A 72,089-nucleotide genomic window follows, 5' to 3' on the forward strand; every position below is an offset into this window, starting at 1 on the left:
TATTTATTAAATATATACTTGTATAGACTTCAAAAACAAAAATTTAAAAAGTCCCTGCCCGCAACGAGCTTCGAGTTTCCTTAAAGTAGATATCTACCCGAAGTCCACTGGACATTGGACAAGAAGACTCCAAGCCATCGGTCTCCACTTCCCTAAGAAAATGTAGGTTGTCCTATTAAGGGCACCGCACCAGGTGTGCCTCAGCATCTTTTCGTGGGCCAAAAGGTGCTCATGTAAATTACCAGGGAGCCGTTCCCCGGCTGGCCAAGTTTTTCCTTAGATCTGTAACCAATGGACTCTATAATCCATAAAGAACGAAAGGCGCAGCATCCCCCCAAGTCCTACCACTCCCCCATTAGCGCGGCTGGACTGGGGGTGTGCCCCCGAGGTGTGAGGAGTTGTGGCCCCAGCAGCTGCAGCAGCCGATTCCCGAGGGGGGAGGAGACAGAGCTGGGGGCGTCAGCTCCGCTCCTCCCCCCGGCGTGTGAGAGGCGCTGGCCACCGGCCGCTGAGCCCCCTAGTCCAGACACGTGGGGCTAGAGTCCGGGTCGCCTTCCCAGCTGTCAGCCGCGCTTCCAATCTGCTCCCTCCCGCCCGCTCCGTTACTCCTCTTCCTCCTCCTCTTCCTCTTCTCCTCTTCCCCGCAGGGGTGTGCGGCCACCATGGCGTCCAGCGAGGACGAAGGCGGCAACGGGGGTTCCTCCGAGGCGGGCGAGGAGAAAGAGACGGTCAAGAAGAGGAGACTGGGTTTCCTGGCCACTGCCTGGCTCACATTCTACAACATCGCCATGACCGCCGGGTAAGTGGTGGCCGCCAGACAGACATCCTCCGCGCGCTCTCCCGGGACAGCTCCCCTTAGCCCTAGCAGGAGCCTGGGGGAGGGTGGTGCTGAGGTCGAGTCCGGTGAGACTCCGGCGCTGGGCCGCCTGGGGTGAGCTGGGGGGGAAGGGGCTGAATGGGGCGGGGACGGGGCGGGTTGGGGAGGAATGGTGGCCCCTCTTCTGGCAGCTGCCCTCGCGGGCGAGAGGGAGCAACTGGGGTGAGAGCCCGCTGCGGCTGGGGAACCGGCTGGCGGAGGCAGCTGGGACCGGGGGGAGGGGGCACACACCGGAGGGGAGCACTTAAGCCGAAGGGAGCCGGGGAGCTGGAGGGAACCGCCGACCGGTTGAATGAAAGCGAGGAGGGGGGCATAAGGTCCCTGACTCGCGGGGCATTGCCTAATACGGTGCCGGGCGCTGGAGCCGCGGCGCGTCAGTGCGCTCTGCCGGGCAGGCTGGCCGACCGGGAGGTTAAGTATAGACTGAGTTAGGAATGCGGGGGACGACCTAGGGGGACGGGGGAGAGAGACACACGCTCTCTCGCTCACACTCGCCCCCACCCCCCACACACCGGCGGACGGCTGCTTCTCAAGGCTCAATTTACTGCTGCCGCCGTTGAAGAAATGCTGCAGCCTCTTGCTTCTCCCTGGTCACCTCCAGATCCTCCTTCCCACGTTTGGCTCTCAAGACGGTCTGATCCATTCTTGTTCTAGCAACCAGAAGAAATGACTTCTTATCCAGCGCACAAAACTGGAAATGGGAAGAATCAATGGAGACCTGACAAGTGCTAGACAGAATTATCCTTCCAATCCCAAACTTTTTATTCAAGCATAATTACTTAGAATCAGTGGGGGGTTTTGAGCATTTCATTAATCTAGCATTGTGGTTACTCCCTTCATAACCGATATTATCGACTTCTATTTCTGGCGTTAATTATGTCTTATTATATAAGTTTATGTACTAGGGCTCCTTCACAGAATTTTGAATTCGCCCCTGCTAAAGGACTTTTTCTATGATTGTTAGGGAAATACTATCCCATTTCCAAACCACATTGCCTTTTTGGCTTATTTTATTATTGTCAGTCACCATCTCTCCTGGTATCGTTTACAATATAACAAAACAAATAAAAGAAACAGTTCTCCAGCGATTCATTGCTAAATTGAATGGTTTCTACGTGAACAACATATTTTAGAGGAAGTAGAGGTTAATGTGCACTAAAATAATGGGGAGGGAGGTAGAAATAGGACTTAAGTTGTATGGGATGACATTCTGTGGGCAAAGAGTAGCATGTAAAAAAGACTCAAAAGTTGAAATGAGCATCAGATGTATTAGGGGGCAGTAAGAAAAACAGCTTGCCTAAACTGGATAGCGTTATGTCACAAAATAGTGGGAAATTAGTTGGAATGAATGGGTTGAGGTTGGGAGATTTTGTTCTAGAATGGCTTGAAGGTCAGGAAAAAGAATTTGGATTTACTGGGGTAGGCCATAGGATTCTCTGTTCTTCAGCACACGTAAAGCTGTATTTTAGAAAGATTAGTGGTATTAATTAAGAAAGCAAAAGGACAAAACAGGAAAACAGCTGAGAGGTTGATGCAATTTGTGTCAAGTGATTAGAGCCTGGACTGGGGTGTTAGCAGTGGTAAGTGAGAAGAATGACATCAGAGAGGCATTTTCAAAGGGAGAATAAAATGAGACTTGTTGACAGGTTGATTATTTTGAAAGAAGAAAAGGAAACCTTTTTAAATGTAGGATTCTTATGAGAGTAGACTATACAAATAGTGCTGCCATTGACACAAGTGGCATGAATAGGAGGAGTTTATTTTGCACATAAAATCAAATTACCTTAGGAAAAATTGAATTTAAAAATCTCAGTTATATAGGGGGTCCCCAAAGTCTTAATGTGATTTAATTTTTAAGGCAAAGTCAAAAAACTTTTGACCTCTCCTTTATAAAAAAAGTTCCTTCATTTGAGAGTAAGAAAAGTGAGACCCAAAGTGCTTTAGTAACTTAAGGGAGAGAATTTTGGAACTCAGAGTTTTAAAAATAAATGTTAAAAAATTGTTCTTACACATAACTGGGGAAATACAAAATACTTAAAAAAAAAAAAAAGTAACCTGTACAAAGTTATGACAGTAGTTACAGGCTGAATAGGATTCAAAACTATTGTCTCCTAGTCTAGTGTTCTTTCTATTATGCAAGCATTGAATTCAAGCTGATAGTAGAATGTCATAGTGACAATGTCATATAGGCACTCAATAATATTTAAAATTACATTGCACAATAGTGTCATAGAATGTTAAGATCAGAAAAAAATTTAAGGTCAATATTTGGAATAGCAAATCCAAACCATTATTCTAGAAATCTTTTCAAATTATTGAATAGTTTAAGTAGGCAATATATGAGTTTTAAAAAATATAAATATAGACTTATAGAACTATACCTTCAGACCACTTCAGAGAACATCTATTGGAGACTTAGAGACAGAAATCTGAGTTCCCAGAGCTGACATCTAACTATGTGACTGTGGGGATTTACAATGGGATAATGTGCTAGCAAGGGATCTGGATTGGAACCCTGGTTCTGCTATTTTATAACCTTTGTGACGTTGGACAAATTACAACCTCCCTAGGTCTTAGTTTCTTCATTTGTAAAATGAGAAAGTTTGAATTATTGATCCCTACCAGATCTAAAGCTCCATTGCTGGGACCTTAGAAATGAAATAGTGCAAACTCCTCATTTTCCAAATAAGGAAACTGAGGCCTTAGGAGATGATGTAATCTATCCAATGTACAGCTAGTAAATAATATATTTCTGATGTCAAAATCTGCAGCTCTTTATACAAAGCAGTGTCTTCAGATGATTAAAAGTCCAACACAGGTGATAGAACCATAAAAGTAGGTAAGGGAATGTGGGTAGAGAGAAAAATAAATGGAAAGTAAAGAAAATAAAGGAGTTTGGCAAAAGGAGAATCATAAAGTACAATATCATTTTTTTTAAAAAAAAGAGAGAGAGTTTAAAGACACAGATGACCATTGATATAAAAGAGAGGTAGAGGAGAAAGAAGAAGAAAAAACATTGAATCTGGCAAGATATAGAATTAATTTAACTTTTGAGAAAGTTTTCAGTAAAGTAGTAGTAGAAATCCAATTGTAGGAGGGTGAAAGGGAATGTATAAAGAGAAAGGAATACATATATATACACATGCATATATCATACATACATACATATATGTATGTATAGTATCTATTATGTGCCAGGTACTGTATTAAGTTCTTTACAAATGCTGTCTCGTTCACTCCTCATAACAACCCTTCTAGGTAGTTATTATTATCCTAATTTTACAGTTGAAGAACTAAGGCAGATGGGCTCAATGACTTGCCAGGATCACACAACCTAATAAGTGTCTGAATCAAAATTTGAACTCTTTCTGACTCCCATCTGTAGTGTAGTACTATATCCACTGCATTACCTAGAAACAGTAGGAATAATTCCATCTGGAGGTAAAAAGGACCTTAAAAGGTCATCTAGTCCAAATATTTTATAGATGAGGAAAAATGAAGCCCCTGAGAAGTTAAATGAGTTGCTTAAAGACATACAGGGGGAATGGAATTCAGGGTCTTTCACTCCAAATCAAGTATGATTTCAACTTTAACACAGAAGTCATTTCCAGAGTATTCTGCTGACTCTCTGGCCCTTGTTCCTTCTCCCATCACCAACTTGGAAAACTTTCCCTAGAGCATGGGCTTTGATAAGAGAGCTTTAACCTTATCTTTCCTAGAACTGGGCCAGCACACCACTTCCTGGACATTTTAAAATCAGGCCACTATACACATATCTTAACCTCTTCCTTTCCAAGTCTACATCTTGTTATATGTTGTTTTTCCCTCCTTAAAGGCAGCGATTGCTTTGCTTATTTGTTCTTGCATCCCCAGCACTTGATACAGTGCCTGACACAGTAAGAGCTCTATAAATGCATTTAATCCACTCATTCATGTAATCATTGCATTAGATTTCAGGCTTAAGGGAAGTGATAACAAAAGGAAGATCTTGAATGGATCTTGACATCCAGGATGATGGGTTGAATCTAAAAAGATAAAACCTAACAAAGAAAAAAATATCATTCTGTACTGTTACCTCATTGTTTTGCAAGGTTCCCTGGGTTCTCAAAGGGCTGTGAGAGTAGAGTCCAAGTCCTCGCAATTTCTATCACACTTGAAAAGCTATCCTTTCAGATTGGTAGGTATTATTAAAGTTTGTGCTAAGCTAGTCTAGCTTTTACTCATTCAACTCACTTTCACATCACAGTAATACAATAGAAAGAATTTGGGTAGAGGATTCTCATTATTATTTATTATTAATTATTAGTCACCCACATATGTGCATGAATACTTGAAGGATTTTTTCTTTCCAACCAAGAGAACTGGTTTCCCATGGGAAAACTCTTTTCCCAATGTAGATCACAATCTATTTATATCTTAGTAGAGAATTCCTAGAAGAAGTTAGCTAAGGTTAAATGACTTTTCTCAGCTAAGAAGTTACCAAACCCAACATTATCCACTATAGCAGGCTGCCTCTTACCTTTTTCTCTCCTTAATTGATGACAAAAAAGATGAAACTTGAAATTAAAACTTAGATTGATAAGCATGACGTTTAGAAATGAGCTTAAGAATTCTGATTGGTCAATATAATGGCCACAATATTAATGAGCATATAGGAAAGAGAATTGATGGCCTCAGTGCAGAATGAGACACTTTTCCCAGATGTGGTCAAAACAGGATTTTATTTGCTCTATCATGTTTATTTGTTACAAGAGGTTTTATTTTTCTTGTTTTTCTCCTGATCACCATGAAGAGGGGGAAGTGGGAAGAATAGAAAATTGATTTTTTTTTTGTTCATTGAAAGATATTCCATTTGAAAAATAAATTCTCCCTGTAAAAAATATAACCACCAAGAAACTTGTTTCCTGTTTGTCTGCTTCAGGATAGGATCTTTCCTATGCTGCTTGGAAATCTTCGAGAGTTATGATATCTGAGTGTAGTACCTTGGAGAGATTATGGGGAATGCATAAATATTCTGTACCTGGTTCTGATCTACTTGTGAGGAACCTTTTTGGCATGGTTGTGTATGGTTGTGTAACTGGGATTGAGAGAGAAGAGAATCTTTCAAAAGGCCTGATTCAGTTTCTAATTACTTCTCTTTGTTTCATTCACTCAAATACCAGTCTGGTAAAAGACCATATTGGAAGGGGAGAATCCTTACAGCCTTCTCCCCTCAGAGAGTTTTTTGTCCTTGGTCTGTGCCCTCTGCTTTTTTTTTTTTTTTTTTTTAAGAGAGGAGCTTGGAGTCTCTGATCTTATACTTTCAAAAAATCAAGATAACACTTCTCTAGTGCTGAGATGCTGAGATTCCCTATAAAACTTTCTAGATGTATAAGGATGAAGACTATTCCCTTTATTTAGAACAGAAAAGAACAAATATAGCTCCCTATAGCTTGGCTGCTCACTAGATGAGGTGAGTGAAGGAATCAGTAGAGAAGGGAATGGGGAGATGAAGTGGCACTAAAAGCCTTTTTGAAACTGCTCCTTTTCCTTCTAGCTACACAGCCATTCAAACAACCTCCTCACTACCCCTTGGTAAAGTGATCAGAACTAGATGCATTAAGTTTAACCTATACAAAGACTGTCTGGGGAGGGAGAGAGGGTCAGGGTAAGAAAGGGGAAAAAACTTAGAACACTAGGTTTTGCAAAGATGAATGTTGAAAACCATCTTTGAATGTGTTTGGAAAAATAAAATATTGAAAATAAAAATAATAAAAAGAACTAAGTGCAAAATGTTAATCAATGCTCTATGATCTCCAGTTTACTTTCCTTATACATCATCCTCATTCTTCCCACCATGGGGAAATTTCATTAGCCAAGAAAGGTGATGAACTTTGTGTGGGCACCAGACCCCAGTCACATTGGAGAAATTTTTTCTACATATTGTGCAGCCTGGTGGTAGTGGATGTTTTTCTCTTAAATTCATTTTCCATCCTTATGCTGCCTTTTTTCTCTGAGTGATCTTATTTTTAATCTTTATTCCTTTGTCTCTATACTCCATTCTTTTATTTTATATATTATATATACAATAAGACATATAAGATATATACACTTTTTGTTTTGCTTTATCATGTTTATTTGTTACAAGAGGTTTTGTTTTTCTTGTTTCTCTCCTGATCACCATGAAGAGGGGAAAGTGGGAAGAATAGAAAATTGATTTTTTTGTTCATTGAAAGAAATTTCATTTGAAAAATAAAATTTCCTTATGAAAAATATAATATATATTTATGCTTTTCCCTGTTTTTCCCTATTTTTTCTACTTTCTCTCCCTCCCCCTACCTTGTTTCTTCTTATATAAGCATAGGATCTTAAAACTAGATGGGTCATCAGCATCTTCTAGAGCACACATTTTGTGCTCTTTTTTCCACTTATTCTTCATGATTAATGGCCAACTGTTATCTTCTGCAACTATGATATGCCTGTCTCCTTTTTGCTAAGCTTTCTAACTTGCTACTAATAATCTGCTAGCATTGAGGGGAAATAAGTTTTAAAATTTAGAATATATAGAGTAAAAAAAATTAATGGATTCTTATAGAGATTCAGCAACCTGAACCTGAAAAGCAAAATTAAAATGCAGTCTTCCTATACATTATCTTTCCTGATAGTCCAGCTATGGGAGTCCCCCTTACCCCACCCATTACTTTGTATTTACTTATTTGTATTTATGGTTTTTCTTTCTTTTTTTTTTTTCTATCACAAAATAAATGCTTTTTATTGATTTTAACAAGGGTAGGTTTTTTTTTTTTTTTTTTTTTTTTAATTTAATAGCCTTTTATTTACAGGATATATGCATGGGTAACTTTACAGCATTAACAATTGCCAAACTTCTTGTTCCAATTTTTCACCTCTTACCCCCCCACCGCCTCCCCTAGATGGCAGGATGACCAGTAGATGTTAAATATATTAAAATATAAATTAGATACACAATAAGTATACATGACCAAAATGTTATTTTGCTGTACAAAAAGAATCAGACTCTGAAATATTGTACAATTAGCTTGTGAAGGAAATAAAAAATGCAGGTGTGCATAAATATAGGGATTGGGAATTCAATGTAATGGTTTTTAGTCATCTCCCAGAGTTCTTTTTCTGGGCATAGCTGGTTCAGTTCATTACTGCTCCATTGGAAATGATTTGGTTGATCTTGTTGCTGAGGATGGCCTGATCCATCAGAACTGGTCATCATATAGTATTGTTGTTGAAGTATATAATGATCTCCTGGTCCTGCTCATTTCACTCAGCATCAGTTCGTGTAAGTCTCTCCAGGCCTGTATTTATGGTTTTTCTGAAGAGACTGTAAGCTTCCTGAGGGCAGGGACTATTACGCTTTTTAAATTTTTTTTTATTTTTGTCTTTGTATCCCTTGTTATTGTTGTTCAATTGTGTCAGACTTTTTGTGACCTCATTATGATATTCTGGGCAAAGATACTTTTTATTTGCCATTTACTTGAGGAAATCTTGAGGCTAGATTTGAATTTAGGAGGATGGATCTGACTCCAGGCTTGGCACTTCATGTATATATCTCCTAGCTGCTCCACTGTGGGATATACAAAATAACATATGATTCTAGTTATCAAAAATCTCATTTTTTTAATTTTTTAAGAAAAAATTCTGAGCTTAATAAATAAAATGTGCATTTCCATGTACAACTATGGAACAGAAAATTAGGTTTCTACATGACAATGAGCATCCAACATATACAGCATGCCTTTTCTTTTTAATAAATTTAACATGTAACTTTTAAATATGTCCTGCTCTGTTATTCTTTCTTTGGCCTTCTTTTTGTTCTCTTCTGTGCTATTTTTAAAAAGCTGCTTTTGCGATGTTTTTTTCTTTTTCTTTTTTCCTCAGTTAACACATCCCTAGTCCCGGTCTTCCTCCCTCTACCTTCCAATTGAAAAAAAAAAAAAGAAAAGGAAGAAAAAATGCATTCTATGTCTGTCTAAATAAATGGACACAGCTTGCAGACCTTGCAGACCTTATGCATGTTATTTGAAATGTGGCTAACCATTGTAGGTGAGCTAAAGAACTGGATGATTTCTCCTTCTAGGTAGTCCTAGAACTGAGATTGAACATTTTCTCCTTCAGTCTCTCTGCTCTCTGTCTCTGTCTCTCTCTTTTTGCTGAAACAGTTTGGGTTAAGTGACTTGCCCAAGGTCACAGAGCTAGGAAGTGTTAAGTGTCTGAGGCCAGATTTGAGTTCAGATCCTCCTGACTTAAGGGCTGGTGCTCTATTCATTGCACCAACTAATTGTCCCCACCTTTAAGAGAAATATTGGGCTAGAAAAATATTCCTCTCTCAATCATCAACTGTGTCTACTTTTGGAGTATTAAGAGTTCAGCTTAAAAGGCTCTGTCCCTAATGGTTCTCAAGAGTCTAGGCTAACTAGGTTCCCTTGCTTAACTACTCTGCACCCCTTTATTCAAACGAAACAATAAATAGAAATCAGGGAAACTGTATAAATTCTGATAGGTCAGAGAAGATATGATAATAAGGGAATTTTTCAGCCCAGAGAAATAAAATACCTCATTTTAGCCAAGATTTCACCAGTAGGTGTTCACTGTCATCAATTTTTTTGATGGAAAATGCTGGAAGCTGAGGGACAGGGTGGGCACATTGGCCATTCAGAAGTTTAGGCTTGTTTCATCAACTGTTCCTAATCAAAATCCTACTCTTAAGAGTCTTCCAGCAATCCCCTTTACTGGGGTAATTGGCCACACCTAGATAGCATTCTCTGGGACAATCAAAAGTCTTTCCACAATGCATAGCACAGATAATGGAGCTGTCCCTCTCTGGGCAGGAAATTACATAACAGATATGCATAGTCAAGCAAAGCAAATAACCTTAAAGGCCTGTCTGGAAATGTCTATCTATCTCATTCTGTACCTTTAGTCCATTATCTGTCTTTCAGGGAAATTGAGAGCTTCTATTTAAAGGATGAAATTTTGTACTGATTTGAATGCAGATATGGTCTATCCACAAGACAGTAAAAGGCAGGAAAAGCAAGAACAAGTGCTTTCAAGTTATCTCTGATGGAGATCTTACCATTTGAGATAAGGTCATTTGTCTGTTTAGATGCAGAAGCCTCAGATGTGATTTCATAAATAACTGCTTTGAGTTAATGCCTGAGATGTGGATGAATTTCTACACAAACATTATAGGCTGCCAAATATGAAAGATTAATTGTGAAGCACCATTGCTCTCAAGCAGTAAGGGAGGGCAAAGAGAGAAGATGGCAAGAAGTATTTGATTCTTTATCTGCTAGACATCAGATCTCTTAGTAAAGAAGACAGAAAGAAGATAACATTTTTTTTCTCACTGTTGTGGGCCCTGCAGCTTTAGATATTTATGACAATTTATTGCCCACTGGCCCAATCCCTTTATTTTCTTTCTTTATGTTGACACATTTTTTTGTTGTGACAAAAATATCCAGGAAATACCCAAACAACTACCACCATAAAGTTCAGCCCAAACAAATAAAACCATATGACAGTATGTGACCCCTACTACTTTTGTAGTTCATCTTTTAATAGCATGAAGTAACTGTGTTTTAACTGTTGAGGTAACAGCATCTCCCAGTATTTCTGACAGAAATTTTCTACCTTTTAATGTCTTTACTTACATTGTAATAAACACAACGTATTTGGTTTTTCCTCCCTAGTTTCTTCTTGTAACACTTATATAGATTTTCCCAGTTTCTCTGAATTCATATTCATCAGTCCTTTGAAGACATTATATTCATAGTCATAATTTGCTTAACTGCCTCCACCCAATATCCGCAATATCTGAGGCTTAGGGAGAGAAGCAACATGGCCAAAGAAGATTTTAAAAAGAAAACAAATGAAGAAATCTCACCTTATACCCCCCCCCCCAAAAAAAGAGAGAGAGAACGCAAAATCAATGACTGTTGCAGGATAAGATGGAGTACTGCATTTTAATACACGGAGGACCACTGAGTTATCCAGTTCTGAGCCTTCTAGCTCAATAGCTTTCATTAGAGTCATAAATAATAATTCTCTGCAATGTGATTGGAACATCACACCAAACACACGTTTGTCAAATTTAGGTTGGATTCTGGGACTGTGCCTAATATAATATTGGTTCTTACTTTTGATTTTCTGAAAGCAACAGCAAATATAATTTCAGATTTCCTGTTCAAATTAACACCCTCCCTGAAAGTGTTACTGGTATAATTGTTCTAAGTAAAAAATATTCCCATTCTTGCGCTAAAATTTGTGAAATCCTTGGCCTAATTTTTAAAAAAATACATTTTCTGTGAAGAATGATGGTTTTAAGAATGTGTTCCAGAGGCTAGGATAATCCCTTAGACATAATAGGATAATCAAACTGAAATGCAATTTTTAAAAAAACCCTCCCTACAGGAAATTGGTTATAAATTTGGCCAACTACTAAGTCAATTCAATAGCATTTAAGCATCTACTCTGTCAGGTACAGTCTTGGGTACAGTACTATTAAGCCAAAAATGAGCCAGTCCCTGCCCTCAAGGAGCTTATATTTTACTGGAATATAATTCTTACTTTCTAAAAGGTACATGGGTTTTCTCAGAGGGGTATAAAGGAATTGGAAGTGAGAGCTGAATCCTAATCTCAGCTCTGTTTTCTGAGGCAATGGGAAGATCACAATCTTCCTTGGCCCTCATATTTTCATCTCTTCTTCATTTGATGTTATGAGGATGAAAAGAAATAGAAGATGCAAATGGAATTGGGGAAAAAAAAGTGAAAGTACTTTATAGCTACGAGAGAAATTGTATTAAAGACAATTTTAATTTGAATTTTGTGTCACCCTTGAATGAATCAATTCTATCCTCACAGACATTTAAGAGCTTAATTACTTCAAACACATACCTAGTAAGGTGACAGAAGAGGAGGGAAGGAAGGATGTCATTTTTTAAAGATAGGAATTAGAACTATAGTTTCATTAGCTACAGAACTCCCCTATTAAAGCAGATCAGCTCCTCCTTTGCTGTTAGAGTAATTCCAGGAAAGAAAATTTAAGTAACTTATTCAGAGTCGTATATCTAGTATGTATTGAGGAAATCTAGATCTTTTTTGGCTCAAGAATTAAGACTCAAGGCTCTCTTTCCAATATACTTATAATATTTTATTCCAATGACAATTAACTTTTTGATTAACAAATTGATTCAATGGTAAAAAAAATGTAAATGTCTCCAAAAATTGCTCTAAGAAGTTATCTTTTCTAAAATAAAAAGTTCTTTAAAGCATAGGCCTGATGAATTATTGAGGTTTCCTGAAGCATGGCAAAATATATACTTTTTTTAGTGAGCACTAAAATATAAATTAGTTATTTTCATTGAATACCTTACATTTTTATATTCTGACTTTTCCAGTATAGTCTTATATTTTTTTCTTTATCATTATAGATTTTGTACATAACAATCATTAATGTATTAAAGTCCTTTTGTCTCACTGAATTTATCAAATAATAGACCTAATTTTGGATTTTGGTATAATTGGTCTACTTTCTCTTTACCTGCTGCCAAAAAAAAATCTGATCTCTGTTCTCAAAAATGATTCATTAGATCTCCCCTACCCACAAGCTATAATCCTAAACTCCCTTTTGCTTTTCATAGCCAGATTATGAAAAATAACTGTCTTATTTATTGCCTATAAACTTCTTGAATACAAGGAATTTGTGTCTTTGTATATTTAGCACAGGACTTGGTACATAGTAGGCACTCAATATCTTGTTTGTTGATTGAATGCTTACCCAGTGTCTCACAAGTATTAAAGCAACAGAGCCAAATAAAACAAAGAAAAAGGAAAGATTGTCTCCTTCCTCATTCACTTCTTTATTCCCTGCTCTCTGACTTCAGTTTCATTACTCAACTGAAACAGCTTTCTCTGAAATCACCAGTGGACTCAATTGCCAAATCTACCAACCTTTTCTGTTTTCCCTATTATTTACTTCTCTATAATATTTAACAATAATTGACCAATATCTTCTCCCAAATACTTGTTCTTTTGACATTTTTTTTTTTTTTTTGCCTCATTTCATTCTTACTTCACCTTAATCACTAAATGGAGGTGCCTTAATCAAATCCAGACCCATTAAAAACTTTAGAATAAAAAGGCCCAGGTCTCTCCCTGATTCTAGGACAGTCTCCAGATGGCCACTGAACTCAGAAAAAGTGAGGCATGGTTATAAAATAAACCCACATAAGTCATCAGCATTCTTATATATCACTAACAAAATCCAACAGTCAGAGTTACAAAGAGAAATTCCATTTAAAGTAACTACTGATAATATAAAATATTTAGGAATCTATCTGCCAAGGGAAAATCAGAAACTTTATGAGCAAAATTACAGACCACTTTTCACACAAATTAAGTCTGATCTAACCAATTGGAAAAATATTAAATGCTCTTGGATAGGGCGAGCAAATATAATAAAGATGACAATATTACCTAAACTAATCTATTTATTTAGCGCTATACCAATCAGACTCCCAAAAAACTATTTTAATGACCTAGAAAAAATAACAACAAAATTGATATGGAAAAACAAAAAGTCAAGAATTTCAAGGGAATTAATGAAAAAAAAATCAAATGAAGGTGGCTTAGCTGTACCAGATCTAAAATTATATTATAGAGCAGCAGTTACCAAAACCATTTGGTATTGGCTAAGGAATAGATTAGTTGATCAGTGGAATAGGTTAGGTTCAAGGGATAAAACAATCAACAAATATAGCAACCTAGTCTTTGACAAACCCAAAGACCCCAGCTTTTGGGATAAGAACTTACTGTTTGATAAAAATTGCTGGGAAAATTGGAAACTAATATGGCAGAAACTAGGCATTGATCCATACTTAACGCCGTACACCAAGATAAGGTCAAAATGGGTTCATGACCTAGGCATAAAGAATGAAATTATTAATAAATTAGAGGAACATAGGATAGTTTACCTCTCAGACCTGTGGAAGGGGAAGGTCTTTATGACCAAAGCAGAACTAGAGATCATTACTGATCACAAAATAGAAAATTTCGATTATACCAAACTGAAAAGTTTTTGTACAAACAAAACTAATGCAGACAAGATTAGAAGGGAAGCAATAAACTGGGAAAATATTTTTACAGTCAAAGGTTCTGATAAAGGCCTCATTTCCAAAATATATAGAGAATTAACTCTAATTTATAAAAAATCAAGCCATTCTCCAATTGAAAAATGGTCAAAGGATATGAACAGACAATTCTCAGATGAAGAAATTGAAACTATTTCTAGTCATATGAAAAGATGCTCCAAGTCATTATTAATCAGAGAAATGCAAATTAAGACAACTCTAAGATACCACTACACACCTGTCAGATTGGCTAAGATGACAGGAAAAAATAATGATGATTGTTGGAGGGGATGCGGGAAAACTGGGACATTGATGCATTGTTGGTGGAGTTGTGAACGAATCCAACCATTTTGGAGAGTAGTTTGGAACTATGCTCAAAAAGTTATCAAACTGTGCATACCCTTTGATCCAGCAGTGTTACTACTGGGATTATATCCCAAAGAGATTATAAAGAAGGGAAAGGGACCTGTATGTGCACGAATGTTTGTGGCAGCCCTTTTTGTAGTGGCTAGAAACTGGAAACTGAATGGATGTCCATCAGTTGGAGAATGGCTGAATAAATTGTGGTATATGAAAATTATGGAATATTACTGTTCTGTAAGAAATGACCAACAGGATGATTTCAGAAAGGCCTGGAGAGACTTACACGAACTGATGCTGAGTGAAATGAGCAGGACCAGGAGATCATTATATACTTCAACAACAATACTAGATGATGACCAGTTCTGATGGATCAGGCCATCCTCAGCAACGAGATCAACCAAATCATTTCTAATGGAGCAGTAATGAACTGAACTAGCTATGCCCAGAAAAAGAACTCTGGGAGATGACTAAAAACCATTACATTGAATTCCCAATCCCTATATTTATGCACACCTGCATTTTTGATTTCCTTCACAAGCTAATTGTACAATAATTCAGAGTCTGATTCTTTTTGTACAGCAAAATAATGTTTTGGTCATGTATACTTATTATGTATCTAAGTTATATTTTAATATATTTAACATCTACTGGTCATCCTGCCATTTAGGGGAGGGGGTGGGGGGGTAAGAGGTGAAAAATTTGGAACAAGAGGTTTGGCAATTGTTAATGCTGTAAAGTTACCCATGTATATATCCTGTAAATAAAAGGCTATTAAATTAAAAAAAAAAAAAAAAAAAAAAAAAGAAAAAGTGAGGCAGGTGACCTTAAACAGCTCTCCTTCACTTCAATCCAATTCATTTGTATGTCACCTCTGTGATCACCTCTGCTATGTCATGCTTCTCTGAGAAGGAAGGACAAACATCAACTTGCTGCTTTATAGGTTTTGATGATATTGAAAACCTATCTTGCCAGAGAAGAAGTCTGAAATTTTTTCTTTTTTTGTGATGGAATGTTTATAGTAACATTGTAAAAGTTGGGTTAAGTATTTTGTCATAGGCTATATTATACAATTCTATACATGTATTTTATGCATTTCTCAGTTTCTAAACTTTTTTTGTGTTATCTATGGCTTCCCCAAAACTCTTCCCCTCAAAATTCTCATTTTATTTCTTATGCTTTAATTCCATGATACATCAAAATTTCAATGGGGGGAAATTATTTTGTGAAAGGGATGACTATACTTTCTTTTGGAAATCTCATCATTTACATAAGTTCAGTTATCATTTCATGGTGTACATGACTCCAAGATATATACATCTAGTCATCCTATGTCAGTCCCTGGCTCCAAAAGCTCCGATGTTTTCCTTTTGCATCTAGGATAAAATGCTAGCTCTTCTGTTTTTTTGGCATTTTAAATCCTTCACAATCTAGCTCCAAACTACCTTATTCTGAGTTTACTATACTTTTTTTTTTCAACCAAACTGACATATTTGCTCTTCCTCTTATATAAGCCTTTTATCTCCTTAACTTTCCTCTCCTCATCTTCTCCCCAACCCCATCCCATGTTTAGCACTTTTTCTTAACTGGGTAGAATCTCTCTTCCCTGAAAGCTTAATTCAACTATCACTTCTACATAAGCTCTCTTCTGATTCACTTCCAATATTTCTCTCTGCCCAATTACTTTTTTTTTTTTTACTTTGTACATAGCTTATATAACCTTATATAAATAATTTACTTAATAAATTACTTACATGTCATTATCTTGTCTTTGTATTCCCAGCACAGTACCTAGTATATATGTGGTGTGTGCATAATAAATCTTGTGGATTGTTCTTTTATGTATTCCATTCAACTCTTTTGAGGGTCTGAAATCAATGACCTATATCATTGATCCAAAGTTCCAGTTGAAGTTCTTCAAGAGGAGCAAAACTAACCAATAATGGTGATTTGTATTCATAGACTCTTCAAGGTTATATAGTACTTTTCATGGCTTATTTCATTTGAACAAAATGCTTTAGCTCTAAATAATAATAAAAAAGGATATTAAGTATTTTGTTTGTCCTTTCATTTGAACAAAATGCTCTAACTCCAAATAAGAGAAGAAAAATGAATTTATAGCTTTTTTTTAAAGCTTATTTTCCCAAAATACTGTCCCAGTTATTATCCCCATTTTACAGGTAAAGAAACTGAAATCCATAAAAGGAACATTTTGCCTTACTCCATGTGTGATATTCCTTTGACTACACAAATCAGATTGTCTCATGTATATGGCCCATATAAAAGCATTAAACGTTTGGATCTTTATATATTTGTATTCCTAGAGAAATTCAGTTGTGCTAATTTTGCTGTTTCTTACAATACATTTTATTTAATCTAGTTGGCTGGTACTAGCTGTTGCCATGGTTCGGTTTTATATGGAGAAAGGAACACACAAGGGTTTATACAAAAGTATTCAGAAGACACTCAAATTTTTCCAGACATTTGCATTGCTGGAGGTAAACATTTAATTTCTCTGTCTTGCTTGATTTCTCTTGCTTTATTTATAAGAAAATTTATTTGATTAGAAAACCAAATCTTATTATGTTGTTAAAACCTAGCCTACCATTTTTTTTTTTTAGTGTAGCTTTCTCACTTTGTGAGATATTGTGCAATATTGCAGATTCTAAACAAATTTCAAATTATGTAATTGCATTTTTTCTCCATTTCCTTACAGATAGTCCACTGTATAATTGGTGAGTTCCTGCTTTTATTTGTACTTTCTTAGACTGAAAGCTGGAGGGGGATCTTAAAAGTCATCTTATCCTACTCCCTTATTTCATCCATGGAAAAACAGAAGCCTAGAGAGGTTAAATGCTTTGCCTACAATCAGAGAGGCAGTAAGTGATAAACTCAGGTCCACTCCTGCTAGATCCAGTAGTGGTTAATTAAATGTTTCATTAAGAGACATTGTTGACTTTCTTTTTTCTCTTGAAGGAATTGTACCTACTTCTGTACTTGTGACTGGGGTCCAAGTGAGTTCAAGAATCTTTATGGTGTGGCTCATCACCCACAGTATAAAACCAGTAAGTGACTTTGTTCTATGACAGTCTAGAGGAGAATTTCTAATATGAAATGTTAGTCTATTTCCAAAAAAAGCTGAAATATTACTTAACACAGGCTGAATCAGGGTTTTAGGTGCTGTTAGAGACTGTAACTGAATATCGGTTTAATATTAAGCAACAAGTTTCAGCAAGTTAGAGAGTTGAAAGAGACCTCAGCAGCTACTTATTCCAAATCATATCTATAAACAAAAACATATGACAATAAATCCTAGAAGTAGTCATCCGTCCTTTGCTTGAAGCTTTCTTGTAAGGAGTTACATGCTATCTCCCAAGGCAAATTCCTCAATATGGAGTTGTTATAAAAATCTGCCTCTTTGCTACTTCTACTCATTGCTTTTAGATCTTTGTTCCTGAAACAAACACGAGTCTAGTCTAAAACTTCTGCCAGATTCTCAAGCTCTTGAAAATAGCCATCAAGACTTTGGGGTCTCTTCCTTTCTCTGAGTTAAACATTTCCAGTTGCTTCAGTTGATCCTCATATGGCATGGATTCTTCTGTTTGGGTTGTTCTTCCCTGGGACACTTTCCAATTTAACAGTCCTTTCTACAATATGATGCCCAGGACTAATAGCAAGCATTAAAATTATATTTTCTTTGTATTTGTAACTTAGTTTAAACTATTTTCACTTTTAATAATTTAGCACAGAATATTTTTAGACATAAAATTAATTAAAGGACTGAGCTGTTTGTTAGAAGAGATTTAACTAAAAATGAGAAAGATTTGAAATTAGAAAATAAAAAAAAATAACTAGGAGGGAGTGAAAAATGAGGAGATTCTATTAAGACTGTGAGCACTTAGGGGGAAGGGTAGGGTGTTACTTTTTGACTTTCTTTGTTTCCCCAGACATAGTAGGTAGTAATAAATGCTTGTTAACTTGACTTAATTGAAAAACAAAAAAATAGGAGAATATCCTCAGAATAAAATATTCCTGGACTTGAGGACACAATGCTGAACTTGATGACCTAAGAATATTGTTATGGCCAATTCTTGATTTATTGTGCCAAGAGCTTACTTTGGCCTAGAATAGCAACCTTTTTGCCCTCTCCACCCCACCCCGCCCTGATACTACAGCTCACTCCTGACCTTCTGGGAAGACTTCAAAGCCTCCCAAGTTCTTGGGAACAGTTTCCGGTTTTCTTTCCACTCTACATAGATCCTTGATCACCTGTTCACTTGGGAATATATCTCCCTGGCTTTTTGTTCATTCTTTTAATATTTAACAAGCTCTCTGCCAGAAGATGAACTCTTGTTTTTTTCTTTCTTAGAAGAGACCCCTGGCCTCCTGTCTACTTGAGAAGAGATTCTTTGTATGTATTCTTTGTAGATCTTTCTATGAATCAATATCTTCAATTGATCTACCTGTGTCCTTTGATTAGCTTGATTGGTTTAGTCCTTTGACCAATCATCACTACTTAGGTAACATCTTGTGCACACTGGGTGTGGGGGCAAACCTTTCACTACATAGGTTCTGTGCTAAGAGCTGGGGATAACAATACAAGCAAACAAGACCGTCCCTACCCACAAAGAGCTTTCATTCTAATAGGAGAAAACAATTTATAAAGGGGAACTAGAAAGGGGAAAGAGAGGTTATGCATAATTGGTCAGAGATAATGGCTAGCAAGTGAATTCCAGAAAGCGCATTGAGCTGGGACTAATTGTGACTGAGCCCCCTCATTAAATGGAAGTCTGGGCCCTAAAACAGAAGAACAAATTATAGGGTAGAAGGTAAGAGACATCACGGAGAGCAAGTGCTGATCAGGAGGTAGAGATTACTAGTATGAAACATTAACACTAGTATAAAACATTAACAGAATCAAAAGAAGAGTTATTATTAAAGAGAGAAAGAATTTGTTTCCAACAGTGGCTAAGGTCTGAGAAACAGAAAGAAAGTGAATTGGGCAAACATTTAAGGGGAGAAAAAAGGGCAGAGGAGTTAGTGACAAAGGGCAAATGTTTTGATTCCTACTGATTATCTTCTTTTGTCCTCTTGAGGAATATTACCATAATGTTGTAGATCCTTCCTTACTAAGGACTTCCTATATTCTTATACTGTTTTAGGGCCCAGACTTCCATTTAATGAGGGGGCTCAGTCACACTTAATTAGTCCCAGCTCAATGCGCTTTCTGGAATTCACTTGCTAGCCATTATCTCTGACCAATTATGCGTAACCTCTCTTTCCCCTTTCTAGTTCTCCTTTATAAATTGTTTTCTCCTATTAGAATGAAAGCTCCTTGTGGGTAGGGACTGTCTTGTTTGCTTGTATTGTTATCCCCAGCTCTTAGCACAGAACCTATGTAGTGAAAGTTCCCAAAGGCTGTGATCTTATTCCTCTTCACTCACAGAAACACCCAGAAGAAGGCAGTCAGCTCAGTGCCCCAGTCTCTCATCATCTCTTAAACTTTTCCCACTAGGCTGCAGGCTGACCAATGAGGCCAAATCCTATATTTCCTTCCCAGCTTTTCTTGGTCCAGCAGTTCCACGTGGGTCCGACTTCCTTGTCTTCTTCCTTCCCTCTTCCTTGCATTTTCACTAACTGTGCCCCAGGTCTGGACTGTTCTCTCTCTTTGTCTTTGCCTCTGGTTTCAATGATTTCCTTCAAATCTTCACTCAAATATCACTTTCTACAAAAGTCTTTTCCTCCTCCTCCTCAATGGAAAACCTTCCCTCTGAAATTACCTTCAATTTTTATTTATCTGTAGGGTCCAGAATTCCCCAACCAAAGGAACCCCGAGTCTGCTCCTCCCAACCCCTAACTAAGAGGCAAGTTAAATTACCAAAGAAAGAGGCAGGAAGCTCCAATTACTATTATATGATTGGTATAATAATCATGATGGATTACTTACATAGTGGCTGTCTGGGGATGCTGCCAGACAATTCACTGGATCTCATGTAGTCTGGGGCAGTGGCCAGACTATTCATTGGATCCCACAAAGACGCCCCAAAAGTTCCATGGTAATGATAGAAATCAAGCAAAAGGAGGAAGAGCTGCAAAGCATCATTATATATGTCATTAGAGATCTGCATTGTGCTTAGCAAGCAGTACTAATTTGGGGCCTGAGTCCCAGGGCCCAAGGGCAACAGGCTAGCATCCTAGGTGAGAAACTAGACACTCAAGGCAATGTGGTGGATATAGTGAAGCTTATGTTCTGGTCATGGTATCCTTGTAATGTCTTGCTCTACAGCTTGTATCTGGTTACGATATCTTTGTTATGATTTTCAACTCAATAGAGATCTCACAGGGCCCCGTGCTTGTCAGTTTGAGGAAGTTCCAGGACATGCACAAAGTTATTTGCTAGGCACAGCGTTTCAAAACACACTTTAACACCTCCTTAGAATGTCTTTCACTCTAACAGTATGCTTTTCACCAGACGAAACCCCACTGTAACTTATATGGACTTAGTTGTTTGCATATTGTTTTCCTGATTAGAATGTAAGGCCCTTGAGGACAGGAACCATATTTTTGTATGTCCAGTGCTTTGCATAGTGCCTGGGACTTAATGTGTGTTTAATAAATGCTTGTTGACTTTTATTACAAGAAATAGCCTTACTTATTTGTAACACCTATTTCCCCATTTTTTAATGCTGTTGTTAAAATCCATTTAAAAAGTGTTCTTAAAGGAACAAATTTAGGGAGTTTGAAGGGAAGAATCCACCTATTACCCACATGAAGTGACTCAGACTATTGCCACCTTGGCCATCTGCCATGAGAATCACTGAAAATTGACCAGTGGTTAGAATAACTAAAAATAATCCTTGGAACATCAGCAGTTCTAAGACCAGGAATAAGGTAAAGGATAGTTTTTAAATGAATAGATGATACTTATTTGTAATTAGCATTAACTTTTATAGAAATAATGTACTGAAATGCTTTAAAAATTGTTCTCTTAAAAGTTATATATTTCTTGCTTACTTGCATTATTTATGAAGAAAGTGTTTTCTAAATGAAAGTAAATTTGTACCCATTTAGTAATCTCAGATTCTCAGTTATTGGAATGAGGCTTTAGTGCAGTTTGAATTTCATCATCTAATGCTTTTCCTCAAAATAGACCTTGGTAACTTATGAATGTATTATTTTCCAAAAATTAATATGTAGGTCATTTACTTAACATTCAGAACACTTTTTTGTTGTTATAGAGAAGAAAAAACATACAGCTAGTTGTTTGCCTTCTAGATTAGGTCACAAAGTCTATTTAACTCAATACAGTAGAAATAATATATGCTGTATTAAAAAAGTAAAAAGAACAATTTGTTGTAACAATGAATTAGTAAGCATTTATTTTTATTTTATTACATAGCTACTGTGCCAGGCACAGTAGATGCTAGATACTTGGAATATAAATATAAAAAATAAAATGCCTGCTGCCAAAGATTTATGGCCTATTACTATTAGGAACTAGTTCTTTCCTTCTTCACTCCCTCCCCCTCACCCCCTGCCATTAAATTAGAAACAGGTGCTCTTCCTTTGAAAAGAAAAATCTCTGAGACCAATGCTTTAATTAGAGGAAGAGAAAAAGAGTTTAAGATGTTTATAGAAATTCTAAGTGGAATTTCTGAATACTTTCCATTTTTTGTACTAATATTATGTATTAATTTCAATTCAAAACTTCTGGTTTCTTTTCCCTTAATTCAGGTTTATCAGTAACATTCCTCTTATGCTTAGTCATGTTTAAGGTCATTATTTAACTTCCAGAATAGATTAAGCTTGAGAAAAAGGAGAGAGATTTTTCCTAAAAGAACCAGGTAAGAGATGGAAGAGCGAATAAGATGATTAAAGGGAATACATAAAAAAGGACTTTTTTTTTTCTAGGAGAAATTAACTGTGATATGAGTGGTGAAAGAAGAAAATTTGGAGCAAATAGTAGGCAATGATAAAATAAAAACAATCCAATGAATGTTTTACCCTAGATGACAATCTTTTAATAGCCTTTGTCACTTGATTTTCTTAAATACAATTTGCTTGAGGGTAAAGAAAGGAAATAGAATATGGGAAAAATTGTATCAGAAGTTTAGATCTTTCTATACTTGACCAAAAGGTGGTGCCATTGTTCCATGACAGCTTAGTGGTTGTCTAGGATGAGTTGATGAATGGGATGGGGGTCAAAGAGAATAGGAGACTGTGCAACTGGCTAGTATGTAGGTAAGATGTTTATTATCCATTGTTTATTTGTATAAAGAACATCTTTTCCAATAAGGCATTAAATTCATGTCTTTTCAAAATTTCTATGAATTAATAACTTTAAACTAAAAATGTAGTTTTCCACAAAAGATGCTATTGATTCTTTATAATTCTGCAGATCCAGAATGAGGACAGTGTGGTACTTTTTCTGGTGGCGTGGACTGTGACAGAAATTACTCGATATTCCTTCTACACATTCAATCTTCTGAACCACTTGCCATACTTCATTAAATGGGCCAGGTGGAGATGTCTTGCAGTTTTGTGCATGTTTATTTCATGAATGCTGAGCTAACATCAAAGAACAGATTTTGAGTTTTGGCCACATGTCAGGATACTGTCATTCTGGATTTTGGAAATGTTACAATTTGCATTCTAAAAACTACACAACTTAATTTAATAGTATAAATTATTTTAACATTTCAACTAAATTTAGTCATGCTATACATTTATCTGTTCTGCATTGTGACTTTTCCTGTCACAGTTTCAATATATTGTGAATTGGCATAAAAAATTAAATGGAAATTTTGGGGGGGAATTTTATGGAAGCTATATGATGACAGGCCAGCAGATGATGCCGAAAAAGTTTAGAAACTCAGAAATGCATAAAATATAGCATAACATAATAACAACCCAAATTTTACAATAATGTACTATAAACACTCATAAAAAAGGAAAAAAATTCAGACTTCTTTTCTGGTATGAAGGGAAAACCAAAAAATTTTATGTGGATTTTCTAGATTACAGGGGCATTTCTCAGTCCCCATAATCTCCCTATAGACAAATTCTTTTACTTTTTTAATGTTTCATAAATTTGCTAGGTAAAACAAAGGATAAATAAGCTACATATTTTATTGTACTTTTGAGATTAAATCATATCTAGAGAAGATTATGCATTATTATTTACTCATTATTTAAAATAATTGAGTCAAATAGCTCAGAGGGGTTTTTACTTTATACATTTCTGGTTCTTATATTATTTCCCAAATAAAATAACATGTTTATGATCTTTTCTTATGTTTAACACTCTCATGATATTTCTCAACTTTGGTCTTGGAATCATTCTTTGATTGAATTGGGCATATACAGAGCCAAATGTACCCTGAGATTATCCTTTTAAATAATTAAATATTTGAAAAATACTGACATTTAAAGAATCAATTAGCCTACCTGAGATAGGAATAAATTCATCTGAACATGTTTATTAAATGCCTACTGTGTATGCAATGGAAAAATACAACTAGTTGAATTATAGAGAAAAAATTAGATATTCACAGTTTGAATGCAAATGTACTTCCAAAGTTTTATACCTTGATCCCAAAATTTTAGTACAAAAGTATTATTTCACTTGAACACTTCACTACCAAACATTTTTAACATTCTCTTGCAACTATTGAGTCTTTCAAATGATCAATCTGCTTGTTTACAGTGGGCTGTTTTTTAAAAATGCAATTAGGTTTCATTAGTAGTTATCAATCCTATTTTCAAAATTATCATCATTCATGAATATCATATATATAATCAACTCTTTTTTCAAATTTGTTAAACTATTTTACCTTCATTTACCTATTTGTTCATAAAAAAATTTCCATTTCAATGCTACCTTAAAGAACAAATCATCTGACGAGGTTAAGGAATGTTCATTGTACATTTCTTTTAGACCCTTGCACTAGTTTTCATTGTTTTGCCAAAGTGTTTTTTAATGAGTAATTAATTGCTTCTGCATGCCTTGACTAAGTTTCTGAAAATGTTTTCAAAACAGTGCTGTTATTTAATTTTCTTTTTAAAAATTGCATGTTGGATGTGATACTTTAAAAAAGCATTTTGCCTTGTTTGCCTTGATATTAAATGATATGTTTTGGGTTTACACTCTTTCAAACTGCATGTGTTCATTTCATCTAATTCATGTTATTCGGGTCTGTTTGTTTAATCAAGCCTGAGAATATCACAGAAGATGTTATATGCATTGATTGTTGGTGAGCATTAAGATTTGCATTCATTTCTAAATACATCTGTCATTCTTATAAATAAACTGAAGTTATATTTAAGTTTATATCTATTCAAAATATTAAACCTTGCTATTAACAATACTTTGCTTTGAAATCTCTTAAGTTCATAAATATTTCCTATGCACAAAACATAAGGGCAGCTATGATATTATATTCACATAACTTAATTTTGTCTATTAGTTACTGTTATGAATAAGTAGTAACTAGAGTAAATGTTTGCATAATGAATCACATTTTCCCTCTGGCTTCCATTTTATTTTCAAATATGTGTTTCCTCTAAAAAAAAAAAAAGTTGGATTTCAATACATAATAGTAATCATACTTAAGAATTCTCACACTGTGTCAAGAAACATTATGCCTTTTTCAATGCAAGTCCAAATGGTGATTAATTAATTTTCCTATTGAGGCTCTGTAAGAAGTTTATCAAATGTAGTCCTTCTACACATTCCTTAAAAAATAAATCACAAAGTTTATTCTCATTTTATTTGGAATGCTTACTGACTCTAAGAGATATAGAGAGGTATTGGGTGGCTCAATGGATAGAAGCCAGAGTTAGGTATTTTCTAGCTGTGTGACCCTGGGCAATTGGTTAATCTCTCATTGCCTAACAGAATGGATCTACTAGATCCACTGGAGAAGAAAATGGCAAAGCATTCCAGTATCCTTGCCAAAAAAACAAACAAACCACCATACAGAGTAGCATCTAAATCAACTGAACAACAACTAAGGGAAGGGAACTTTATTCTACTGAAGATCAGTGATATATAAAAATCATATTTGTATATAAGTACAAGTAAAAATAATTATATATGTGTATATTAATATTATCCTATGTAAAGGGCTGAAACTCTGAGTAGGTGCACTTGGATAACCGAGCACTTAAGGCTAATTACTTATTGGATAATACTCTATTAGCATATGCTTGGAAAATGGCCCACCCTATTATTGTGTGCTGGCTCAATAATTGGTGTATACAGAAAATTGTAGGAGGGACTAGGGGGTGGAGTAAGACTAGCCAGAGTTACTTTTGGTGGGAGAGGAAGAGAAGAGAGGTTGTGGAGATGCTGCATCCATCCAATTCCCTTCTGCTCCTAAAGACCAAGAATACAGACCAAGAACTTTTGCTTATCCTGACTAGGCTGATTCTAAGGTATCCAGGATGCTAATGCAGTTCTCACAATCCTACATATAGATTCCTTCCAAAAGATCTCAGTTTAGAGATATACCAACAGACGTATATTTCCATTCTACATTGTAGCATTTTAAAGAAGAATGAGACTTTTAAGACAAAAAAGGAAAAGTCATCTATGAAAATATCATTTGTAGACTTATGGGCTTAAATTCAGAGGAATGAAGGAGGAGATAGACATCAAGACCAAAATCTCCCATCCAATCTTGGCCTCTTTCCCCATAATCCTATTCTGATCAATTCACTTTAATGTACTCTTCTGTACAGTCTTACCACTTGCCCCTCTCCTGCTGAATATTAATTCTATACTTTTTGAATTCCTAAAATATCCTTTTTTATGTATCTTTGACCTGAGTGTACTTTTGCTCAAGTAATCCTACTGATTGATCTATATTCCTTCTTTCATGTGCTTTCAAAGTGTCTACCTAATTCTCAATTTGTATCTGACCTTCAGATATTTTCTGAGCTTCCAGATTCATTCCATTTAGACTTTCCATTTTTTAAATAATTTTTTTCTCTATAATTTTTTTGACTTTGCCAGTCAGCCAGTTATACTAATTGTGAAGAGGAGGAGTATTTTCATATTTAACACTTTCTTTTTTTAGGAACAATTTTACTTGAGTTTCAGATAAAATGGTTTTTTAAAGTCAGAAATTGCCAGAAGTTAGGAAATCCTTTAAACTTTTACCTTTTCAACTTTCCTTAATTAATATCTGATTTTAGTCATTGTTTTCCTTTCTAAAACTGAATCTAAAAAGAGATGGATTTATTTGTTCTCTCTTCTGCCGGAATGCTAGACTTAATTGTGTTCCTATCAGTAACAGGGATTGAATCATAGAAAAAAGGATTTTTATTCCAGCTTATGGCCTTTAAAGATATCCCTGCTAAAGTAAGAGATCATTTAAAATTTTTTTCCCTAGGCTTTGGTAGAAAGGGGAGAGACACCTAATAGACATCAGGAAGAAAATAGCACTTTTTCCCTACCCTAGTTTAAGCAGTCACATTGGCTGTGCCATTATTGTATTATTTCTGGAAGTACTACATAGATTCATTTTCTAGTTTCAATTTAATAATTTCCATTGCTATCCCCTTAAGTGATAAAATCCATTTTTGCAAAAAACAAGTCAGCAAATAAGTGCATAAGTAACAAAGATTTGTTTTTTTTAGTTCTTTATTTAAATAAAAACTTTTTATAACTAGAGATTTCAAGGTTTATATATGGGCAGCTAGATGGCACAGTGGATAAAATTCCAAGCATGAGTCGGTAACATATCTTCCTGAATTCAAATCTGGCCTCAAGACACTTTCTACTTGTTTGACCCTGGGCAAACCATTGAATCTTATTTATGCCTCAAATTCCTTATCTGTAGAATAAGCTAGAGAAGGAAAAGTCAAATCACACCAGTATCTTTGCCAAGAAAACCCCAAATGGGCTCACAAAGATTCAAATATGACTGAAAAATGACTCCCCAACATCCTATGTACCTCACTATCACTGCTAGTATGTAAGATTTCAAAGTATGTATTAATTTATTAATATTATTAATTTATTATTATACAATTATTAATTACTTAGCAACAAGTTCAAAGACTAAATTGCATGTAGAAACTCTGACTGGTACCTATGCCTTTGTGGTAGCAGAGGGGGTAATTTTTGTTTTTTAAATCATTTGAATAATGTAAATGAAGAAGAATCAATTGTACACTAATAGCACTAATTATGCCAAAACCAAAGGAAAAAGTACTGGATAGATTTGGAATCCGATCAAATCCTTCTCTTCCTCTGCTCTTCACATACTTGTTTATAATGTGAGGAAGTCTAAATTGCTTAATTCTCTGTCTTAAGTTTCCTCATTTCAAAAATAGTGATAGAAATGTTTGAATTACCTAGCTTACAAAGCTGTTGTTAGAAAAGAACCCAAATCCAAAAGCACTATGTAAATTTGAAGTGTTATTATCCTTTTAAAAGACCTAGAAATCTGTTCTAAGATATATTTGTAATTTGTAATAAGATGGTGGAGGGAGAGATGTTTTAAGTAGTTCCACATCTACAAGAAATCACAGAAATTAGATTTAAATTATTTATTAGAAAATAATTCTCTGGTCTTTTTTCCCCTGCAGATACAATTTTTTTATCATCTTGTATCCTGTTGGAGTTGTTGGTGAACTTCTTACTATTTATGCAGCCTTACCCTATGTAAAGAAGACAGGAATGTTTTCACTAAGACTTCCTAACAAGTACAATGTTTCCTTTGACTATTATTATTTTCTTCTTATAACTATGGCCTCCTACATACCATGTAAGTATGTATTCACTTCTACTTTCATTTAGGATTGGGGATTCTTTTTTATAGTAGTTTAATTTTTGGCAGTTATAATAATCTGGTTCAGTAGGGGAAGGGATAAAGTAGATACAACTAAACATATTTTTAAAAAAAACCCTCTCTTCTTTCTTTTTTTAACTGTAAATGTGGCATGTTTGTACCTTGGTTTTTATATGTTGTCTCCCTCATTAAACTATGAGCTCCTCCAGGGCAGAGCCTGGTTTGTTTAGTTTTGTTTTTTATGGGGGTTTTTGGTCTTTATTTGTACTCCTAGCACTTAGCACAGTGACCGGCACATATTGTTTTTCCATTTGGTATTTTCTTGCCAAAATTACTGGAAGGATTTGCCATTTTCTTCTCCAGAATTAATTTACAAATAAGGAAACTGAGGGTTAAGTGACTTGACCAGGGTCACACAGCTAATGTGTATCTGAGGCTGGATTTGAACTCAGGAAAAGAGATCTTCTTGATTCCAAGCGCAGTGCTCTATTTACTGCACCACCTAGCTGCCCCTACCTGGCATATAGCAGGCACTTAATAAATGTTTATTGACTGACTGAATCAAGTAGTTTTAATTTATGATTTCTTAAAATATAACTCTGGAAAAACAGACTTTGAAAAAGCTCATTGTAATTCAAATCAAGCTCCTTGGTTCTGCCTTTAAAACCATATCACTCTGCCTTTCATTGATTGGCCAGTAATAGATTCCAGCCCAACTTCCATTTGATCTTTGGGATTCTGATGGCTCCAAGTCAGGATCAATAGGAATTGTTTCTGTTCTGCTCAGAAACTCTGAAGGTCTTCCACTCCCAGGCTGCTGCTTTGGGGATGACAAATTAGGCCATCTTTTTTCTCAATTCTTACCTATCCCTTCATCACCGAATGGGCATTACCTCAGACCAACTGAGAGCCATTTGGTCTGAAAAAGGCCTTAGCTCAGGGTCTCTCACTGCATTCTGGGCCGTCACCAGTGGTCTTAACACTGGATTCAGATGACTGGAGAAGATGGCGTGACCTTCCAAAGCTCTGTTTCACTTACATGCAATTCACTGGTGAATCAGGACATCATCCTCACAACGTCATCCACTCTGAGAACTAAGGAGAAACAACAACATTTACTGATTGACTTGACACTGGATTTTCACTAATCACTAATTCTAGGTTTTGTGATGCTGAGCAGAGACATTTACTGTTTCACTATTCTATCAAGCAGGGAATGTGCATTTGGGCAACACAGGGAGCAAGCAGGAAGAGACAGGATTGAACTAGGTCCCTCTGAACTCAACTTTTTTTCCTTTTCTCGTTTGCTCATTCTAGATGTCTCTCTTCCCCTACTCTGTCTCTCTGTCTCTCATTGTCTCTTCCCTTACCTTCTGTGTGTCTCTGACTCTTATCTGTTTCTATCTGTCTCTCAGCCTTTGTCCCCGTGTCTTTGTCTCTCTGTCTCTTCTCTTACACTCTTGTGTCTCTGTCTCCCTCTTTCTCTCTGTTTTTCTCTACCTCCTTCCCTCCTTCCCTTTATCCTCCTTTTCTCTCTCTCTCTCTCTCTCTCTCTCTCTCTCTCTCTCTCATTCTGACTATGAAATTACATGTAAAAACAATTTTAACATTCAATTTTTTAAATTTTAGCGTTCCAAAATCTCTACCTCCCTTTTCCCTTCCCCCTCCAGTGAGAAGACAAGTAATGTGATATACTCCATATGAATATCATCATATAAAACGTATATCCATGTTAGTTGTGCTGGAAAAAAAATAATCACAAAAAAAGAAAAAGAAAGAAAGAGTATTCCCCTTTCCCCCTCCTCTTGACCCCCTCTCTCTGTTTCTGTGTCTCTGCCTTTGTCTCTGTCTCTCTATCTCTGTCACTCTGTTCCTCCCTCTCTGTCTTTCTGTCTCTGTTTCTCTGTCTCTCATCTGTTTCTCTCTGTCTCTGTCTCCTTCCCTCCCTCCCTCTCTGTTTCTCTCTGACTGTCTTTCTATCTGTTTCTCTCTCTCTCTCTCTCTTTCTCTGTCTCGCTGTGTGTCTTTCCCTCTCTCTGTCTCTCTCTCTTTCTCAGTCTTTGTCTCTTTCTATCTCTTTCTGTCTCTGTCTCTCCATCTTTCTGTCTCTGTTTCTCTGTGTATGTGTTTCATATATTATAATATGTGTGTATGAAAATAATATGTCTGAAATGAAGTTTCTTTGAAAGGACAAAGTATGCATACAAATTATGCTCCAAAAAAAGAACATTCGCAGGCTTTTTTTTCCAGGTGTGGAGGGGAAATGGAGGCAATATTTAGATCAAATATTTCATTCATTATATTTAATTTTGGATGGTGAATTCTTTTTTGTTTGTTTGGGGTTTGGTTTTTTAACCTTCTCTTACATTACTTAGTGTTCTTGATCCCAGGATCTGTGGTTTGCGACCCTATATGGGGTCTTGTAACTGAATGTGGGGTTCATGAAATTATGATTTATATATCATCATATAATATATGATCAAATATAATATCATCATATAAATATATCATGTTTGGTTTGGATATCTAATTTTTATGCCTATACAAGTGGTCATGTAAAAATTTCTTGAGCAAAAAGCGATTAGGAATGGAAAAACTTTAAGAATCCTTGTCCTAAACCATGAAGACAATTGAAATTATTTTATATTTGGGTTTATATATATAATTATTATATACAAATTATATATACATTATATACAAATAAAATATATTTTATATAATTATAAATGATATTTAAAATTTCTATTTTGGAGAGGTTTGAGAGGTACTGGGGATTGGAGAAAATCCAGTCTGCCATCTTGTTGCTTACGTGACCCAGAAAAGTCCCCCATATTTATTGTAGTTAATTAGATATGATTTTTCTCATTGACTTAAATATCAGGTAAACCTTCTTTGTTTCTTCCTCTTTTAAAAACATCTTGATAAACATGCTGTGGAAGCTTTTATTATCAAGATATTATTGATAAAAATGTTCAACACCACAGGGCTAAGCTTAGATCCTTGGGACATTCCACCAGAGACTCTTTTCTAATTAACATTGAACCTTTCATAATTAGAATTTGGGTGTAACTACTTCCATTCCAAATCAGTGTACTATTAAATAACATACATCTTCCCATTTTTTTCCTCAAGAAGAACCTGAGAAACTTTGTCATCTTTTCTTTAAAGCATCTATTTGCTTTAAAAATAGTTTGTTAGGCAATTGATGTTTAATTACACTCTTCTGATGTATCAACTCTGGTAATATAGAGAACTGGCCCTATGGAGAACTGAGATAATGAGATTGGCCCCATTGAGAAAATGAAGTTAGTCATGCATGGTCTATTCTTGATGAAGCCATTCTATATTTTTATGATCACTGTTACCTTTTTAGTTGTTCATTAACATCCCCTTAATAATTAATTTTAGAATTTATCCAGGAACCAAATTCAAGCTTTTTGGCTTATAATTTTCAGTTTCCATTATCTCTTCTTTAAAAAAAAATATCAAGACAATATCTAACTTGACCTGACTCACACAGCTAGTCTTAGGAAAGATTTCAATTCGCATCTTCCCTACTCCAAAATCAATAGCCAATCTGCTATAAAATCTACCTTTTTCATCAGAAGATGGAAATGTAACACAGGCCTAGTTTGAATTCCAAAGTATTAAAAACTTTTCAGATAACAAAGGTTATTCAAAATCTGCATTGTGTGTTTAGAAAGGGTCCTCCTTATTTTCTATAACCATACCTTGGCACTGTTGAGTTATATCAAAATGGGAAAGAACAGACACAAAGGTGAAATTATTCAAGATCTTTTTTCTCCATCAATAACCTAGCAGAACTTGTTGATACCCTTTAATGGATTTACCTTAGTGGCTGCCAGGCAAACATCCCAACTCAAAAAAGGTGCCAAATCCTTTCCTGGCACTTCCAATGAGGCAAGAAAAGAAAATCCTTAAGAAGATTACATGTTAATGCTGAGAGAGAAGTGGGGACTTTTTCCAACATTTTACATAGTTTATGAAATATTTTTATTTTTTCTAAAAGAAGGCAACTTTGGAGCTCTGGAAAGTCTTAAGTTTTTTCATGACTCTGGTACCTCTTATGGAAGATCTTCAGTTAAATGAGAATCAACTTAATTAGGGTAGTACTACATTTTAGTATGAAGTAGTACTTGAAGTACTTATTTTTTTTTTCATTTAATAGTATTTTTTCTAATTACATGTACAGTCATTTTTGTAAGATTTTGAATTCCAAATAATTTATTCCCTTTCCTTCTTCCCTCCCTCTTCCTCAAAACTGCAAGCAATCTGATACAGGCTATGCATGTACAATCATATTAAATATATGTCTATATTAGTCATATTGTAAAAAAAGAATCAGAACAAAAGACAAAAAGCATGAGAAAGGCAAAACAAAAAACAAATTTTAAAAAGTGAAAATCATATGCTTTTATCTGCATTCAGACTCCACAATTCTTTCTCTGGATGTAGATTTTCTTAGATCACTGTATTACTGAGAAGAGCTGTCTCTCATAGTTGATCATCACATAATGTTGCTGTTACTGTGTACAGTGTTCTCCTGGGTTCTACTGACTTCACTCAGCATTAGTTCATGTAAGCCTTTCCAAGTTTTTCTGAAAGCAGGTTACCTACCCATAATTTCTTATAGCACACTAATATTCCATTACATTCATATACCACAACTTGTTCAAGCATTCCCCAATTAATAGGCAGTTCCTCAATTTCCAATTCTTTGCCACTATAAAAAAGGCTGCTACAAACATTTTTGTACATGTGGGACTTTTTCCCTTTTTTATGATCTCTTTGGGACACACACCTAGTAGATACTCTTTTAGCATCAAATATTGATGGACCGTATATATTAAGATTTCTACATAGAAGTCTACATAGAACCTACCAATCTTTTCTGTATTCAAAGAAATTGAATTTTTAATTCCTCTTAAGCTAACATTTTCAAGGTGGTGCATTGAGTTCTGAATATAGAAACAGAGAATCTGAGTTCAAATCTCAGCTCTGACACTTATCTGTCCCATTTTGGACAAATTGCCTAAATCTCTTCATCTATAAAATAATCAAGCACATTATCATTCACTTTTATTCTGATATATACAGATATTTATACTTGTATAATGCATATGTGTAGTTGTGTATATGTATATATCTATTTCTATGTGTATATTCTTTGTATTTCTTTTCCTAGTACCAAGCACAGTATCTGACATAAAATAGGTGTTTAACATATCCACCTTTGTTTGTCTCAGTTTCATCATCTATAAAATGGGAATAATAATAGCAGCTCATCTTCCAGGGTTGTTATTAAGTTAAGATAACATAATATTATAAAGTGTTTTGCAAAACTTAAAATGCTATATCAGCGCCACTTGTTATGATACATTAAGTATAAATATATATCTGTATGCATATTCTGTGTGCACATGAGATATATACATAAGTATGTAGATGTAGATGTTCATTTGCTCTCAATTTTTGTTCTTTTCAATAGGTTGCTGTTTACATAATTATAGTATGATTAACTTGAACAGATTTTTACTTGTTTTCTTTCTTTTCAATCAAGTGTTCCCACAATTATATTTTCACATGCTGCGGCAAAGGAGAAAGGTGCTTCATGGAGAGGTGATTGTGGAAAAAGATGATTGAGTATTCCTATGAGGAAGGTGCTTTTTCAGAATGAGGAATTCACAAAAACTCTTTGATCCTCATCATCACACAAGTTTAATAACAAGAATAAACAACATCTTGAAATAACCTGGATTGTATTATTTCCTAAATGTTAACTTGAAATTTCACGTTTATCAGTTCTTTTTTACCTCAAATTATGCCATGTTATTTTAGAGGCAATAAGTTCTATGCAAATATCAACCATAAAATGTTAAATGGATTTTTATTATTAAATACCTAATAGGTATCAGAAGTCATTAGGAGTTAATTAGATATGCATCAAATAGAAATGTTACTTTAAAAAAAGTCTTCAATAATCTTAATAATGTGTTTGCCTTGAAAAATGCTTTAGTCTTTTAAAATCAATGTTAATAAATTAGTTTAGTGACTTAATATTATAGAAGTGGGAATGAGTGCCATTCAACTGACATTTGTCAAGTAAAGTAAATCCAAGATCATAATTTCTTTAATGATGTATTGATATTTCTCTAACTCAATTTGTCTAGCTATGAAATAAAGTATATGATCCGTGGTGACACAGGAGGGACATATACTGTTTTCTGCAGTAGAACTTTTTTTGTGGGTCTGGGGAGCTTCTGGATAAAGATTATCAAGTACCATTATTAATGAATATTTGCAACTATTTTGACACTTTTAGTCTTAGAGAAGTACCTGGGTACTGAGAAATTAAGTGAAAAATCCAGGTCTTCCTGGCTGTGAGGAAGATTCTGTCCTATAAAATGATAAAGTTAACAAAAATGACAAGTGGTCTTTGAATTGCTTATAGTGAAGAGTTTAATATAAGGACAGGGAAAGGCATTTGTGTGCTTTAGGCAAGGTTTGACACTTTGGTCTACCTGAATTTGAAAATAGCACCGACTGGATATTTCTGTCCACTGGAGGCTTTAGGCATTGGCTTTAATTCATATGACTTGGAAAGATCATGAAATAAATGCTTACCAGCAGATCTCTGCAATTGAAAAGTATGTGGGTTTAAAATACATTATTAATAAGTGCTTGCCCTTTTCACCACTCATCTTGCCTTTCCTGGCAGCTGCCTACCCTGTACATATCCCTAATTCTGGCTTTAGGGGGATGCAATCATAATAATGTGTTTAAGCTGTTGGTATCAGTTTGTGAAAAAAATATTTGTTTGTTTGGATACCCACCTTTACCCCTAAAATAAGCTTTGTACTTTTTACTTGTCCAATAGTTTTTTTTCCTGTTTCTCAGTAGTTAAAGGAGTTAGGGGAAAAAAAGTAAAAATAAGTACATATTTCCATGATAAAACCTTGTTATAATTCTATTTTCAGTGTCTGTCCCACAGTACAAATTTTAAGGGAAAAAAATTTTATAACAAGGTCCTTTGCATACAAGGGTTTATGACTGAATCCTCTTTAAAAAAGAGCTTTCTGGGGCAGCTAGGTGGCACAGTGAATAGAGTACCAGTCCTGAAATCAGAAGGACCCGAGTTCAAATTTGATCTCAGACACTTAACACTGACCCCGGGCAAGTTGCTTAACCCCAATTGCCTCAGCAAAAAACAACTAAATAAATAAAAAAGATCTTTCTCATCTTATCCCAAATTCTTCTCTATAGCAATAGCTATAATTTATATATGTTAGTTAATTTTTTAAAAATTTATTTTAATTTTTAAGCTGACTCTCCTAAGGTTTTGGTTGGTATGGATCCCTTCTCTTAATGGGCAACTGTTTGATCTACTTTAAAGAGATTATCATGACTGGGGTGGGGGGAATCCTAGAATCATGGATTAAAGTTTGGCTTTCAACATACTATATTGTTTACATTTACAGTCAATAGATGTAATCTTATTTTCCAGAATTATTTGTTTCATTTTATAGAACGTCTTTCAAAATCCTTCAATGTAGTAGAAATGTTGGTATTTCAGAAGCTTCCCCCCCCCATTATTCTCTTTTAAAAGAAGTTGGTGATCAAAGGTGCTATCATTTTACTTATTAAACTGTCTTTTAATGTTTTATACAGATGACTGTCCCAATGTGTGATGTTATTGGGTTACTTGTTTACAAGATACATTAGATATATGCATATATATGCTTACCATATACATAAAGATTTTCAGTTTTTTTCATCCTGAGAAAATCTACATTGTACATAATAGACATTTGCAGTTTCATATACAACCTTTTTATGTATATGGAAGTACTTACTCATTTTATAGATGTTTTAAGGTCAAATTGTAAGAAAAAAACTCCATCGTTCAATCCAGTAAACATTTCTTGAGCACCAATGTGCTAGGCACTATGCTTGGCACTAGAATACAAATAAGAAAAAGAAAGGCAGTTCCTGCCCTCAAGGAGTTTATAATTTAGTAGGGGAAGACAACACACAAAAGAAAACCGAAAAGAAAGTAGGGGGAGTGGAGAAGCCAGAGGGAGTGAGAAGATGTTGGGTATCCAAAAACTGAGTCAAACAGTATGATGATGAGATTTCATTCTAGAGGGCCTTGATGTTCCATGGACCAAACTCTAGAAGAACTTTTTAGGAAAAAGTTTTCCCCACAAAATAATCTAGAATAAAAAAAAAACCCAGAAAATAAATTTTATGTGTATTGTATCTTAAAACAAGAAAAGCATTTAAATCACATCCTTAAGATTAATTTCCAGTAGTTCAACTTGCAGTTCTCTGAAATGTTTAGTCAGCTGTCATTGATAAAAGAAGCTATGATTAATGTCAAGATTTTTTTAAACCAAAAATATTTTGTCATATCCATTAGCATAATGACCACTTACTTAAGTTTTAGAGAATCATTCTGTTTTCCCTAGTTTCTGTATTTTAAATTTATACTTCTATTCTTCTATATTATAGATTTGAGCCCTATTCTTTTCCTTATCACTAGCCCTGGGACATTGGTTGGTACTTCTCCTCTCTGGTTCTAGAAGACCCTAGGGAAGGGAGTGTAGTTTTTAGTACGAAAACTCATGATCTCCCAGTATTGTGTTTCTCCCATTAATATCAATTGATAATACTTATTCACCCAGTCTTAGTTTGGTTTTAGAAATCAGTATTTACTCAATTGTATGGCAAAAACAATTGGTATAAAACATCCCTCCAAACTTGGAACAAACTCTCCATATGTATACAATAAGTCTAGTAAAAAAGTGTGCTCAAAATTAAAGGCTATGATGTGGCAAAAGAGGGTAACGTAGCCCCTGGAAGTCTTTTTCTTCCTTTGTAAGGGCTTTGTCAAGTTCTCCTTAGATATGGTGCAGCATTGCCTGGTAGAACGCTGAAGCCACTTTTCTCCAGGAACTTAATTTATCATTAATGTCTAATGCATATAGTGCCACAGTGGCAGAGCGCTTAGAAGCAATGAAAAGTCCAAAATCTTCTGACATTTTGAAATTCCCACAGTCACACTCTGGTCAAGAAGTGGGGAAGAGTAGACGAAACGTCTCTTCCCCAGATGATTCCCTCTCAGGGTCTTGCCTGGACTACCTTATCTCTTTGGCTGGCCAGGTAAGAAAATGTCATTTTCCCTCAGGTTTGCCATTTTTGACAAAACCCATAGAATATAACCAAGTCTCTTTAGTCAATCTAGATACCCATGTCCATGCCATTTCATTTCAATGACGTTCATTCTGACAAAATGATCAGACTTTTACATCTATTCGAATTCCCTTTGTTGACTGATTAAACCACTGGGCAAGTGCTCATCTAGATAGATATTAGTGTCAGGGGTATTTGGGGTATTCAAGAAGGACTGGCTTCTCTAGTTTTCTGAGCCTTTCTCAGGATTGCTCATGTACTTTTTCTGTGTACTTATTATTCAAATATCACCTGTTGCCCCAAGAAACTGTAGCATGTACAGTGGCCCAATAAACTGTGTTGGCAGATGGGCCAACTCAGGGTAACCAACAGATTTCAAATCTGTTGGTGAGTTCAGGCAATGTTTACTCCAAGTACGTGAAGACTTTCCTCAGTGGAATAGGTTGTTGGGAATTTGTTCCAATAGCCACCAAGGGAGCAGAAGCAAGCACTGTGGAACACTTAGAATTTGGTGAGATATGAAAGATGCCAAGGTAATCCACTATATCCGGGCCATTGGCAGTTTATCTTGATTTTGTCTTGCACTGGAATTTGATGACTCTGGAGGAGAGAATGAGGCTGAAGACTAATTCTGCTTCACTTAAATCCCATTCACTTGAAGATATCACCCTGCAATCTCATTGATCCTCTGAAAATAAAGGACAAACAACAGCAATAATCAGATCACAGCTTCTTGTGAGTTCAATTTGGGTGGGGATGATTGATCGATCCATTGATCCATTCAGCCCTCTATGGAAAAGTACCTAGAACAACTTAATTTTGAAGCACAGAATATTTGGAACAATTTGGCAATCGACTTCCCTTTTCCTTCTCTTGGTTTTCTCCCTGAACATCATGCAGCAGTTCTTTGAGTAGGCACATCAGAAGCTGAATACAATGTCCTCAAATAGAACTTGTGCTCAGTTCCACAAAGCCTGGCATGCAGAGATACCTAGCTGCTGGAACTACTTGAAATTGCATTTGATTACATTCTAATGATCCATACATATATATTTATTATGTGTAGTCTTTGGTGCGGCATATTTCATAGGATTTTTGGAACTGTAATGCTTTGTAAATCCTAAAGAGCTAGACAACTGTGAGCTATTATATAAATAGCCTGATGTTATTGTCTCAAATGATATGCAAAAGAATTCTTTTTTTTTTTCATTTCATGTGATCCAAGTTGGTATTCACATAGTGATTTCTCAGCAGTCTTTTTTCCCTAAAAGCCCTAGAAACATAAATATATATAATATATATATATGTATATATGTGTGTGGGTGTATATATATAAGATTTTGAGCAACATCCCACACAAATGTTTTCCATATTGACATCTGCCCTTGTCCATTATTATGGCAGTTGTAGGATTTAAAGGCTTACATAATGTGTAAAAACAGCAGACTTTTATGATGACATATTTAACTCACATAAAGGAATGTCCAGAGAGTAAAATGAGATGTCTGGGTACTAGGAGACAGGGAGAGCACAAGTGAGGAGAACAATAGGAAAATTTAAAATAAAATCTTCCTTATGATGGTCTTCCGGCTATGGCAGGGATAACAGGAAGAGGTCAGCAATGGTCTAGTGGGAAGCTGCCATTGGACATGGTACATATAGATTCTGCCAAACTCTCATGTTCCTGATGTAAGAGGTACATAGGTCTTTGGTTTTCTCCATATCAGGTCAATCTGCTGATTCAAGCAAAAAAACATGAATTTTATGGGAAGGGGGTATGTTTGGAGCTGGGTTTGACTCAGACCAGTCTCCTAATTGTTTAGGTTCATTATTAGGAATAATAGATGACCTTTGTCAAGTAGTTAACAAAAAGTGATGGACTTAGCCATAGACAGCAAAGGACATTCAACAAAAAATGGCATCTAAAACATTTGAATTCATTCACTTAAGTGAAGTTCTGTTGCTTGAATTACATATCACAATCCACCAACCAAGCATCAGTGTGGTCCTAGAACTCAAGTGATAAGGAAATGATATCAGTGGTTTAAAACTTTAGTTCCCTGAGTCAACCAAGTTTCAACAAAGATCTCAATCCCTTTTAAAGAAAAAAAAAAACTATACTAACTTGAAGAAAGGAGGGAAGAAGGGTTAGAATTATTATTTCTATCACAGCATCCTATTCTCAATCAAATTCATCTGAAAGATTTTTCATTTCTGATGTCAGATTTGAGCAGATATTAGGGAAGTTTCTTTTTTTAAGAATTTATTTTCATTTTTTTATTAAAGCTTTTTATTTTCAAAACATATGCATGGATAATTTTTCAATATTGACCCTTGCAAAACCTTGTGTTAGTAGGGAAATTTCTATTATGTGATATGGATGTTTACAGACAGAGTATTAGGTAAGATAAGAGGGCCAGGTCCAGAGCAGAGACAGCCTGGGAAAAGAGTTCAAAAGAAGAAAAAAAAAAAAAAATATATATATATATATGATTTTTAGGCATGACAGACAGACTTATGGTCAATCAAGCAGGAACTGCCTCTTTTAAAGAGAGAAAACATGGACAAATCAGAAAAGTTCAGTCATCAACTGTAGAAAGCCATTTTTCTAATTTACCTCACTGCTCCTACGTAACCACAGTATATCAATTCTTCAGTTATATGTGCTACATGGAAGCCATTCATTCACAGTAGTCCATTACCCACCTCTTCTGTGAGTTGCTGATTTATCAATGTGCCCACCACTTTCTCAAGAGCTTTGTATTATAATTTTTAAAAGTTCACCAGAATAGAAGTGTTCAATGCACTTTATGGAACCAAGATGAAAACAGAATCTGAAACAAACTGCAGCAATATCCTGTAGCTGGTTAACTATTTCCATGCTTGCATCAATATTAACAAGTGTGCCATTATGTAGCAGCAGTAGACATATAAGAAAGCACTTTCCTACAGTAATTCAAGACTTTCAAAGCTCTTCCCAAACAACTTAGCTACTGGATTCTCAAATAGGAAATAGATTACCAAATATGTGTGATCCTTTCTTCCAAAATCTCTTTTCTAAGGTGAGTAGGCATCCTTCTTCTTCAGTTAGTCTCTTATCTTCAATTCAAAATATCAGTAGGATTATGGATTTAGAGCTGAAAGTGAACTCAATTCAACCCCTTTATTTTACAGATGAAGAAACTGAGACACCACGAATTTAAGTCACTTGGTTAGGATCGATTTTGTAACATTTAAAATTCCCCATTCTTTTGCATTTCTATTTTGCTGTTCATACTCTTTTGTTGGTCAGATCTGCGCTATGAAATTCTATCAGTCCAAGCAAGAAATAGGTCAAACTCTAGCATTCATAATTCTTCCTCCAATTTAAACACACAAATGTCAAAGCAAATCGTGGTAGTCTTTTCAAAATAGATTGTCGGCTCTTCAGAAACTCCCATGATTCAGATTTCAATTGAGGTTACATCAAACTTAGCTTTAAAAACTCTGTGCTCTAAAAGTCATAGTTATGTTTTTCAAAGGAATGCCATCTTCCTCTTTTACACTGTCCCACTCTTCCATTGTATATACCTTTTCCCTTTCCCTATTCACCATTCATGCTCAGGATTGATCATTAAATCAATATTATCTTTGATTCTGTGACTCAGGTTAGGTTGAGGATTATTTCTCTGACCAGCACTCCATGTTCCCTCCATACCCATGGGCCCCCTTCCATCTGTGCTTCTGATCTTTCCACTGTGACTCTGGAACTTCATTTTGTTGTGGATAAATTGTCTTTCATGTAGGATCTCCTCTTTGCTTTTTAATTGCTTTTTAACCTGTCCCTGATCTATCTTTCTAACCTAAATTATGCATTATTATCCTTCTTGAACTCAATGATCCAATCAAATTGACCTTCTTGCTGTTCCTCACACATAATTCTGCATCTTCCACCTCCACGACTTCGTATTGGCTGTCTCCCATATATGAAATGCTCTTCCTCCTGAACCCCTTTCTTATTTCCTTCTGAACTCTGCGTAAAGTGGCTTTTTTATTTTACAATTCAGAAGTTCTTCACCTTGTGTCTGTATTTTGGGGATGATTGGTGCCCATGCATCTCTTTGGCAATGCAATGAAGTCTATCAAGACCTTTTCTCATGATACTGCATTTAAGTGCACAGAACAAAATACTAGGATTACAAAAGAAACCAGTTATATTGAAAAGCAGTTATCAAAAAAAAAAAAAAATCACCTAATGCTGAGTGAAATGAGCAGAACAAGAGAACATTGTACACAGTGATAGCAAGATTATGTGATAATCAACTATGATAGATTAGGTTCTTCCTAGCAATGCATTGATTAAAGATAATTCCAAATGACTTCGGATGGCAAATACCATCTGCATCCAGAGAGAGAACTATGAAGACTGAATGTGGGTCAAAGCATAGTATTTTTACCTTTTGTTGTTGTTGATATGTTTACCTTTTCTTTCTCATGTTTTTTTTTCTCTTTCGGTCTGATTTTTCTCATGAAACATGAAAAATATTGAAATTTGTTTAAAAGGATTGCACATATTTAACCTATATCAAATTGCTTGCTGTCTTTGGCAAGGAAGGGAAGGAAGAAAGGGAGAAAAATTTAGAACACAAGATCTTATAAAAATTAATATAAATTATCATTATATGTATTTGGAAAAATTCATGAATCTATATAATTTGACATGGATTTAAGACATTTAAGATATAAGATCATCCCTGATCTATATCTTAATGGCTTAAACAAAATAACTGATCTGACTCAAAATTGTTGTTGAATATTTTATTTGCTAGTGGCTTTGGATATATTGCAACAACACTTGAATAACAGCCCAAATCCTGAATAAAAAATATAAACAAATTTAAACTCATTTATATACTCTAAAATAAGTGTATACCCTAATCTCTCTCCTGAACTCCATGATCACATCCTGATCTGTCCACCAGAGGGAGTAGATGCCGTGGAGAGAGTGCTTGAGCTGGAGTCAGAAGACCTAGGCAGTAATCCTTTTACTATTTACTGTCCATATGAGCGAGGGCAAGTTACTAAATTTCTCTGAGGGTCTCTGAACCTCCATTTCCTCATCTTTAGAAAGAAGGTGTGGGACTAGATAAGAGTCAGCATGTACTAACATCCCTTCTCAGTGCAACCAGAATCAAAAAGAAAATGTGATTAGGAATATGAAACAAAATAAATCAAAATACAATAAAACAAAGATAGTATTATATTTGAAAATAAAGGCAATATGCTGTCCACAGGAATCCCTATATAGAGAATGGTGGCCTCCATTTCTGTTTGAGTTTGACATTACTGGACTAGCTAACCATTTAGTGTCCCTTTTCCTGCACTAAATGTTTGATTCAATATCCTACAACTTGATAGTCCAATTGGATATTCCATAGGTTCTCAAGGTCATCCTGTCAAAACACCCCTCCTAAACCAACCCTTCCTCTAAATGGTCCTATTTCTTTTTAGGGCTTCACCATCTTTCCAGTCATCCAAGTTTACCTCCATTTTCAGACAAGATTCTTCCTTTTCCCTCATCTCCCTCTACCTTATTGAATCCGTTGTCAAGTCTTAAAAATTCTTCCTCACAGCATATCTTCTAAACCTCCCTTCTTTACATTCACACGATCAGCACCCTAGTTTAGCCCCTTGTCACTTTTTGCTTGGATTATTACAAGAGGCTACTTCTCCTCTCTCACTTCTCTCTGTCTCTGTCTCTTTGTCTTTCTGTCTCTGTCTCTCTTTTTGTCTATGTCTCTTTCTGTATGTATCTCTGTCTGTCTCTGTGTTTTTCTGTCTTTCTGTCCCTGTCTCTGTCTCTCTTCTGATTCTTTCTGTGTATCTCTGTCTCTGTCTCTCTGAACAAAGTGCATTTATATGGCACTTAATATTTGCAAAATGTCTTACAAATATCAGCTGATATTTGTAATATATTTGTAATAATAATAGCATTTTTAGATAATAGATAATACTTAATAGATAATAATTAATAATATTATCAGCATTTTACAGATGAAGAAAGTTAGCAGACAAAAGTTAACTGATTTGCCCAGAGTCTCACAGTTAAAAGCTTCTAAAACTAGATTTGAAGTATTCTCCCTGCCTGCAGGTTCTGCACTTTATGCAGCTGCCTTAGTAATCTTCTCCAAACAAAAGCTGATTGTATTTCTCTCTTCCTCTAGAATCTTCATTAGCTCTCAATTGCCTCTGTGACAAAAGCTCCTCAGTTTGGCAATTAAAGACCCACATAGTCTAATTCTAGCCCAGAGCTTCTCAACCTGGGGTCCCTGTACTTGTTATGACGGATAGATAGTAGATAGACAAATCGAAAGATAGTAGATATATAGGATGGATGAATAGATAGATAATAGATGGTAAAAAAAAGATACAAAAGAGATAACTACATTTCAATATTATTGTTTTCCTGAATATATTATGGGTTTGTACATTTAGAAACATTATTTTGAAGAGTACATAGACTACACTTAACTGCCAAAACGGTCCAGAACTCCAGCTCTAGCCTTACTTTCCAGCCTTATTTCCTATAATCTGGCTTCTAATCAAGCCAACCTGCTGTTCCCTGAAACTAGCAGTTTGGCTGGCTTCTACAGTATCTTAAATTCTCTCCTTTTTATCTTTGCCATTTAGAATTCTTTCAGTGCTCCCATGAAAAGCTTTTCCAACTCTACTTGCTTGTATTTACTCCTTCAAATATCATGAATGTGTTTATCTAGTTACCTATTACATCGCTTAAGAGGAAGAAAAGTTCCTTAAGGACAGGAAATCCATGAGAACTGCTGAAATCACTGAAAGAAGATCCAGGACAGAGCTCATGCATATGGTCATATCACAAATGCTAATCCTGCAAAGAAAACTCAAAAGGATTGATCCAATCCAGGTGAAAGAGACCCATGACAGAGCAATGTCATGGAAGCATAGGGAGAGGGAAGTAATTTGAAGGAGGGATGATGGAAAGCATTAAATGCTGTAAGGAGGTCAAGAAAGATGAGCAATAAGAAAGGTATTGGATTAAGGAACAAAGAAATCATTGTTAATATTGAAGAAAGCAGCTTCCATAGGTAAAGGGGCCAAAGCCATATTCCAAAAGATTGAGGAATGAGAGGAAGGTGAAATATCAACCAGCACTTATTGTCATCAGGGACTGTGAGAGAAGAATATGGGATATATGAGAATGATAGGGTTAATTATGAGAAGTAATTTTTTAGGAACAAGTAAATTTGGGGATGCTTATAAGCAATGGGAAGGAACCAATGGCCATGGGGAAATAGAATATGAGAAAAATTGGGAGAATGAAAAGACGAACTCAGAAGGGATAGAATCAAGGATATAAACAGAGGAAGTTTACTTCACAGGATGAGGAACCTGAGAGAAAAAGAGAGAGAGAGAGAGAGAGAGAGAGAGAGAGAGAGAGAGAGAGAACAAAGCTGGACAGAATGAGAAATAATGCTAAAAGGGTTTGAGGAATAGAAGAGAGGACTATTTGGAATTTAGGAAACATTGCCTCTATTTTCCCAGCAAAAGGGAATGTGAAGATGGTACCATAGAGTAGTGATGTTAAACTCAAACAAAAGTGGATAGATAGGGTGACATGTTGACTTAGAAAAGTGTAAATTAACATTACCTATGGTGTATTGTATTTTGTTAAACATTTTCCAATTACATTTTGCTCTGGTTCAAGCACTAGATGGGATTGTCACTTACAGATGGTCTGAGAGAATAGAATAGAAAAGAATAGAATTATAATCCCTTTGCAGAATGCAGTTGTCAATTTTGGAACTTTAAAAAGATTGAGGGTAGATGACTGACCTAACAATTCTTGTTATAACAATAATTTTTTCTTTTTGGCTGAGCCAATTGGGGTTAAGTGACTTGCTCAGGGTCACACAGCCTAGAAGTGTTAAGTGTCTGAGGTCCTATTTGAATTCAGGTCCTTCTGACTTCAGAGCCCGTGCTCTATCCACTGTGTTATCTAACTCCCCCAACAATAATTTTTTTTTAATAACAAAAGTTAACTTTATTTATTGTAAGTAATTAAGCCACAATCCCACAATTCCATTTGCCACATGTAGATGATCAGGACTATGGACAAGCTGTGTCCATTCCTGTCACAGGGATGCATGTAATAGAAACTAAGATTAATTTAATCTAAATGATTTTTAATTTCATCATAAATTTGTGAAAATAGGCTTATAGATAAAAATAGTGTGTGCAAAACCTTGTCTTCTTGAATAAACCTAACTGAACTTACATTAAAATATAAATTAATCTTAAGCATTGCAGAAATGGAGCAATTAACCAAGAACACCTACATTAAGTGTACTGGACTGGAAAAGATTACTTCTTCAAAGGATTTCTACTGGGGAATATAATAATTATGGAACACTACTGAATATTACTTGAGTGACAAATTGAACTTTTTCTGAGCTTAAATTTTATTTTTAATTTACTTATATATTTGATCTAATTAATCATCAACTTATAATTTAGTTCAAAGTAAATTCATAGGGATCTTGAGAATAGAAACTGAACCTGTGACATCAATAACATATAGGAGATAAGGCATTATTTTTGGAAGCTAAAAGTGAAATTTAAGAAGTTAATAGATTTGTGGATGAAACAGTTGATAGTCTTTTTCATCACATACATTTTGGGTAATAATTATTAGAGATACTGTCACACTAGAACAACTCTCCAGAAGCCTGATCAGGATGGTGAGAGGCTTTGAAAACATGTCATGAGATTCCTCCAGTGCTTAAAGGGTAGCTTCATAGCATAGCACTAAATTCAATAGGCGGAATTATGGGAAGACAGATTCTTGACTTAATATAAAGAAGAATACTCTGGCAATTAGAGTTGTCAGAAAATAGATCAGGTTGTCACTTGAAGTTGGGACTTTCTAGTCATTGGAAGTATACTAGTAAAGGTTAAATGAACGCTTGGGGGAATATCATAGAGGATGTTCTTACATTGCATAGGAGTTTAAACTAGGTTAAACTAATTAGTTACCCACTATCAGTTCTCAGATTCTTCTTAAACAACATTCTAAATAAAAAATCACTTTGCTTGATGATTTGGTATCATTCTGAACACTTTTGTTCTATCTTCAAAAGAGCTGTGACTTAAATAAGTGAGCTCTATATGGATGAGGTGCTAGTGTAGTAATGTAAAATTTCTATTCAAGTATAATTATGGTTATTTGAACTATGAATACATCTATATATTTTTGTGCATATGTAGTCACATATGCACATGTAGGCAGGTATATATATGCATATATGTATGTGAATGTATATGTATGAATCATTAAAATAGAGCCAACATGTGAGAGAAACCTAATGGTATTTTGGGGAAAGCATATATATATATATATATATATATATATATATATATATATGTATATATATATATATACACACACACACACACACACATAAAAATTATGTATATACACACAAACAAACACACACATACTTGGGGACAAATCATAGAGTAGGGTTCTAAAGTTGATGTGTTATGATCAGAGTTCTCATAACTTTACAGGGTCAGTCCAGGTCTAATTCAAGGCAGTCCATGGTTCAGGTTTAGAACTACAAGGAAATGAGTTACTCATAGGCCACATAATATTAAGCAAAGATAGTGTTGGTTGACTTGAGTATAGCACTTCTTTTTTTTTATTAAAGCTTTTTATTTTCAAAACACATGCATGGATAACTCTCAACATTCACCCTGGCAAAACCTTGTGTTCCAAATTTTTTCCCTCCCTTCTCCCTCCTCTTCCCCCAGATGGTAAGTAATCTGTGTTAAACATGTGCATTTCTTCTGTACATATTTCCACACTTATCTTGCTGCACAAGAAAAATCAAATCAAAAAGGGGAAAGAATAAGAAAACAAAATGCAAGCAAAGAACAATAAAAAGAATGAAAATAATATATTGTGATCCACACCCAGTTCCCACAATTCTCTCTCTGGGTATAGATGGCTCTCTTTAGCAGAAGACCGTTGGAACTGATCTGAATCATCTCATTGTTGAAGAGAGCCATGTCCATCAGAATTGATCATCTTATAATCCTGTTGTTGCCGTGTATGATGATCTCCTGGTTCCACTCATTTCACTCAGCATCAGTTCATGTAAGTCTCTCCAGGCTTCTTTGAAATCATCCTGCTGATCGTTTCTTAAAGAACAATAATATTTCATAACATTCATACACCATAATTTATTCAGCCATTCTCCAACTGATGGGAATCCACTCAGTTTCCAGTTTCTTGCCACTACAAAGAGGGGCTGCTACTTTTTTGCACATGTGGGTCATTTTCCCGCCTTTAAGATCTCTTTGGGGTATTAGCCCAGTAGAAACACTGCTGGATCAAAGGGTATGCACAGTTTGATAATCCTTTGGCCATAGTTCCATATTGCTCTCCAGAATGGATCAGTTCACAACTTCACTAACAATGCATCAGTGTCCCAGTTTTCCCACATCCCCTCCAACATTCATTTTTATCTTTTCCTGTCATCTTAGCCAATCTCAGAGGTGTGTAGGGATATCTCAGAGTTGTCTTAATTTGCATTTCTCTAATCAATAGTGATTTAGAGCATCTTTCTTATAACTAGAAATGGTTTCAATTTCCTTACTTGAAAATTGTTCATATCTTTTGACCATTTAACAAGTGGAGAGTGGCTTGAATTCTTATAAATTTGAGTCAAGGGGCAGCTAGGTGGTGCAGTGAATAGAGTACTATACCTGAAGTCAGGAGGACCTGAGTTCAAATCGAACACTTAACACTTTTTAACTGTGTGACCCTGGGCAAGTCACTTAACCCCTTATCAAAACCCTTTAATGTAAAAATGTTTTCCCAGTTTATTGCTTCCCTTCTAATCTTGTCTGTATTGGTTTTGTTCGTAGAGTATAGCACTTCTTAAGTCTTTGCTTGCAGTGATAGGATCCACAATCTGAAAGCTATGTTAACTCACATAGCAGTGGGAATTACATTAATCTAAGAAGGTTTTCAATACTTAGGAAACCAGGAAGACACATGAGCTGGACTGATAAAGTTTTTAGTGTTATCATTATTAATATTATTTATTCTTTCTCAATAGTATTTTATTTTTTAAATTACATGTAAAGATAGTTTGCAAAATCCATTTTTGTAAGATTTTGAGTTACAAATTTTTCTCCCCCCTTCCCAAGTTAACAAGCAATTTGATATAGGTTATACATGTACAATCATTTTAAACATATTTCCACATTTTCACATTGCAAAAGAAAAATCAGACCAAAAGGGAGAAACTACCAACAGAAAAAGTAATCAAAAAATAAACAAAAAGGTGAAAATATGAACTGATTATGTTTTAAGGATAATTCCATTGCTTTTTAGGGGAACAATAGCCAGGGAACCTCTAGTTTTCCTGCCATAAGTCTCAACCTACATAATAAGACATTGTTGTTCCTCCTAAAAACTATTCTCTTGCAAAGCATCAACTAGCAGATTGAGATGTAAGGTCTCCTTTCCCAAAAGCCACATAAAATACACTTGTGCCTAAGTGCAACAAGACAAACATATTCTCACACGAGAATGTTAAAGGCCACATCAACAGATAGAGATGGATGAGTAAGAGAAAACTGACCTTTTGAAAAATTTCCCCCAGTAAGTTGGGAGAGTGGTTAGTCCAAGTAGCCAGATAGCCTTGTGCTCTTTGCAGAATCTCACTGATGGCAAATGCTTAGCTTACTGTGGCCCTTAAAGCCCTGACTACCTCAGCACAGTGTTTCCCATCTTCCTGAAACGGGAATGCAGCTATTGTAAGCAAGAGTACATGACAGGACCTGAATCGTCATCTCCTTTGCCTTAATGAATTTGTACTTTGAACAGAAGCTGGTTATTAGATACCCATCCACAAATCTATTTTTCTATCCATAAATATTAGAAAATTGTGTTTGGCCAGGAAGATGTGGGTAGGGGGTCTGATACCATTCAAAAAATGGGTTCTAGGGATTATCTTTGGAAATGAAGCTCTCATTGTCTTCCTTTTAAAGGGCTGGCTTCCCAATCAAGGGTCAGGAAGGCTACATCATTCACCTGAAGTTATTCTGTTGTTAAATGGAGGAGGTGAATTTAATCCAGGTCCCCTCTCTGGAGAGTCAGTGTTCTTTCCATTCTGCCGCACTGGATCTCAAATTCTTTGTGATGATATTAGGTGGCACATTTGGTGGATGGATCCAGCTGTGTGATATTGGGTAGCTAATTTCATCTCTATATACCTCGATTTCCTCATCTATAAAATGGGGGTAATAATAGCACTTTCCTCCCAAGGTTGTTGTGAGGATTTAATGGGTAAACTTCAAAGCTATATATATATATATATATATATATATATATATATATATATATATATATGAATATTGTCAAAATAAGGGAAGTTGGAACTTTTGCCCTTGACTGAGGAATCCAAAGATTAATCCCTCTCCAGACATTTCTTACCTGTGCACATGTGGGCAAATCACTTAATCATGGTTTCTTCATTTGTAACATGATGAGATTAGACTCCATAACCTCTGCAATACCTTCTAGCACTGGCCTGAAGGTGCTGATGGTTATGATAATGATGCTGATGATGTGATTTTAGGGCTCTCAGAAAGGCTTCTCTTTCCTAAAATATATTGTCCACCCTTTACTAATCCCCCGAAATGTTTTTAACCACGGACAAAACTTTTTTATCACAGAATAAAAAGGATGGTTTGAAGTTCCTAAAAGAAGCAGTACTGATTGAAATTTACTATATTGCTTCAAATAGGTTCCTTTTTAAAAAATGCTATGGCTGTTTTTTTTGTTTGTTTGCTTGTTTGCTGAGGCAGTTCGAGTTAAGTGACTTGCCCAGGGTCACAGAGCTATCAAGTGTCTGAGGACGAATTTGAACTTGGGTCCTCCTGACTTCAGGGCCCGTGTTCCTGTTGTTATTTGAAAGAAGGATTGGAAAAAGAATAGGAACACTGAGTTCCAAAAATGGGCAACTGGCCCCAAAGATGAGAGCATGGGAGCATCCAAAGAGCAGTCAATGACTGGGAACATCAGAGTTACTTGCTAATTTTGCCCCTGCTTCCTGTGATACATATAGGAAACAGAAAGGTAATAGGAATATTCATCTTACAAACTTTGCCCAGATTAGAAGGATTTTTTTAAAGTTAAAAAATGCAAAAGAAATAAATTTGGATCTTGATCTTTTATACATAACATTTAAAAATTATTTTTTAGGTAATTTATATATGTGATCGTTGTGGTTTAAATCTATCCTCTCTCTCTCTCCATATATACATATATATGTATGTATGTATGTATTCTTGAAATTAAATTCTTTAAATTGTGCATGATGACTCAAATTGTTCTATTTCAATTCCATTAGAGACTGAGACAATTAGTTGTTTTTGGTAGGTGAGCAATTGGCCTATTATGATATTTTATTTTACTTTAACTTTTCATCACAGTTTTTCTTTGCATGTAGAAGAGAAAAAAATATCCTTAACCTCACAGAAATAAAACATCCAATTTATTCTACAGTGAATCTTCTATTTATTTATCAAGATTCTTTTATTCTGAATGTTATTTTAATATTCTATTTAGCATGTCAACTGTTTTGATTATATTTATATATAAAATCATGTGCTTTTGAGGATTTATCTTTGTTTTGAGAAGATGATGCATATTTATCAGTTGAATTTGTTAGCCTAACCTTGTTTCAGTGTTGAAAAGTTACTTGTTGCAATAGGTATGTTACTTTTTCTACTGCCAATCATTTAGTCTATCCATTATTTAATAATTACCAGATAATTTTAGTGCCCAAATTAGAAAGGTATTCTTTATTGCAAAGCAGTTTGATCATTAAAAATTACCCTTAGCTTGAATAGGAAATTAATAAAAAAAATTTGGCATTTATCTGTTGTCCAAAGTCCCTTTAAAAGAATTCAGAAAACAGAAAAGTGATTTTTAGGAATATATACTAAATTATCCTGTCCTTCATATCTCATCCTGTCTACAGCAAGATCTGAGTAGATGACCTGTTAGAAGAAGCTACTGTTGCCAAAACGTTATTTATAGTACTACTGGAGTAGAATCTCAGTTTTTATTGCTTTCTATTTGTCAAGTCTGGGTAGTCATTTAAACTCCTAGAAATTAGTTCCTTATTTATACAAAAAATGAAGAAGTTAAATTAAATTACTTCTAAAATTCTTCCAAATCAAGACTTCCTATATATCTTTTCTCCCAGGTTCATCTCAACATGATCTTGGGTTGATCTGCATTCAATTTCATGTTAAATTTTCTATACATTTATTTACATCTCCATCGTTTGCCCTTTCCATGAGATGATTCAGCTTGTAATTATGTTTATCCTTTTACACAATATTTCACAGAGAAGTTTGGGCTCTAATTGGGTATCCTTAACTGACATTCTTTCCCATGTGCTAAGGAGATTAAATATTTGATGGATTTCTGTACTGACTTTTTTGTGGTGACTGTTTCACACGTTAAACTTCTCTGAGAAATAGTGACAGAGTCCATTTCTTCATATTTATCCATCTCCCATTTTCCATAGTTAAGAGTTAGTTTTAACAATTAAAGTTTAAGCTATTATGTTACACAATATCTACTTCTTATTTTGTTTTTCTCTTCTAGTGTGATGCTGATGTCAGCCTTCCAAGGGCAAAACAAGAATCAGCCCTTGTCCTGACTAGTCAATGGTATATTGAAAAGACACTGTGAGTAATCATTACTACCCCGTATTATATTTTAAAGGTTAATAAAGCAGGAAAAATATTAGCCCTGTGAAAAGAACTGCTACACTGATGAGTAATCCTGGTGTCATGTGGAATGCAACTCAAATTCATCTGACTTGCAGAGTTAAGTGAGAAAACTAGATGAAATCTTAAGAGATCCAACTGAAAAATAGTCACCTGTTCTAACATCTATTTGTCCACAGGGCTATACTGATGAGTAATCTTGTTGTCATTTGGAAAGCAACTCAAATTCATCTGCCTTACAGTGCTGAGTGGGAAAGCTAGATGAAATTTTAGAGATGCATCTGAAAAAACAATTGCCTATCCCAACATACATTTGTTCAAAGAATAGAGTAAAAATTAATTGGTGAAAATTAAGGAGAGATAGATTTGAATATAACCAAGACTTTCAAAATAATTGAACTGTATAAAAATGAAATGGGATGGTCTACAAAGTAGTTAGCTCCTTACCATTGAAAGTACATAAGCAGATGGAGAATTACTATCTGCTATACACAGAGAAACACATACATAGACAAGATATATAACAGAAGGAATTTACTTCCTGAGATAAGACAGACAAGGTATCATAGACAGACAAAAACAAAGTTGCTAGAGTGAAAAACAAATAAATAAAACACCCTGCCCCTGGCTAAAACATCCTTTTATTGTGCAAGATATATATGAGGTATTAGAACATGATTACTATGAAATAAAAGAATAAAAACATGATGAGTTGGTGAAAATAATTAAAACAATGTATTCAAGAAACAGCATATAGTTTTATGGTAGACAATGGCAAAATCAGCAAAAAGAAAATAATGCTGAAAAACAACATGAATAAAAGAATGCTTAGAGACAGAGGTGATAGATTTGAAGACCAAAACTCAAGAAAATAACCCAAAAGGGGGATTTAGATTCTCAAAAAATGAATAAAGAATCATCCTCTATTTAAAATAAATCATACCATAAAGTTTGCCAAAAAATTGAAATCAAGGAACATAAAGCAAATTGACAGAATCCAGAGCCCTGGAATAAAATGATTCAAACATATTATTGTTGAACTCTAAAACTACGACAGGAAATTATTTTATGTTCAACCAAGAAGAAAAACATCACATCTTAAAGAACCTTGGTTTTCATTGCATAGAATATTCTTTTTTTTTTTTAAAAATTTATTGTTACAGCTTTTTTCTTTATAAAACATATGCATGAGTAATTTTTCAATGACCCTTGAAAAACCTTCTGTTCCAACTTTTCCACTCCTTCCTCCTACTCCCTCCCCTAGATGGCAGGTAGTCCAATACATGTTAAATATGTTAAAGTATATGTTAAATCCAATATATGTATATATATTTATACAGTTATCTTGCTGCACCAAAAAAATCGGATCTAGAAAGAAAGGAAAAAACCTGAGAAGGAAAACAAAAAATGTAAACAAACAACAGAAAGAGTGGAAATGTTATGTTATACATAGGGGTAACTGATTCTCTTCTTTACTGAACAATTGGAACTGGTTTGAATCTTCTCAGTGTTGAAGAGAGCCATGTCCATCAGAGTTGAACATCATATAATCTTGCTATTGCTGTGTATAATAATCTCCTGGTTCAGTTTATTTTACTTAGCATCAGTTCATATAAGTCTCTCCAGGCCTCTCTGAAATCATTCTGATGGTCATTTCTTACAGAACAATAATATTCCATAACATTCATATACCTTAACTTATTAAACCATTCTCCACTTGATGGACATCCACTCAGTTTCCAGTTTCTTGCCACTACAAAAAAGGGCTGCCACAAACATTTTTGCACATACAGGTCCCTTTCCTTCCTTTAAAATCTTTTTGGGATATAACCAGTAGAAACACTGCTGGATCAAAGGATATGCACAGTTTGATAACTTTTTGAGTTCCAAATTCTCTCAAGAACTGTTGGATTTGTTCATAACTCCACCAACAATGTATCAGTGTCCCAGTTTTCCCACATCCCCTCCAACACTCTATCTTTTCCTGCCATCTTCACCAATCTGAGAAGTGTGTAGTGGTATCTCAGAATTGTCTTAATTTTCATTTCTCTGATCAATAATGATTTGGAGCACCTTTTCAGCACAGAATATTTTGAATACAATCAAGAGAAATGAGACTGAAAATAATTATGTGAACTGATGCTCTGATACCTTAAAAAATTACCTTTAGTGTTTTTTGAAATGCAAATGAATTTTGACACCAAAATTTTGTTGAATCAATAATTAAGACCTTTTTTCTTATTGCATGATTAACAACATTTCAGCTTAGAGACACATTATTCATTTTCCTTTTCCCTTCCCTTTTCCTCCCTTTCCTCCCTTCTTCTTTCCCTTTCCTTTCCTTCCTTTCCCTTCTCATTCCTTCTCTTCCCTTCCTTTCTTCTCTTCCTTTTTCACTGTATCTCTTACTGCTCCGTAATGGTCCATTTCCCTTTCTTAATGGCTATATCTCAAGTTAATTCCGCCTCAGTATGGTATTGTTTTGATTACCTCTCGAACAGTGGTTTTGTGTGAATTCTAGGGTCTGTCACCGTGGGGCCCTGCATTTCAAGGTTTAAGACCTTTCTCTCCCTTAACTGAATTTTTCTTTAAGAGTTGATTTGAGCATATCTTTGATGTTGTTTTCTCTAGATTGTATTTTGTTGGTCATATCTCAAAATATGACAACATAAACTGAAATCCTAGAGGGGAAGAAGGTGGGAAGGGAGAAAGCAAAGACACAAAAAGAAACCATTTCAGTGAGGAGCAAAATTGCAAGTCGTCTAATAAGCAGATTCTGATGGCCAGGATGCCCATCAACTAAGTCAGATTTTTAAAACACATATAGAAAAGATGTCATCAAGAAAGTAGAGAAGAGATATTAATATGTGACAATGAATGGGGTGAGACATGCTAAAATTCAGAACGAGCCAAGAATGATAAAAAAAAAGCTAAGGAAAACAAAACTGTGAGGGTTATTTTTTGTCTGCTTTTTAAAGTTGTCTTACTGTTATCTGGACTCCACAAACACAAAGGACTATGGAAAGGTGACTAATAGTGACCCAATTCTGTCTTCTGTACTAAGACATGTTAGGCTTTCTCTCTCTCTCTCTCTCTCTCTCTCGGTCTCTGTCTTTATATATATATATATGTATATATACATATATATATATGTATATATACATATATTTAAGTTCTATCTCTGACAAATGTTGATACTGTAATCAAGTTACTGAAATGCTCAATTACCTCCATAAAACTTCTTGGGACTCTAAGTTATGAACTAGTTGCTGATCTCAGTTGATAGAAAGACTTTTCTCACTGGGAATTCCCTAAATCAATGAAATCATAGATCTGGCTCCCAAATAATTGTACATGATGATGTGTCCTATAATTCTGTTTTCATCTATTAATCACACATGTCCCTTATCTTCAGTATGATTCAGCATAGTTTCAGTCACTCGCCTCCAATCCAGTTTGGAGGTGAGTGGTTTTTTGAGCCTAGATTATTTGATAGATCTGTCTATGGTGGTTTTATGGGGAAAGTGCTATATTCTTTTTCTTCCAAGTTTCAACCTTACGGCTAACAAATAAATAAAATCTTCTGGTGTTGGATTCTAGTTCCACCTTTTTTCAGTCTCTAAGATATAGAAGGGGAACAAAAGACAACAAACCCTGAAGTTGTGTTCCACAATAAACCATTTCTCTTACATTAAAATGGAGTGCAGTATAAGCAGTTAACTCACCACAGGTGTAAACTCCAAGGTTGGAGAATATTGAGGAAATTTCCAGTGATTCTCAGTGCAATAACTGCATGAGTTGCTGAGCATGACTGTAGGGTTTATGGCTACTTTGATCATTTATCTGGTTCACTTACCCATCCATTCTTGAAGTCTCTTTTACTGGAAAGTAGCATTACTTAAAAGGTCCTAAGCCCAATGCCACTGAACCCAGTGGAGGAGGGACCAATGGAGATGAGCTTTCTCTTTGGCCATAATTTCCCCTGAGTCCCCATCCTTTGCCTTCAGGCTCCATGAGCATCTTTTGTCTGCTGTTCCCAGATGTTGTAAATTCTGGAAAACAAGAAGCTAAATGAACCCAGAGCCAAAGATAAAAATGCTGGAATGGAGCTTGGATGTTACTTTTACAAAACTATATTTGGAAAGAGAAGATTAAAAGAAGGATGGAGCTGCTGTTTAGGATAGATAGGAAAATGATAACTTATCACAGAAAGGAGAGATTATTTCACGTTTATTTTCTCTATCAAAGAGAATAATCTTTGGACTGGAAGGAGCAGATACCAAAATGGTTAATAGGAAATTTAGACATCAAAGGGACTGTGAGATAGTAAGAGAGTATCTACGTGTCCTTGATGAGTTAATGTCACCAGTCCTAGATGAACGACACCCTCAGGTCCAAAAAGAATTGGCAGATATGATTGCTGAGCCACTGCCAGTGATCTTTTCAAGACTCCGGGGGGAACATATTAAAGGATTGGGGAAGGCAGCTGCTGTTCTGGTATTTAAAAAACAAAAGATCAAGGAGTCTGTAAACTCTCATTTAGCAAGGTTAACTTGATTCCTGGGGAAAAAAATTACAATGTCTATTAAAGCAATAGTTATTGAATATCTAAGAAAGGAAGTTTTATTTACAAAGAGTTATCATAATTCCCTTCAGAAAAGGCCAGGACAGACTGACTTCTTTTCCTTTATTGACAATGGTATTAGACTGACAAATCTGGAAAATGCCATAGAGATAGTATACTTAGATTTTATTTTATTGCTCATGTCTTATTGCTGTGGTTTTTAAAACAATAATTTCTGATATATATAACTCCAACTTTCCTCTGTAACAAATAAAAGTAGTTGTGAAACTGACTGATAAAATGATCATATCTGTTAGCTTAGGAAACAGTCCACAACTATAGTCACTTTTCCCTCTTATCTTTTAAGACCTGAGATTGTACACCTAGATTTTAGTAAAGAAAGAAGCAGTAGGGTATAGTAAGTAAATAAAACTGACCTGTAAGCCAGAAAGCCACTCACACATAATATTTATGTGACTCTATCAAATTTCTTAACTTCCCTGTCATCTAAGCAACGAAAACTAAAATTTTCAGGAAAAGTTTTGACTTGCATTGATAGTGATTTCCTCACTCAGTAATTCCTGATACCAATGAAATCACAAATCCAGAGCCTATCTCTTAGTAAAAGATAGATTAAAAACAAGACTTTGAAAGTAAATATTTCACAACTAGCTCTCTGAAAAATGCATGGCAGGACATATACACACATTTTTAAGTTTAATTTATATTACTAACATTTTCCTTTAATCAATAACACAATAAAATTAAGTCCTGATTTATAGAACTTTCTGAAGTGTAAATATGAGGGACTGGAGAGAAAGAGAGAGACAGAGAGTGAGGAAAAGAGGGAAGGAGAAGAGCTAGGTAATATGTTAGTTGGATTAAAAAATAATTAGATGGATAAATTTAAAGAATCACCATTAATGGTTTGGGGTCATTATGAAAGAAGTTCTGGAGTGTATGTCCTGGGATTTTATGCTTGGCTCTTTGTTGCAAAACAGTCCTTATTGATGACTTGGATAAAAGCCAAAATGACATACTTAACAAATTTGCAGATGATGCAAAGCTAGGAGGAATAGATAACATACTAGGTTACAGTTGGGAACAACAAAAAAAGGCCTAGATAGAATAGAACATTAGGCCAAATTAAATGATATAATTTAATAGGAATAAATGTAACATCTTACACTTGAGTTTAAAAATATGCCTTATAAGTTCAAGATAGATTTTCTTTTTCTTTTTGTTTGTTTGTTTTTTGAGAAAGAAGGTAGGAGGGAGAGAAACGAAGTGTTAGTCCACTGAAAAAATTAAATTACAATTAAAAAAAAAGCAAGTGCAAGCTAAGAATGATGGGAAGCTAATGCACCATGATTCAGGTTGTTTTAGTGGACTATATAAACTTGAATTTCCCCATCATGGTTTATCCTGCTCCATTTTCTAGAATTGTTTGGAAGAATTGGAGGAGGGGAAGCTCTTCACTATACTACTTCTTCCTGCTCTACCATCTTGATTCCACTCCAATTATAAACTAAATATGAGTAAACAGTGATGTTTAGCAATCTAAAAAAAAATTATGTGCTCTTAGGCTGTATTAAAAGAGGCAGTGTGCTTAGGACTGAACTGTTGACTGATTTCTTATTGTACTCTGACCTGGTGGGACAATAACTAGAGTGTTAAAGTAACATAAATTAAACTTAAGTGTATCCAGTTCTGGATGCTATATTTTAAGGACCACTCTGATAAATTAAAGTGTTTCTGCAAAGCTGACCAATTTAGTAAAAACCTTAATATTATGAGGATTTGCTAAAGGAAATGGGAATCATTAGTAGGGAGAAGAAAAGACTTAGGAGGAAGAGAAATGTTCATTGTCAAATATCTGACAAGCCATCATATGAAAGAGAGCATTAGACTAGTTCTAGTAGAAGCAACATGGGCAAGTTACGAAGAACTGATATAATTTGCTAACAGTTAAATCTATTTAAAAATGTAATGGGCTTCCCTAGAAAATAGTGGGTTATCTTTAAATGAAGATCTTCAAACAAAACCTAGAGAAGCCCTAATTGGGAATATGGTAGAAGGAGATTCCTATTCACATATGGATTGGACTTGAAGGCCCAAAGGACCTTTTGATTTTATGATTCTGTGATGTGCCATATGCATTACTGAGACTACAATCCTGATTCTTTCTGAGTGTCATTGCCTCAACTCTTCAATTAAAAATACTTTATTTGTTTTAATCAGCCAATATCTGCCTTCTTCATCCTCTATTCCCAAACTCTCTTCTCAAATTTAAAAAGTAAGAAAAACAAAAACCATTGCAAACATGTATGGTCAATTAATTCACATTGGTCATGTCAAAAAATAATTATCTCATTTTGTATTCTGAGTTCTTCACCTTTTTCTCAGGAAGTGGTTAGTGTGTTATATAATAAGCCCTTGGGAATGATAATTTATCATTGCATGGAGAAGAGTACAACATGATAGTATTCCATCATATTTATATATCACAACATATCCATGGGTTCTCCATTTTATAGGCACTTCCTCAGAGTCTCCTTTTTTGCATCTCAAAAAGAGCAATAAATATTTTTGTGTATCCTTAGAGTTTGTTTTGCATAGGACTAATTCCTCTTGTAATCTACTCTCTCTCTAATTCCCCTCTTCCCTTTACCTCTAAACTACTGTTGAGTAAACTCTCATGCAGGCTCTCTCTCTCTCTCTCTCTCTCTCTCTCTCTCTCTCTCTCTCTCTCTCTCTTTCTCTTTCTCCTCTCTCTCTCTCTCTCCTTTCTCTCTCCTTTTTCTCTCTCTCTCCTTTCTCTCTCTCTTTCTCCTTTCTCTCTCTCTCTCTCTCTCTTTTTCTCTCTCTCTCTGTATGTGTGTGTGATTTTGACTGATTCAAATGAAAGCTGGTCTGCTTTTGGAATTCTCCATCATGCCCGGGTAACCTCATTATTAGGAAATTGTATCATTTTACAAAATTGAATTAGCCTTGGGATTCACATCTCATCAACACCCTCTGCTCCTCTGATTAGAAGGGAGAGCAATGAAATCCAAAATTTCCATTTAATAAGGGGGCTTGGGACATTCATCTCATTTCTCACCAGCTACATTGCTTTTGGATTTCCTTATATTTTTCCAGTATACTGCTATACTGGGTATCATCTATCCTCTCTTCCCTGTTTTTCAGCTTCCTGTTGTGTGTGTTTTATCCATAAGACTATAAGCTGCTTGAGAACAGGAGCACTCTTTTTTTATTTGTATTTGTATATTCAGCATTTAGTAAAATAATTGAACTATAGCAGGTTTTTAATAAGTGTTTAGTGACTGACTGAATGAGGTTCAAGTTTCAGCTAGTTCCTCTCACCCCTTCCTCCTTTTTCTTTTCTTTTCTTTCTTTCTTTCTTTTTTTTTTTTTTTTTTTTTTTTTTGGTATAGAAATCTACTTGTGCATTTTGATTATATGATATAATTTCCCCAAATGACCTCTCCTTCTTCCCTTCCCAACCAGGATATTCCTATTCTTTCTTTTCTTAAAATGATCTAGACATACAAAATCATTCCCAGGATTTATCTAATTGGACTTCCTGTATTATCCATGCTAGGATTCAGAAGGGACAAACGTATATTATTTCCCCATATTTGAATGTAAGCAGTTTATCCTGTCACTGTTCATTCACATTTATCTTTTAATATTTCTGATCACTCTTGTGTTTGAACTTCAAAGTTTCTATTTCACTCTGGTTTTTTCATCATAAATGTTTGGAAGTCCTATATTTCATTAAAGGTCCAGTGCCATTCCCACCTCTCCATAGTATTATACTGAGGTATTGGTTTTATTTTCTGTTTTTTTTCTTATGTAAAAGTGAAATAATTTTTGTAGTATTTCCAGTTCTCCATTCATTTTTACTGGTAACTATTGATGTGAGATCTTCAGTGTTTGAATTCTTTCTTCCCAACTGCTTCTTGTATTTTTTCTTTGACCTGAAAACTCCATATTTCAGCTAAGATATTCCTGAGAGTTTTCATTTGTGGGATTTTTTTTTTTTAGGAAGTGATTGATGGACTCTTTCTATTTTCACTTTGCTTTCTGGTTTTAGAGTCTTAGCAGTTGTATTTTAAGAATTTTTCAAAAACAGGATATGGAAACTTTTTTTTGGTCAGGGCATTTAGATAGTTCAATGAATTCTAACTCTTTTCTATGTCAGTTAAGTTTGCTATGGAATATGTTGAATTTTATTTCTTTTTAGGTTTTAGTATTTCTTTTAAAATATTTTCATTTTATATTTTGTTTTAATATTTCTTGTCATGGGCTTCTATTTGATTCATACTAATTTTCATGGAACGTGTTGTTTGGACAAGATTTCGAACCTTTTTTTGAAGCTGTTAATTTCTTTTCCAATTCTTTTTTTTTTAAACTGTACTCATTTCTTTTCCATTATCTTCTTTAAGTGCTCTCATTCCATTTATGATTTTTTTTTTTTTTTTTGCTGAGGCAATTGGGGTTAAGTGACTTGCCCAGGATCACACAGCCAGGAAAGTATTAAGTGTCTGAGGTTAGATTTGAACTCAGGTCACCCTGACTTCCGGGCTGGGGATCTATCCACTGCACCACCTAGCTGCCCCTACGAAAATATTTTTAAAACTCTTGCCATCTGATGTGGCTCTTTTCCACAATGAGGTGATTCAGGCCATTTCTATCTTGTGATGAAGAAAGCCATCTACACCCAGAGAGAGGACTGTGGGAACTGAGAGTGGATTGCAACATAGCATTTTCACTTTTTGTTTTTGTTTGCTTGCATTTTATTTTCTTTCTCACTTTGATTCCTTTTTGATCTGATTTTTCTTTTGCAGCAAGATAATTGTATAAATGTGTATACATATATTGGATTTAACATATATTTTAACCATGTGTAACATATATAGAATAACTTGACATCTAGGGGAGGAGGTGGGGGGAAGGGGAGGAAAAATTGGAACACAAGGTATTACAAGGGTCAATGTTGAAAAATTATATACATGCATTTTTTTTATTTTATTTTTTTATTATAATAACTTTTTATTGCCAGAACCCATGCCAGGGTAATTTTTACAGTATTATCCCTTGCACTCGCTTCTGTTCCATTTTTTCCCCTCTCTCCCTCCACCCCCTCCCCTAGATGGCAAGCAGTTCTATACATGTTAAATAGGTTACAGTATATCCTAGATACAATATATGTGTGCAGAACCGAACAGTTCTCTTGTTGCACAGGGAGAATTGGATTCAGAAGGTAGAAATAACCCAGGAAGAAAAACAAAAAATCATGCATATGTTTTGAAAATAAAAAGATTTAATTAAAAAAAAACCCTCTTGTCATTTCTTCCAGATCTAGTTAAATTTGTGTCCAAACTGGGTTTTTCTCTAGGACTTTGCTTGTGGATATTTTGGAATCTTTCTGTTCTTCAAAGATTGTGCTTTGAGCTGCCACCATAACAGCTCTTTATAGTAGGTTCTCCTTTTTTTTTTTTTGGTTGCTCATTCTTCCTTATTTCAGACTTGAAACATCAAGGGTTGGGCTTTGCAACACTTCCAGAGGGAAGTTCTAGACTGATACTATTGCAGAATTCTTGGGGTAATAAGTGTTGTTTTATTTCAATATTTTAGGGGATTGACTGCAGATCTATAAGCCTTCCATGTTTCAGAGAGATCTGATCAATGGCAAAATTTGATTGCTTACCACCATGTTCTGAGCCCTGCAATTGCCTGGCCTGGGTTTGGGTCTGAGAAAAATAGACTGTTGCTTGATTCAGCCATTATCAATCAGCTGGAAAACTGCTAGTTCTGGTAAAAGAACTGTGGGCTTTCCTTTGGTCTGTGATTTCTGAATTGATTATTCCTCTTCAGGCTTCAGATTGGGCTAGACATTGAAAATACTTCCCTTTTAGGGTCTGAGCTACACAGTTGCTAATTGCTTCTGAGCTTCCTCTTATCAGTGGATTATGTTAAATATATGTAAATTCTTTTTTTTTTTAATTTAAAAAAATATATATATATAACATTCTTTCCTTTTAAAATTTTGAGTTCCAAATTTTCTCCCTCCCTTCCATCTTCTTTCTAAGAAATATCTCAATTATACATGTGAAATCATGCAAAACATATTTTTTTAAAAAGTCAAAAAATTGAGAAAAATCATACTTCAATTTATATGCAGAGGTCATCATTTCTCTCTGGAAGTGGTGAGCACTCTTTTTCTTCATGAGTCTTTTAGAATTATCTTAGATCATTGTATTGATCAGAGTAGCCAAGTCTTTCATAGTTAATCATCATACAACATTGCTGTTACTGTGTACTGTGATCTAGGGTTTTTCTCATTTCACTTTGGATCAATTCATATAGGTGTTGCCATATTTTTCTGAAACCTTCGCCATTGTTTTTAACAGCACAATAGTATTATATTATTTAGCATATATATATATATATATATATATATATATATATACACACACAATTATATGCCACAATTTGTTTAATCATTTCTGAATTGATGAAAATCCTCTTGAACTCCATATTCTTTGCCACCACAAAAAGAGCTGCTATAAACTCTTTTACTCATATATTTTTCCTTTCTCCTAGATCTCTGGGAATAGATACCTAGTATTGTTATTGCAAAATGGGTATTCACAGTTTTCCATTTGGCCTGTTCTGCTATAAATAAGGAGTTCTTTTCTTCAGTAAATTTATATGCCTCTTTTACCACTTGGCCAACGCTATTTTTTAAGGTATCAGTTTCTTCAGTATTTTTTGTGCCTCTTTTACCAAGTTGTTACTTTCCCCCCCACTATTGTCTTGTATCACTCTCTTTTCCCAAATTTCCCTCTCCCATTCTTATCTCTCTCTCTTTTTAAAAAACTCTTTCATAAATTCTTATTGGATTTCAGTCCAACTGGCATTTTTCTTTGAGGCTTTGTTTGTAGCTCTTTTCATATTATCTTCTTCTGAATTTATGCCTTGGTCTTCCCTGATACCATAGTAACTTTTTAAAATAGCCAAATTCTTTTTTATTGCTGTTTTTTGACTCATTTTCCCAGTCAATTTCTAGACTTTGATGTTTAAGTTAGAATTGGATTCTGCTCACCTGGGAGTGGGGAGTCCCTGTCCCAAAATTCAGGCTCTTTTTGTGCTGCTGTTTTCATAGTTAGTTCTGGTATGTATGCCAGTTTTTTATTCTTTTAAGGTAGTATGATGTTGGGATGGTCAACGTTCTTCTGTTCTGCAGTCTGGTCTTTATCCAGGAAGGGACCCTGGTCTCCTGAAGCTACAGACACTAGCATTTTCTTTGCCTTGGAACTATGACCAGAACCCCTGTTTCCTTGTAACTGACTCCCAGTGCTCCTCATGAGCAACAGAGCTGCCAATCAGTGCTAGCTGTACCAAGTGCCAGAAAAGGGCTCTCTGTAATCTCTTTCTGAGCAGTCATCCAACCCCCTTACTATCTGTGGGTTGGAGAGTTACCAAAGCTACTGCTACTGTATATGTGGATTATGGACAGGCTTCCACCATGAAGCCACAGATGTCTCCTACTGAACTCATAAGTTTTCTTAGACTCAAAAATTGTCTCACTCTGACTTTTGTTACTGTCCTTCCAATATTTTTTGGGCATTATTTTAAAGTTGAAGGGGAATATTGAAAGAGTTCAGTGGGGTTGCCTGTTATATACCATCTTGGCTCTATCCCCTCCCGAATACATCTGACTTCTTTAAAAAAAAGAATGAATTTGGAAATACAAGCTGTCCCAAAAGTCTTTGGGCAATTTTAAGTTTTATTACTATGAAGCTAAAACTTTAGGGATATCCTGTATAATAGGAAGATCAATTGTGTGTGTGTGTGTGTGTGTGTGTGTGTGTGTGTGTGTGTGTATACCTGTTCTCTAGTGTTATGGATAAGAATAATTCTTTTATAAAACTTACTTTTGACTTCAAGGATCCCAAGCACCACCTAAACCTTAAACTTTAGAACCTCTTATCTAGTATTAAGCAGCAAAACTTTTATCTGATTATGAAAATGAAGACAGAAGACTAATTGATTTAAGCAAGGTTGCATGGTGATTTAATAATGGCTAGGAACTGTGGTGGATGAAAAATGAAATGACTGAGGAAACAAAGGTTTAAGCTCCCAAGCATATCAATTTATTAAGCAATGCTTGCCAATTGCATCACAATTCAAGACCAGGTCTCCTTGGTTTAGGACAAGACCATGACTGAATTAATTTGAGAAGGGGAAAAGGTAGTTTACTATTGACTTATAAAAATGCATTGGGAGACACACTTTTACACATTAAAAACAATAAATAATCAAATAAGACCAATTAATTAAAAGAAAATATTAACCAAGATACAAAATTTGGAAATCAGATTTCTAGTTGAAGGAAAGATTAGGGACTTTGCAAAAGGCAGAGCAAACAGGTTCAATTATTCCCTGATCAGAAAAGTGATCACTGAGTATCTGTTTTCAATCAAAGTTATGTGGAAATAATAATTGATGAGCGTGGGATCAGTTTTCAGATTAGACATGAACTATTTGAGATATATAAATGTGAGAAATTTTGTTGTAGCAATCTTTGGTCACCAGATCAGATAATCTAGGTCCTCAGTTAAGGGTCTCTAAACAAAAATAGAAGAGGTCCAGCTTTCCAATCAATCACACAAAGATAGGTTCAAACAATACAACAGTTTTCTCTCAATTCCTGCAACTGAATAAAGTTTTCCTTCAAGACAGAAATTGATCTGGACCCATAATTGACTAGAAAGGAAACAGAACTAAATGCAGAATTGAGTCACAAGATGGAGTAAACCACAAGATGTGCTTTACCCAATTCCCACGATCACTTATTGTTCTAATTCTCTCAGAATGGGGAATATTTTTCCTCCAACTAATAAAATATATAGCCTAGAGATGTATTAAAATTAAGGACATATTAAAAATGCTATCAAGTAGGCAGCTTTATGACATTTAGCACAATCATTCTGTTTGTTCCAGGATAGCATAGAAGAAAATGGCTTTTTGAATAAACAGTGCTTAGCAGTTTTTAAAGGCAGTGATTGTGAAAATTTTACATTTCCTGCACTGAAAGACAGAAAAATGAATTAATTTGAGAAGAGGAAAAGGTAGTTTACTATTGAGTTATAAAAATGCATTGGATAGTAGCGAAATGGTTGCCTGAGGCTTGTTTTAGCTTGCGAGGAGGGGAATCAAGAAACAAAATAATGTAGATTCGAGATGCTCATGTGCTCATATTCCTTGATAGTGCAGGATATTCTTGTAGTGAAATTATTGGAGAAGGATGGAATCTGGTTAAAGTCCAGAATCTGGAAAGCTTCTTTCATGTGCATTATTGAGCTATGATCCCAAAAAACCTTCACCCAGTTATTACAGTTCACGACCAGCCTTTGTGCCTGCCAAATTCTTTCTGGGAAGCCAAAGAGAGAAATGGACTCACTGGTCTGAACTCTGATTTCACTTCTTTCTTTGCTAGGGGATCATTCTCCTTTTTCTTGATTTCAGGGACAGTTCCTAAAGCTGGAAGCTATATGAACAGAGAGCTGGGTGCTAGTAAACTGTCCTTTCCCTTGTTTCTCTGGAGCTCAGACTGACATAGTCTAAGCTGTCACATCAGGTCAAAATTCCAATGGCTGCTGTGTCATGGAGAGGACAATGTAAGAATTCATTTTGTGTCAATGCTGGCAGGCTCCTGTTCTTAAAAATGTGGGCTTTGAAACTTCAGTTATTCTGTCATGTTTTGAAGCCATTGCAAGATTCCTGAATAATAGGTTTTTCTTTTTCATATCTAAGCCATTAAAGAAATAAAATAAATTACTCATTTTAAAGTTACTCCAGCATGGTTAGATAGAAAAAGTTATAGATTTGGGGTTAAAGGACTTGAAATAAAATTCTGGCTCTGAGACTTAATAAGCTGTGATCTTGAGCAAACCAATTAAATGTTCTGGCCCTCAGTTTCCTTTGACTGCAAGATGGCAATTTTTGGCAAATCTAGTATCTTGGTGCAATGAATACAGGAATAGTTCAATGCTCCCTTTTTTACTTACTGACTCACTTTTTATCTCGGAAGCATACAGCAGCATTCAACAATACATAGTCAGGTATAACAATAATGATACTAATAGCTTCCCTTTGTATATGTCAAGTCCTGAAATAAATCAACATCATGAGCTGAGGAATAAAGCATCTTTAATTGATATAACAGAGTAGCAAGTCTGCCACTCAGGGGAATGTGCAGTGGGTTTCCCAAACTAGAGGCTCATGGAAAAGTCTTTTATATCCTCAGGATGGAAGGCGGAGAAGTTAGCATGAGGTAGCAAATCCTCAAGAGAAACCAGCTGCTCCTGGCAATCTGTGCAAGAACTACTTCATTCTGAATGCTTTGTCCTTTGTGTCATGAATTGCAATGGACAGGGGCAAGGACATCAGAGGTCTGGATCCAACTTGAGTCACAAGACAAGCCATCAAGGTGGGACTTAAGGTCTGCCTCAGCTCAACCTGATCCAAACTATTTTGCTGGAAATGCTACTGACATTCTGACATTGCAAGATCATTTAAAGAGAGGCAGGTAACATTACAATTGGTATTAACAATCTCTATTCTCATACTAACAATTATATTAGCAATTTTCTGTCACACAGCACTCTAAGATTTGCAAAGTACTTTGCATGTGTTATCTCACGGGATCCTCACAACAATCCTGTTAAGTCGGTGCTATTATTATCCTCACTTTACAGTGGAGGAAATTGAGGCAGACAGATTTTTAAATGAGTTGTCAGGGTCACACAGATAGTAAATGTCTGGGGCAGAATTAAATTTCTTGATTTGATTGAAATCTTCCTGATTTCCAGTATAGCACTCTATCCACCACATGTAGTTTCTTATACGTTTCTGTTCTCCTAAAAAAAATGCTCATGATTCTAAAATGATCTGTGAACAATTCAAATACTTTCCTATGTACCATCCCATAACTCTATATAGACTTAGCAAGTAGCGCTTGGGAGATGTATGGCTCCCCCTCTTCACTAATGGTCTAATAGGTCTAATAAGTCACTACCACCTCCTTCTTGTTCTCAGTAGGATTTCTTAGCTGTGGCGTAGGATTGCACTGGTACCACTGTTCATGGTCTTATTACTGAGCCAAACCACTTAATGTCTCCAGGTTTTATTTTCCTCATCTATAAAACAAGGTGGTTGCAGACAAAGACCTCTGAGGTCAATCAATCAATCAATTAATAAGCATTTGTTAAGTGCTTCCAGGCACTGAGGATATTAAAAAAAAGTGTATTATAGGACTGAAAGCTATAAGAGACTTACAAGTCCCTTGCTCGAGTGATTTCATTTTACAGATAAGAAAACTGGAATCATAGTAAGTCATTTGCCCAAAATCACACAAGCAATATGACTGAGATGGAATCCCCCTGCACCACACTGTCTCCTCACCTTGCCTGCCTTCAAGGATCTTACATTTTCCTGGAGAAATACAACACAGAATATTAGTTTTAATAATGGAATGAACTTTAGAGATCTGACCCTCTCATTAGAGATCTGACCCTCTTCTCAAATGGAGATACAGGGGATCAAGAAGATGGGATATCCTCAGATTCTGTATCTAGAATTCATTCAACCCAACTATTCCATTTCACATTAATTAATGAGTAAATATAGAATATACATGCTAAGTGATCAGAGCTGGAGGTGAGGTGGGGATGGGATGGAGGTGGAGAACTAACAAGTGAAGGAAATAGGAAAGGTCTCTTGAAAGGAGCAGCACTTTCTCTAAAAGGGCTACAGTTTCCAAGAACTAGTGAATAGTGGTGAACATTCCAAGCATGGGAGAAAGTCTAAGAAAAAGCATGGAAATGGCAAGTGGACATTTTATTTAATCATAAATCTGTAATCTTATGAGAGGAAAGGAATTTAGATTTAAACTTAGAAGGGACTTAGAGGCTGAATCTAATCCCCTGCAGTTTATAGATAAGGAAACTGAGGCACATAGTTGCCCAGCTAGTATCTGAGTCTAAATTTGAGCTTCTTTAAATTCAGTGCTTTTTCTACTATGCTGCCTCTCCTTATTTCCTTATTAATCAGACAGTGCTTTATGCTTATCATGAATATTTTAATTGTTCTTCCCAATGGATCTGTGAATTAGGTTACTAACACCATCTAAAATATCCTATTTTGCAATTCAGAAAATGAATGTTCAGAAAACAACTAATTCACTTAGTGCCTGACTCCTGGTAGAGTCAAAACTAGAGTTCTATTCTCTAAACTAGAGATTTGGTTAAACTTCAGTCAGTCTAATTTGGAATCTTCCTTGTTTTCAGGCGTTTTCAGAGACCATCCCAAGGGGATTATGTAAATTAAAATCATTAGTATGCAATTGGTCTTGTATATTAGGTTTGCTCAGTTCACTCCTTCCTCAAGGAATTAAACTTCCCCAACCTTACTCTACAGCAATATTGGTAATGATATGCTTAAAGTGTATTCATCCTCATTCATCATTTTGGCAACCAGATTTAGATTAGTAAGAATGGTTTAGTTAATTTTAAAATCATGTAGAAACTTTGCAAGAGAAAGTTTTGTGACTTTGGTCAACTATCCTCCACAAACCCCCATGCCTCATTTTATCATCCAGGTATCTCTGAGTTTTTAAGAGCTATTTTATTAGAGCATATGTTCTGGTAAGTTGCGCTATGATTTAAAAAAAAAAAAAGCTTTGAAAATGGCTCTAGCAAAAAAGTCTGTTCTCTGAGAACCTGCCTAATTAATAAGGAGATGCTTATCACTAATAGTCAGTCAACTTGATGAAGAAATCTATAGACAAAACAAACCATGAAAAAAAAAAAAAACAGATGCCCATCAGCCCTCAGTGACTACAGTCTACTTTATGTTGACAGTGGAAAAGTGGTCTACAAGAGCTCAGAGAGAACAAAGAATCACAGGGTATTTAGACCAGTTCTCTTTAGATGTGAGATATTTGTCTAGTAATAACTGGATTTCCTGCAAGAAGAAGTGAATCATATTAATCTGATATTGTTGCTAAGAATGAAACATTGTAACTAGGTAGAAGGGTAACTCACAGGTTCTCCTTAGAGCTGATTTTGTTGGATAGCAAAGTTTCTTTAAACTTCATTTCATTAAACATTTGTTCACCCTGTATTGTACTGCTACACATCTATAAGAATGTCAACATGAAAATAATTGTAGATTATGTGCCAACATCCATTGCAGAAGATGAAGAGTAAAATATTCTATGAAGAGTTCAATAGGACCTTCTAGATTATATCAACATACACAATAGTCAAAGACTATGGAAAGTCAATTTTGAAAAGAAGAAAGGCAACCTATCAACAACCATATGAAAAAATATTCCAAATAAGCAATGATAAAAGAAACAGGAATTAAAACAATTCTGAGGATTCATCTCATCCTTCGTTAGGTTGACCAATGTGAGAAAAGGGGAAGGACAATGTTGGAAGAACTTTTGGAGGATAAGCATAATAATATATTGCAGGTGAAGCCGTGAATTGCCCCAACCACTTTTGGAAAGCAATTTGGGAATATGCTCCCAAAGTCACTAAATTGTGTGTACTTTTTGATCTAACAATAGCACTCTTTGTACTCTTTGATCTAATAATACCCCTATTAGGCGCACATGCTAGAGATCAAAGAAACAGGTAAAACTCATATGTGAACAAAAATATAGCAGCATTTTTTATACCAGAGAATTAGAATCAAAGTAGATGATTATCAATTGGAGAATGAATGAAAAAATATGAGATATAAATAATTGAGGTGCACCAAAAGAAATGAAGAAGATGATAGATTCAGGAAGATCTGTAAGGGCTTACATAAGCTGATGCAGAACAAAATGAGCAGAATTGAGAGAACATTTTAGAACTAAGCCCAAAGGACTATAAAATCATGCATTCCTTTAGACCTACTAATACCCCTACTAGATATGTATCCATGTATCCCAAAAGAGGTGTTTTTTTTTAAAGGAATGCACCAATATACATATATTATATATAACATATATATAATAGGTATAACAGGTATAGCAGCTCTTTTCTCAGGGCAAAGAATTAGAAATTGAGGTTATACCCATGAACTGGAGAAAGGCTGAATAAATTGTGGGATGTAATTATGATGGAATATTATTATTCTATAAGAAATGATGAGAAGGATGCTCTCAGAAAAACCTGGAAAGATTTCTATGAGTTTATGTAAGGTGAAATATATTGTATATAAAATAATAGCAATATTATGGGATTATCAGCTGTGAATGACTTTGCTATTATCAGCAATACAATGATCCAAGAAATGAAAAATGCTATGTGTCTGAATACATACAGTTTGAAGCATACTTTATTTTTTTCAACTTCTCTTTTTTTTTGAGAGGAGATATATGTTTTCTTTCACAACTAACTTTTATGGAAATGTTTTATATAATTTCACATGTGCCTTCTTAATGAGAGAAGAAGGAAGATAATCTAGAACTCAAAGTTTTAAAAACAAATGTTTAAAATTGTTTTACATATAACTAGTGGAAAAAATAAAATATGATATGAAAAAAGAAAACTTTGTAAAAGACTCAGTTAAAGTCAATACAAGAAAAATTAAGGATGAAATCATTACAAGAACAGACAAAGCATCTAAAAACTTTTAAAAAAAATTTTATATCAAAGATTAAAACTGTAAAAGATGTAAAGTTCACCTTGCAACCATGACACCTTGCTACATCATGACAATGATAATATAAAGCTTGTTAGCTACAGTCATTATCTGTAAAATGAGAGCACTTACATCACTAGGTTGTTTTGATCAAATGGGTTTATTTTAGGGAAGCATGTTGGAAACCTGAAAGTTTCTATTTACCTAAATGCTGGCTGTCATCATTATAACACTTAGACATTAGGCATCAGTCTAATAGCACAGCCTAGCTATACAGTATTAATAATGAAAATAGTATTGAGTGGAAAACAGTTGGAAAGAGCAATCATACTAGACCAAGTATTTTCAGAGAAGGTCTGTGCTAGAGGTGACAACTAATATTAAAGACATTGAAGGAGTAATTTCCAGGTATTTGAAAATGTTGAGGGTAACAAAAGAATGGGAAGAAAATCGGATCTCATTATTACCCAAGAAGTGACCATTTTCATAAGTAGACTATTGACCTACAAGCCTATTTTCCCAACTCTACAAAACTTTTTATGAAATATTTTTTGGGAATAATAAAGAGTTTGCTAGGTATCTTTGATGTAGGT

At 35.1% G+C, this 72,089-nt stretch overlaps 1 protein-coding gene across 1 annotated transcript; it reads left to right on the forward strand.

Moving 5' to 3' along the window:
* Positions 1 to 521: 521 nt before the first annotated feature.
* Positions 522 to 35,341, forward strand: HACD1 (3-hydroxyacyl-CoA dehydratase 1). Its single transcript, XM_031939906.1, has 7 exons — positions 522 to 799; positions 16,757 to 16,874; positions 17,093 to 17,111; positions 17,353 to 17,441; positions 22,775 to 22,896; positions 27,973 to 28,151; positions 33,757 to 35,341. Exons 1-7 carry the CDS (start codon positions 663 to 665, stop codon positions 33,837 to 33,839), a joined length of 747 nt encoding a protein of 248 aa, XP_031795766.1. The 5' UTR covers positions 522 to 662; the 3' UTR covers positions 33,840 to 35,341.
* The last annotated feature ends 36,748 nt before the right edge of the window (positions 35,342 to 72,089 follow it).

Source organism: Sarcophilus harrisii, chromosome 5, assembly GCF_902635505.1.
Source record: "Sarcophilus harrisii chromosome 5, mSarHar1.11, whole genome shotgun sequence".
Classification (NCBI taxonomy): Eukaryota; Metazoa; Chordata; class Mammalia; order Dasyuromorphia; family Dasyuridae; genus Sarcophilus; species Sarcophilus harrisii.

Bases quoted from the DNA above. Each gene is read 5' to 3' on its own strand.
- HACD1 (XM_031939906.1), top strand. From the start codon at position 663: ATGGCGTCCAGCGAGGACGAAGGCGGCAACGGGGGTTCCTCCGAGGCG. The intron at 800-16,756 runs GTAAGTGGTGGC...TATTTAATCTAG, and splicing joins AACATCGCCATGACCGCCGG to TTGGCTGGTACTAGCTGTTG. The intron at 17,442-22,774 runs GTAAGTGACTTT...ATAATTCTGCAG, and splicing joins TCACCCACAGTATAAAACCA to ATCCAGAATGAGGACAGTGT.